The 72,089-nt window shown below is 44.0% G+C and overlaps 2 protein-coding genes and 1 non-coding gene across 3 annotated transcripts; 2 read left to right on the top strand and 1 right to left on the bottom strand.

The window, feature by feature from the left end:
* Positions 1-26,467: 26,467 nt before the first annotated feature.
* On the bottom strand, positions 26,468-26,540 carry TRNAK-UUU. The gene has a single exon. It is a non-coding gene; the product is annotated as a tRNA-Lys (tRNA).
* Positions 26,541-31,851: 5,311 nt separating this feature from the next.
* On the top strand, positions 31,852-33,394 carry LIPT2 (lipoyl(octanoyl) transferase 2). The gene is made up of 2 exons (XM_021704718.1): positions 31,852-32,320; positions 32,867-33,394. The coding sequence occupies exons 1-2, from the start codon at positions 31,855-31,857 to the stop codon at positions 33,094-33,096; spliced, it is 696 nt and encodes a 231-aa protein (XP_021560393.1). The 5' UTR covers positions 31,852-31,854; the 3' UTR covers positions 33,097-33,394.
* Positions 33,395-57,295: 23,901 nt separating this feature from the next.
* On the top strand, positions 57,296-57,676 carry KCNE3 (potassium voltage-gated channel subfamily E regulatory subunit 3). Its single transcript, XM_021704717.1, has one exon. The coding sequence runs from the start codon at positions 57,296-57,298 to the stop codon at positions 57,593-57,595; it is 300 nt and encodes a 99-aa protein (XP_021560392.1). The 3' UTR covers positions 57,596-57,676.
* Positions 57,677-72,089: the final 14,413 nt, after the last annotated feature.

Below are 72,089 nucleotides of genomic sequence, written 5' to 3'. Positions count from 1 at the left end.
GGGGTGAATGGGAAGTGGGTGGGGAGAAAAATTAGAGAATGTGAGGGCTGGAAGGGCCCTCAGAGGCCATCTAGTTTGTTCTTTGCTGACTCCCAGTGCCCAGAACAGTTCCAGGCCCATAATCTCCCAGGCTCAATAATCATTTACTGAATAAATGTGTGAATCTACTCCAGCATCTTCATTTAACTGACCCAGGGAAGCAAGGTCCAGAATGGAAACGAAAGTTTCCCAAGGACACAGTAAGTCAGACTAGAGCTCAGAGTTCCTAAATCCCACACCAGTGGTCTTTCTCCTGAATAGCCATCAGTGCATGGGGCAAGGGGTATATTCTCCTCATTCCCTAAGCCAAGGGAGATAGGAGACTTCCAGAAAACCACTCAGAGAGCTTGACATGTGACTCTGGAGTTTGGGGATCATAAGACATAATTTGACACATGCTTGAGGAACTTAGTGATGAGAGACCAAATGAAACTTGTAGGACAGGGACACCTGGGTGGCTCAGTCAGTTAAGCGTCTGCCTTCAGCTCAGGTCATGATCCCAGGGTCCTGGGATGGAGCCCCACACTGGGCTCCCTGCTTAGTGGGGAGCCTGCTTCTCCCTGTGCCTCTGCTCCTCCCTACCCTGCTCATACTCTCTCTTCCAAATAAATAAATATCTCTAAAAAAAAAAGAAAGAAAGAAACTTGTAGGACAAGCAGAGAGATGGTTGTGCAGAGAGCAAACTGTTCTCCCACTGGCCATGGGACAAAGACAGGTGTGTCCTAAGGACTGATGTTGACTTAGAAGAAGGAAGTTGACTGGGATCTTCTTAAGAGTGACCTGCCCTCAAAGAAGGAGGAGGGCACTGTGATCCCAACAAAGAGGATGGACTGCTAGAAACTCAGGAGCTAACCTAGAGGAGAGGCCTTGCTTTGTCAAGGGAAGTCCAGGTAGAGGCTCTAGGGGAGGATCTCCAAAAGACCTGCTAAAGCCTTCCAAAGAGAAAGAATTGGTTCAGGACATCTGACCCACCCTACACAGCGGCATCATACTGCAGTTGATGCCCTGTGTTCCTCATCTTCTCCCTTCCTTGGAGCCAGAGATGGATATACCTTGAAACTAACAAAGCTTGTGTCTCAGAGCCCCTCCCTTGCATGGGCCCCTTTAGGCCCCTTTATAATTTTTTTTTTTTTAAGATTTTTTTTTTATTTATTTGACAGAGAGAGACAGCGAGAGCAGGAACACAAGCAGGGGGAGTGGGAGAGGGAGAAGCAGGCTTCCCGCCGAGCAGGGAGCCCAATGCGGGGCTCTATCCCAGGACCCCGGGATCATGACCTGAGCCGAAGGCAGACACTTAACGACTGAGCCACCCAGGCGCCCGCCCCTTTATAATTTTAAATTCTTTTTTTTAAAGAGTATATTCGTTTTCTATTGATGTGTAACAAATCACCCCAAATGTAGCAACTTAAAGCAACACAGATTTATTATCTCAGTTTCTTTTTTTTTTTTTTAAAGATTTTATTTATTTATTTGAGAGAGAGAGAATGAGAGACAGAGAGCATGAGAGGGAGGAGGGTCAGAGGGAGAAGCAGACTCCCTGCTGAGCAGGGAGCCCGATGCGGGACTCGATCCCGGGACTCCAGGATCATGACCTGAGCCGAAGGCAGTCGCCCAACCAACTGAGCCACCCAGGCGCCCCTTATCTCAGTTTCTGTATGCTGGAAGTCTGCACAAGGCATGATTCAATTCTCTGCTCAGGATCTCACCAGGCTAAATTCAAGGTGTTGGTCAGGTCTGGGGCTCAGGGTCCTCTTTCAAGCTCTGATTATTGGTAGAATTCAATTGCTTATGATTGTAGGACTGAGGTTCCCGTTTTCCTGCCAACTATCACCTGGAGACCACTCTGAGCTCCTAGAGGCCACTCGCAATACTTTGCCTTGTGGCCCCCTGTTATGTACTAAATGTTTGTGTCTCCCTCCCCTCCCCAAAATTCATATGTTGAAGTCCTAACCTCCAACGTGAGTAATACTTGGAAATGGAGTCTCTGGGAGGTAAAATTAAGCTTAAGTAAGGTCATAAGTGTGGGACCCTAATCCAATAGGATTAGTGTCCTTACAAGAAGAGACATCAGAGCACACTCTCTCTTTCTCTCCATGCACATGCCATGTGAGCACACAGAGAGGAAATGGCCATCTGTAAGCTAAGAAGCTAACCATGCTGAAACCCTGATCTCAGATTTCTAGCCTCCAAATCAGTGAGGAAATAAATTTCTGTTGCTTAAGCCACCCAGTCTGTGATATTTTGTCATGGCAGCCTAAGCTGCCTAATATACCCCCTATGCAGTTTCCAACACAAATGCTTGCTTTCTCCAAACCAAACAGAGCACATCTTTCTAATCTTGTCTTCTTTTAGATATTTGAAAGCACCTGGAGAACTCTCATTACCCGAGGACCAAAACAAACAAACAAACAAACAAAAAAACCCCAATGGGATCTGTCCAAGGTTTCATTTAGTAGTAAGGAAAGACCTATTCAGTAAACTGGACTTTAGAGAAACTTGGTGAGAAAAAATAAGGTTTTTGTCTGCAGAAGCAGTATGAGCTCACTTTCAACAAACTAGTTCAACAAACTAGTTACACTCACATTATGACAGAGGAGACATAATATAATATAATAAAACAAATACACAGCACAGTAATGACAATAATAGTTCAGGAAGTGGCCAGAGTAGAGAAAATCCTGGACTGGAAGTTGGGAGATTGGGTTGTAGTCCTGATCCTTTATTGACTACTTTAGTTGCAGTGTGGAATGTATATAAGGTGAACAACCCACAGAGAAAAATGGGTAAATGATATGAATAGGCAATTCACAGAAGAGGTGATGCAAATGGACAGGAAACCTGGAAAGATGCTCGAACCCACTAGTTGTTAGGGAAATGTAAACTTTTAAAAATAGGATGCAGTTTTACAAAACATGACCGACAAAAATTCTTTTAATTTTTGAGAACATCCGGCTGTTGTTAGAGAATGAAGAAATACGACACCATTATGCATTGCTGGTGAAGGTGTAACGTTATGCCATAATCTCTTTGGAAAATATTCTGGAAGAATCTATTAAAATTTAAAATGTATGTACTCTTTGGTCTATTATCTCTCTTTTAACACTCTGTATTATGGGAGTAAATGTATTAGTACCTAAAGAAAAAAAATACATATATATAAGGATATTTGTAGGAACATTGTTTACAGTGGCAAAAACAAAAAATTGGACATAACCTGAATGTCCAACAGTAGATAAATGATTGAGTACATTTTTGTGCATTTATATTATATTATGGAATATGATCTAGGTATTTAAAATATGAGTTAAATTTAAGAGCACCTGGGTGGCTCAGTTGGTTGAGCATCTGACTCTTGGTTTTGTCTCAGGTCATGATCTCATGGGTCATGGAATTAAACCCTGTGTGGGGCTCCATGCTCAGCAGGGAGTCTGCTTGAAGATTCTCTCTACCCCTTTCCCCGCCTGTGTGCCACTCTGTCTAAAATAAATAAGTCTTTAAAAATAAATAAATAAAATATGAGTTAAATTTATATATACCAACCAGGAAGAATGAATATGAAATATTAAGTGAAGAAGCAAGTTGCACAGTAGTGTGTATTACATGTAACCATTTTTGTTAAGAAAAAACCCTCCTTTTTTAGGTTTATATATTTGTATTAGCAAAAAGAAAGGTGTAGGAAGTTATACAGCACAGTGTTAATACTGATAATTAAGAGTGGGGTGGATGACGGTAGGGAGGGAATGGTGAAGGTATTAGAGGGAAGTAGGGGGAGATTATTAACATATGATTTATATGTTAATTCTCCTGTTGTTTGACATATTATAAAGAGTATATATTACACCTTTTAGTTTTAAAAAATTATGTTTAGGGGCACCTGGCTGGCTCAGTCAGTAGAGCATAGGGCACAGAGATTACTTAAAAAAAAAAAAAAAAGTGAAAAGAAAGCATACCAAATGGATGCATCAGATAATTCCTTCCATGCTTTTGATTCTCTAATTTAAGTACTCTAATTAAGTACTCTTGTTGATTTTTGCTTCTATTTGTTTTTATACATTTATGAATGGGTCCTGACTCCCCTCAAGGGCAGGAAGTATGTCTTAGTCATTTTAGCATAGCTCAGGGGTTACTTTGATAAATAATTTTTCGTAGCGAAGCTAGTCTGAGCACACCATTGTGGGGAAAGGAGATTTGAGCAGGGGAATGGTTACACAGGGACTTGGGAGAGTTTGCCAAGCCCTATTGTAATCTCCTGTGGGAACCAGACGGGAGGTACCCTGGAGCCAGCTATGGCTCCATCAGTGCTAATGGATTTTTTTCGAAAAGAAAAAAAACAATCTCACAGGCTAAGGAATCTTTCTTTCCTGATAGCAATCTGTCCACTTAAGTTCCTGGTAAAATGCTCTGCAAAGTCCCGACAGGAACAAGGGCACTGGCCCTGGGCTCCTGGGAGTATCTGACAGCAGGTATGTCTTGGCTTCTTAGTGCTGTCATATCTGCAAGACCCCCCCAACAGGCATGGCACCACTTAGGCAGGTTGTGAAATGAATGAATGAAACTTCAAGGAAAAACAAAATAATTCAAGGCCAGAAATAGAATCTGTCAAAGAAGCTTTTCTAATAGGAATACATCAGCCTACACGAGAAAACAGTAGGAGAAAATATCATAGTCACCTTCAGCTTTTTATAGATGGGGGCCAGTGATATTGGCAAAATGTTTATCCAATCTCTGGGGGGGGGGGAAGCAGATTTGCTGATTTCCATGGTGTAAATACTCCTAAATGGCCAATTTCAAACTACAACATGCACACAAGCAGCTCTGAGAGCTAGTTCCCTACCGCCTGCACTATAAAGTGTTTCTTTTTTTTTTTTTTTGGTAAAGATTTTATCCATTTATTTGACAGAGCATGAGCAGGGGGAGGGTCAGAGGCAGAGGGAGAAGCAGGCTCCCGCTGAGCAGGGAGCTGGACACAGGGCTCGATCCCAGGACCCTGGGATCACAACCTGAGCCAAAGGCAGACGCTCAACCGACTGAGCCACCCAGGCGCCCCCATAAAGTGTTTCAACACTGGAGCACACGTATGTGGTCACATTGTTTTTCTTTTCTTACTTTGTACTTCCCCAGACGCACTCACTACTTTGCACCTTGATCTGTTTAGCCTCCAGCCTTTTTTCCAATGCTCAACTCCCCATATCTTTTAAGACAGTTCAGGAATCATGTCCTTTGAAGGAAGCCAAATTTGGACCATCCAAATGGAGGAGGTGTCTCCTCTTGCACTCCCACAATCCCCTGCTGTTCCGTTTGTCACAGAGCTTGTCACACTTGTACTGCTTTGTTCGCTTGCCTCCCTTCCCAGCCTCTCCCTCCATGCCCACCATGTAGTCCTGGTGGGAACTGCCTACTACAATATACCTTCTCCTTAGTCCAGGGGGCTACAACCCACGTTAGATGAATTTGATCCTGCCATAGGAGGTTTTGAACCGGAGATGCAGAATCAAGGCTGTGAAGTATGAGACAGGAATTTTGCTCATCAGGGGGAAGGTACTCTGAGAAAATAAATCCAACATGCAAAGTAAAGCAGAAATGGATGGATGGTTACATGATACATTAAATATAGCAAAATGGAACCATTGTAAAATCTAAGTGGTGGTGTACCTGTGTACAGGTCTTTCCACTTTTCTGTACATTGAATTTTTTTTTTTTAATATAAGTTCTATGCCCAGTGTGGGGCTTGAATTCAAGACCCAGACATCAAGAGTCACATGCGCCACTGACTGAGCCAGCCAGGCACCCCTGACATTTTTTATAATAAATTATTGAAGGAGGGAAGAAGAAACAGACAAGAGTCAGAGAGTGAGAGAACCCTGAGGAGATTCCAACCTCTGGGTCCAGTTGTCTTAAAAGGTCCAGCTGCTTTCTTGCCCTGCTTATGATTATATTGGAAAAAATTTCCCTTTATACTCTGCTCGGTCAAATTGGAATTTTGTCACTGACCATCAAGGAAATCCTAACTAAAAGGATAATGTAATGCAACTGTTTTCACACACCTATCTCCTCCGCTAAACTCTAACCTCTGAGAGGACGAGGGTCCTATACTACCCATCTCTGTCCTTTCACCTTCCCAAACCAGGCAATTCCGTGGAGCACGAAGTAGCTTGGCTTCAGCCGGCAGAGGGTCTGCATGTGGTCCAGGCTGCCACCTCACTGTGGGATAGTGGGCAGCTGCTTCCTTAAATCTTTCTCAGCCTCAGTTTCCTCATTTGTAAAATGGAGATAATATTTGCTGAACAGAACGTGAAGATAAAAGAGGCAGTGCACGCAGAGCTTTGAGCCAAACTTTGGGCCCACAACAAACGCTTGCTAAATGTCAGCCGTCCTCATTGTTAGCAGCTGACATATTACCTCACATTCTCTTATGCTCTGTCCTTAGTTTTTAAAATTATTCAGTCCCCTCCATTCTAAACTGCCATTGATTAGAGTGTATCATAAAAATGAGAAAATAGTAACACATTGCATATATGGAAAGACAGTACAATTTGATGGTTTAAAGTGTGGGTGCTAGAGATAAACCACCTCTGCATCTGTTTGTTTTTAATTCTTTTTTATCTTTCAAGTAATCTCTACACCCAACATGGTCTCAAACCCACAACCCTGAGATCAAGAGTCCCATGTGTTCTACCAACTGAGCCAGTCAGGTGCCCCAGACTACCTTTGTTTTAAAGACCTTTGATAAATTACTTAACTTATCTAAACTCAGTTTCTCTACTCAGAAATGGCAACTGTTCCATATGTTCAGAAAGTTAAATACAGGCATGGAAGACATTAAAAAAGACACAAATCAAACCCTTAGAGATGAAAACCTCAGATGTCTGTGATGACAAATACACTGAGTGGGAGTAACAGTAGATTACACATAGAAGAAAAGATTAGTGAATTTAAAGTCACAACAATATAAACTGTATAAATGAAATACATAGATAAAATGAATTAAGAATAACAGAAAGAGGGGCACCTGGGTGACTCAGTCGGTTATGAGTTTGCCTTCAGCTCAGGTCATGATCTCAGGGTCCTGGGATCAAGCCCCATAAAGGACTCCTTGTTCAGCGGGGAGCCTGTTTCTCCCTCTCCCTCTGCTGCTCCCCCTGCTTGTGCTCTCTCTCTCTGTCAAATAAATAAAATCTTAAAAAAAAAAAAAAAACCCACAAAAACTGAAAAGCAGAAAAAGCATGTGTGAGCAAATGTGACTACGGTAAGTTGTGTTTTCAATATCCATTTTTTTCCCCTTCTCGCTAGAATTCAGGAAGATACACTACAATAAATGTAGTCTCAGGAAATGCCCTGCTCCAAGAAACTTAATCTGGCCATAGGTCTCATGTCTATGCTCTGGCTACAACTTTTAAAACATAGAATGTTAAAGATGGGTAGGACTTCACCAGGCATTCCACACACACGCACACCCCGACCCCATTTTACAAAGTATGAGGCCCAGAAAGTTCAAATGACTTGTCCAGACTGGACACCATCATCGCAGGGCTGGGGCTGGAGCCCAAATCTCCGGGCTCCATGCAATTCCATTCAGCATAACAAACACCTAAGTGAGCCCCTGGGAACCAGGCCATGGGAAAGGAGTGGTAGGGAGGGGCGCCTGGGTGGCTCAGTAGTTAAGCGTCTGCCTTCGGCTCAGGTCATGATCCCAGGGTCCTGGGATCGAGCCCCGCATCGGGCTCCCTGCTCAGCGGGAAGCCTGCTTCTCCCTCTCCCACTCCCCCTGCTTGTGTTCCCTCTCTCGCTGTGCCTCTCTCTGTCAAATAAATAAATAAAATCTAAAAAAAAAAAAAAAAAAAAAAGGAGTGGTAGGGGTTTTCTGGGAAGGGGCTCTGGATGTAGGTAACTTCACTGGGTGGGGGTTCAGAGCCAGAGAACAATTGATTGTTCTAGACCCCAGATAATCTGTCCCCGTCCTCCACTCCCAGTGGGCGTGTCCTGGGTAAACTGACTTTGTATAATACAAAACTAGACTAAATTCCTGCAACCCATGAGGCTAAGTAGAATGTATGAGCACACAGGAGGAGAAGAGCTTAATTCTGTTAAGAATTGTTAAAAGGCAGGAAAGATTTCTGTAGGTGGAGCTGGCAGAGCGTGAGTACTCTGGGCAATGGTCACAAGCAAAGGCCATCTGCCTGAGAGTTAGGTTTGATTCCCAATTCAGCCATTTGAGCAAATTCCTTTTACCTCTCTGAGCATGTTTCTTGAGCTAAAAAATTCAGATTAAACTATCTCCATGCAAACTGGGGAAGATGAAATGAGATAAAGTAGGAAAAGTGTTCAGTGTTAATGGTGGCTATTAGAACTATTACTACTGTTTCCCCAGGAGCCTGCCCAATTAATCCTCACAACAGCCCTGAGATGTAACATTTTATTAGCATAATTGTTTTATAGATTAGGGAAGTATTGATTGGAGAGGTTAAGGACTTTCCTCAAGTTGCTTACTAAATACTGCTAAGGTACCAACCTCTGCAGCCTGGCTGAAGGTACATATTGTGGGGCAGGGGAAAATGGTAAAATAAATGTCAGATGTGCCTAACTCTGGAAGATGGAGTTACTTCCTAGAGGCCCTGTGCACCTTTTCTTGAACTACATGAAAATAACCCCTTTTTGGAGGTTATTTTGACCTTAGGTGGCAGGAGGAAAGACTCCCTTCAGACTCTAAGAAGAAATTAAAAATGAGAATTGTTCACCAAGCAGCTAACAGAATGTTTCTCAAACTCAAGTAATGGATGGGCCACTATGCAAAATTCTCACAGACTATGGGCGCTGGCTGGCTCAGTCAGTAGAGCATGCGACTCTTAATTTCGGGGTTGTAGGTTTGAGCCCCATGTTGGGTGTAGAGATTACTTAAAAATAAAATTAAAAAAAAATTTTTTTTTAATTCTCATGGACTCCTTCCAAAGTTGACTTATTTTTTTTTAAGATTTTTATTTATTTATTCATAAGAGAGAGGCAGAGGGAGAAGCAGGCTCCCCGCAGAGCAGGGAGCCCGATGCGGGACTCGATCCCAGGACCCTGGGATCATGACCTGAGCCAAAGGCAGACGCCTAACCATCTGAGCCACCCAGGCACCCAAAGTTGACTTATTTTTATTTTAATGCCACTTACAGATTTATAAGCACAAAACTCAGTATACATTCCTTGTGCTTAGAGTCCTTCTACTCTAAACCAAGACAAATGGAAAATAAAACTATGATACCTATAAAATTCAAAAAAAGACTTCAGTTGAATGTGACAGAAGACGTTGTTTTGCTGAAACGAAATTGCTGTGGGAAGCCTGACTGCCTCACCCAGCTACGGCAGAGTTCTCTCAAGTCCGGCCCGCTCCTACCGCTGTGTAACTGCAGGCAGCTCCCACCATACTGCTCTGGTCAGACTCAAGGAAAATCTTCATTTTGATAGTACTCCAAGAACCCATTTGACTTTCACTTGGCACAGCAGCATCATTTACATTCAGTCCGCCTCCCTGTGTTCCTGGCCAGGCTAGAACAATGAATGTAGCACTCTCGGGCACCAGAGCAATCACAAACATAAAGTCAATGTCAAAGTGACATGGCAGGTGGTGGTCTTCCAGACAACTCAGAACATGTTTATTTTAATGTATTTGGATTATCACCAGAATGAAATATAATATTTAAAGTTCTCATAGACACATTTTAGGCTTTTAGAAAAATATATCTAGGAGCCCTGAGGAGTCTATAGACTCAGGTTTGAGAAGCTCTGGTCAAATGATTTCCAAAACCCTGGGATGTCTTTACCTAAAGAACTATAAGGGAGAACATCAGTCCCCTGGGATTGGAATGACAAGGTCACTTGTGCATACACAGTTCTTCTGCTTCCCCCCTTTTATCTGCCTGGTGACCTTTTTCTTGTCCTTTGAGTGTATTCATCCTCTGGAAGCCTTTCCTGGCTTCTAGAAGCTGAGTAAGCCTTGCCCACTCTGCACCCTTCCCATACCCTATATGTTCAGTCTCCAGCCCCCTAGGCCCTGGTGGTATAATTATTCATTTATCCTTCTGCTTTACCCCCATTTCATCCCCTCCATCCTTTAGACTGCAAGCTTGGTGAAGGTAAGAACTGAGTCTGATCCATTTGTGGTCCTCACTTCCCTACACAAGGGCCAGGCACAGGGTATTGCTCAGATAGGAATACAGAATAGATGAACAGATGAATGAATGTGTGAATGAATGAGCTAGGTGACCTCTCTTCTAGCTCTAGGATATTCAGCTCTACCATCCAGCTCAGTATTTTCTTTCCTGTCTTCAACTCCCACTGTTGTTCTCTTCAAGGGCTTAAAAAGAGTATATTCTAGACTCACACTGTCAGAGATAGAAGCACCTAATGAAATGAATACAACAACTAAAATGCAGAGAGGGGAAATGATTTGCCCCAGGAAACCTAGCTAGGATGTGAAAGCACTAGATCAGAGCCATGTGCTCCGATTCTCATTTCTAGAACATTATTTATCATTTATTCCTTTATTTATTTCTGGTTAGGCCTCCCTTGGGGGAAAACCATGTTCCCTTGTGACCTCACCTCCCCCATGGCAATGTTTTGGGAACAAACTGGATTCTCACGGTTCTCCCAATGGTGGCAGGGTGCCCATGTCAGGAACGTATTTTTCATAATGAAAAAGAAACAAAAATAGCGTCAGACCTCATTTGTAATTTCCCCATAGCAGCCAGAATCTTAAATCTCTTTGTTTCCCTTCTCAGTTTATTATGCTGCCCTTGTCCTTGGTAAAGCGGAGGGAAAAAGTGGATTTGAGAGCTTAAAAAAAAAAATCTGTACTTATTTATTTACGTAATATTTACTCCCAGAAGCATTTATTTTTGCAGCATAGGCCAATACGGACATCCTGCAATTCCCACCCGCCTTTCCTCCTTAATTTGGATGTCTCACTTCTCTCCCATGGCTAAAAACACTAGTGTCATCCCTGACCCCCGGATATCCTTCTTCCTTCCAGGCAGAAAGGCAGCCTGGCTCCTAAAGCCAGGCCTTCCCAGTGGGCCCTCCTGGTTTTGACTACCCCCCCCCTCCAACCACCAGATCCTCGTTTACATTTAATCACTTCCTCTCTCAACACCCATCTGCTCTCCCTCATCCTGCCTCTTGGCCTTGGCCCTGGAACCCAGGTGAAGTTAAATCCAGAAGGAAGGAAGGAGGAAACTCAGACACAGAGATCACTCACTGTGTACTTGAGACCAGGCTTTTTTTAGTGTGGGGAAAAGGGGTCTGACTTCTCTCACTCTGGATTTTTTTTTTTTAAAGATTTTATTTATTATTTGACAGAGAGAGAATGAGAGAGAGAGAGCACATGAGAAGGGGGAGGGTCAGAGGGAGAAGCAGACTCCCCGCCGAGCAGGGAGCCCAATGCGGGACTCGATCCAGGGACTCCAGGATCATGACCTGAGCCGAAGGCAGTCGCCCAACCAACTGAGCCACCCAGGTGCCCCTCACTCTGGATTGATTGACTGATTGGATGATATTGTGGTAAAATAACATAACATAAAATTTACCATTTTAGCCATATTTTAAGTATACAGCTCAGTGGCATTAACGACATTTACTTTGTGGTACAACCACCACTATTATCTATCTCCAAAACTTTTTTTATCATCCCAGACTGAATCTCTGTACCCATAACTCCCCATTCTCCTCTCCCCAGCCCCTGGCAAACACTTCTATATATATTATTTCATTTAGTCCTCACATCTGCCTTATGAGGGAGGTACTACTATACATATCCTTGACACCTGAGAAATCTGAGGCTCAGAGAGGTTAAGTAACTTCCCCAAGGCCACTCAGCTCACAAGAGTCCAGGCTGAGATTAAATTCCAACTGACTAAGCTCTTCCATTCTTTTCATTTGTGTGCTCTTTCTCAGGCTGTGAGAGAGTGAGAAATGATGTGTAAGGAATGGTCTTTGCCATTAAAGAGCCTATTCTTTCAAGAAAAACAAGTCTATCTTGTCTAAATGTGGGGCTCAACATGTACAGAGGCTACAGAGTGAGGGTGGGGCTGTAGTAAGTACCATTGGGACTGTGTATTACCACCCATTCCTTCAATGTTTACTGGAAAATTTACTCCCCTCTGCTGAGCCCAGGGAGCCACCAGATCCCACCCTAACCTGGAAGAAGCTGGGATCTGAACAGAAGTGTACAAGGCAGTATGCTCTCCTCTATATGGAGGGCCAGAGTAGGCAAAATAGGAGGAGCAGACAAGTGAGGATGAGGAGGAAGGTAGGCAGTGGAGAAGACACGGTAGGGCATTTCAGGCAGAGGGCCTAGCATGTCCTAGAACAAGGCATGATCAGGAAGCAGCAAGAAGGCAGGGGTCCTGGCAGGGAGGTGGCAGGAGATGGAGCTGGTAAGATAGGTGGGGGCTGGATGATCAGCCTAAGGGAGTCTGGATTTGTGTTGGCAGTGGGGAGCCAACATCTTTATGTCCAGACCAGACCTCATCTCTTAATTTCTATCCATTATATATATTGTGTTGACATTTCCACTTGGATGTCTTATAGTCATCTCTAACTTTGTATTTCCCAGAAAGAATCCTGACTTACATGCTTCCTTGTCCAGCCCACCAGCAGAGATATTAAAAATATTTAGGGCAGAGGCACCAGCAGATTCCCAGGGTTTGGGATCAGCATCCCAAAGGCCCATAGCTGTGCCAGGCATTAACACTTTAGATGCTGGAGAGTGGGGGTCCCAGGGGAAAGTCCAAGCAGCTGGGGTGGCAAGGAGGCTCACAGCAGCAGTGGTTTTCCTAACAGGCACAGCCATACTGCAGTCCTGAAATGCACCAGCTGCACATGATCCCTGCCCCCACCAAATATAACCCTCCTGTGCTTTCCCCATCTCAGTAATGGTACCATCATCTGTCCAGGGACTCTTGCTGGAAACCAAGGCATTATCTCTGGGCCCAGGCCAAAAATATAATGCCATAATGCTGAATATTTTAAAAGTTATACATCAGATTAAGTCAATTACTTATTTGTTAAGAGAAAAACCTCCTTAACTTTTTTTGAGGCATTTTTTACATAGAATAAAATGCACACATTTAAAGGGCATAGTTGGAGGAGCTTCAACAAATACATTGTGTAACCATGACCCCAGTCAATGACCATTAGCCTAGAAAGTTTCCTTATGCCTATTTGCAGCCAATTTCCCCTCTTCTCTCTTGCAGGCAACCACCCATCCAATTTCTATCACCATAGGTTAGTTTTGCCTATTACAGGACTTCATATAAATGGAATTAGGCAGTGTACTCTTTTGTGTCTGGCTTCTTTTGCTCAAAAGCTATGGATACTTTATGATTGAAAACTGGCAAAATATCAAAGGTGACTGAATTTAATGGCATTCTTTTGATGGATAGTAATATATGTGTAAAAAAGAAATATGTGATTCATAAATCATTATATATTTCATAAAATTTGTTCTTGCCTTCATTTTAACAAAATCACTAATTACATTGTTATAATCAAGATTTTTCAAATAATTTTGTTTGATTGGCAATAAAGTCCAAAATTAGATAAGCTTGGTGAATCACTGTGTATTTTACTTTATTTTATTTTTTTTAAAGATTTTATTTATTTATTTGACAGAGAGAGACATAGCGAGAGCAGGAACACAAGCAGGGGGAGTGGGAGAGGGAGAAGCAGGCTTCCCGCAGAGCAGGGAGCCGGATGTGGGGCTCGATCCCAGGACCCTGGGATCGTGACCTGAGCCGAAGGCAGACGCTTAACGACTGAGCCATCCAGGCGCCCCTCACTGTGTATTTTAGACTTTTTTTTTTTTTTTACTTTTTTACTCTTTTTTACGAATTTCAATTTGGAAAAACTTTTCAGTGGTAACTGGAATTTTCAATAAACTTCTTAAGGCAATATTTTAGATTAAAAAATGTATCATGAATTTTATATATTATATGTAGGTCAAATATTGTTATGGGAATGCATAATAAATTATATATTTCATAATAATTATATTTATATATCAAAATATAAAAAATTATATTTATATCAAATTAATAAAACATATGTAATAAATTATAAAACTGAGAGCTTTTTCCCTAAGGTCAGGGACAAGACAAGGATGTCCGCTCTTACCACTTTTATTCAACATAGTACTGGATGTCCTAGCCACGGCAATCAGATGACAAAAAGAAATAAAAGGCATCCAAATCGGTAGGGAGGAAATAAAAGTTTCACTATTTGCAGATGACACACTATTATATATAGAAAACCCTAAAGACTCCAGAAAAAAACTACTAGAACTGATAAATGAATTCAGTAAAGTTGCAGGATATAAAATTAATGTACAGAAATCTATTGTATTTCTATACACTAATAATGAAGCAGCAGAAAGAGAAAATAAGAAAGCAATCTCATTTATAATTGCACCAAAACTAATAAAATACCTAGAATAAACTTAACCAAAGAGGTAAAAGACATGTACTCTGAAAAGTATAAAACACCGATGAAAGAAATTCAAGATGACACAAAGAAATGGAAAGACATTTCATGATCATGGGTTTGAAGACCAAATATTGTTAAAATGTCTATACTATTCAAAGCAATCTACAGATTTAATGTAATCCCTATAAAAATACCAACAGCATTTTCCACCAAACTAGAACAAACAATCCTAAAATTTGTATGGAACCACAAACAACCCTGAAGAGCCAAAGCAATCATGAAAAAGAAAAAACCTGGAGGCATCACAATTCTGGACTTCAAGTTATATTATAAAGCTATAGTAATCAAAACAGTATGGTACTGGCACAAAATAGATTAATAGAACAGAATAGAAAACCCAGAAATGAGCCCACAACTATATGATCAATTAATCTTCAACAAAGCAGGAAATAATACACAATGGGAAAAAGTCTCTTCAACAAATGGTATTAGGAAAACTGGACAGGAACATGATGAAGAATGAAACTGGACTACTTTCTTACACCATATACAAAATAAATTCAAAATGGATTACAGACCTAAATGTGAGACCTTAAACCATAAAAATCCTTGAAGAGAGCACAGGCAGTAATTTCTCTGACATCAGATGTAGTAGCATTTTTCTAGATATGTCTCCTGAGGCAACGGAAACAAAAGTAAAAATACACTATTGGGACTACATCAAAATAAAAAGCTTCTGTACAGCAAAGGAAACAACCAACAAAACTAAAGGCAACCTACTGAATGGGAGAAGATATTTGCAAATGACATATCTAATAAAGGGTTAATATCCAAAATAGACAAAGAACTTCTATAACTCAACAGCCAAAAAAACAAATAATCTGGTTAAATGGGCAGAAGACATGAACAGACATTTCTCCAAAGACATGCAGATGGCCAACAGACACATGAAAACATGTTCAACATCACTAATTATCAGAGAAACATGTTCAACATCACTAATTATCAGAGAAATTATAAATCAAAACCACAATAAGGTATCACCTTATTACACCTGTCAGAATGGCTAAAAACAAAAATGCAAGAAACAGTGTTAGAGAGGATGTGGAAAAAGGGGAACCCTCTTGCACTGTTGGTGGGAATGCAAATTGGTGCAGCCACTGTGGAAAACAGTATGGAGATTCCTGAAAAAGTTAAAAATAGAACTACCCTACAATCTAGTAATTCCACTCCTGGGTATTTACCCAAAAAATACAAAAGCACTAATTCAAAGGGATACATGCAACCCTATATTTATGGCAGCATTATTTACAATAACCAAATTATGGAAGCAGTTCATGTGTCCATCGATAGATGAATGGATAAGGAAGACGTGGTGTATATATATATATACATATATATATACAAAGGAATATTATTCAGCCATATAAAGGAATGAAATCTTGTCATTTGCAACAACACGGATGGAACTAGAGAGCATAATGCTAAGTGAAATAAGTCAGTCAGGGAAAGACAAATACCATACGATTTCACTCGTGTGGAATTTAAAAAGCAAAACAAATGAACAAAGGAAAAAAGAGAAAGACAAACCAAGAAACAGACTCTTTATTATTTTTTTTTAATTAACATATAATGTATTATTTGTTTCAGAGGTACAGGTCTGATTCATCAGTCTTACACAATTCACAGCACTCACCATAGCACATATTCTCCCCAATGTCCATCACCTAGCCACCCCATCCCTCCCACCCACCTCCACTCCAGCAACCCTCAGTTTGTTTCCTGAGATTAAGAGTCTCTTATGGTTTGTCTCCCTCTCTCGTTTTGTCTTGTTTCAGTTTTCCCTCCCTTCCCCTATGATCCTCTGTCTTGTTTCTCAAATTCCTCATATCAGTGAGATCATATGATAAATGTATTTCTCTGACTGACTTATTTTGCTTAGCATAATACCCTCTAGTTCCATCCACATCATTGCAAATGGCAAGATTTTGGGTCTTTTTGATGGCTGCATAATATTCCATTGTATATATATACACCCATCCTCTTTATCCATTCATCTGTTGATGGACATCTTGGCTCTTTCCATAGTTTGGCTGTTGTGGACACTGCTGCTATAAACACTGGGGAGCACGTGCCCTTTCGGATCCCTACATTTGTATCTTTGGGGTAAATACCCAGTAGTGCAATTGTTGGGTCGTAGGGTAGCTCTATTTTCAACTTTTTGAGGAACCTCCACACTGTTTTCCAGAGTGGCTGCACCAGCTTGCATTCCCACCAACAGGGTAGGAGGGTTCCCCTAAGAAACAGACTCTTAACTATAGAGAACAAACAGATGGTTACCAGAGGGGAAGTGAGAGAGGGGAAAATACTAAATTTATAAAAAGTAACATACGTAATAAATTATAACAAAACATAATCCAAAATCTTTTCATTATATAAATCATCACCAGTTATACTGTGATTTTCATCATTCCTTAAAGCAATATCTAAGTCCATAAAGAATCAGTATCATGTTCACACATGCTATAACCAGTCCATATGTTTACATATAAACAAATATAAGAGTAGTATGAATTTTTTTATGATCAAATATTTATTAGCTGCCATGTGCCACTGTTACAAATACCAAGCAACTCTTGAGTTCCTCCTAGACCATAAACCGGAACACAAAGAGAAGCAAGCACAAGGACGCTGTTCCTCTGGGAAATGATGTCTCATTATGCACTCCTGCTATTTGAGAGAAGAGATTCCACAGAACCTGTTCATGTGTTTCTCTCTTCCTCTCCCCAAGAGCTCCGCCACTCACATGCTCTGCGTACTCCAGAGCAGTGTCCATCTCTGATGTGGGCAGCAGGACAAGCCACAGAACCTCAAAGCCAAAGACCTCTTTACAGCCATGTAAAGAAAGTGGTCTATATCAATGATTGAGGGGGATGGTGGTTACACAGATGGACACATTCATCTCCTCACACTATGTACTTAAATGTGTGCATTTTATTGCATGTAAAACACACAATTTTTTGTATTGAGGATGTAAAGCAAGACAAATGAAGTGTTTCCCTGGGGCCTGAATGAGGTTAAGCACAAAAAGGAATGTTCGGTGTACAGAACATGCAGTGCCAGCACTGAGCACCAGCTCCTGAGTGTCAAGTCAACCATGCTTTCTTTACTAAACTGTGGAGGGTGGGGGGTGTGCATGCCAGGGAGGGAGCGGATACATAAGGCCTCTAAAGTGTGGGGCCCAGGGAAGAGACCCCTCCTGCACTGGTCCATGGGTGGCATTGCATCCTTGATTCCTCTTTTTTCCCCACTCCCCACATATCAAATCCATCAACTGGCCCTGTGGATTCTACCTCCAGAATATATCTTTCATATCTCTTCTTGCTCCATCTGTGCTGCCCCCCTCCAGCCCAGGCTGCCATCATCTCTCACTTGGACTACAACAATCTCTTGGTTAACAGGCCTCTCTGCTTCCTTTCCTGCCTTCCTCCTACCTGCCCCCCCCCCATAGCAACCAGCGTGATATTAAAACATAAATAGCATCAGAATTGCTATCTTGCTGCAAACCATTCAACTGCATTCCCTTTGCTCTTAAGATAAAGACCCATAACTTTAGTGACCTTTAAGGTTCTCCAGGACTGGCCCCTGTGCAGCTCTCTGGCCTCAAGCAATCCCCCTGATTTATTCTCAATCAGCACACCCTGTTTAGTGACTTGTATGTTGCCCACAGGTTCTTCTGTCTCACCCACCCACCCAAAGCAGGCAGGGACTATCTGTTTTGTTCGTTGCACTGTTGCCTGTCACAATGAGCACATTTAATAAATATTGTTGGCCAAATAGATGAATGGATGTTTTTAAACAGGAGGGTGGCACAGAAAACTCTGAGTTTTTGGAAGGTGTCTGGATGTAGCGTGGAAGGTGAGATAGATGGAAACAGGCCGTTTATGCATGGGCTTAGGATCTCACTGGACCAATCTCCACTGTTGAGAGCTAATGATAAAAAAAGAAGTGACTTAAGGCTGAAACAGGGAGAGAGAGGCCAAGAAGCAGAAGCATTCTGCTTTATATAATGGAGATCTATGTAAAATTTCAATAGGAAGTCTCCATACTAAAAATGGATTTCAGAACCCCTAGTGTAACAGAAAGAACACTAGGCTGGTAGTCAGGACCCCAAAGTTCCAGTCTTGTTTCTTTCCCTGAATGCTCTTTTGTAAGTCCCTTGCCTTTCCTGAACCTCAGGGAGGGCAGAGATCTGAATGATTTCTGAGGTTGGTACAGCACTGACATGCAGAGTCTACACAAGCATGGCAGAGCCCTCACAGGCCTGCTTTGGCTCGAGTCCTTGCTTCGTTTTATCTGTGACTCCTTTGAAGATGAGATGAGGGTCAACAGTACTAGAGATCAGGGAACCAAGAGGTGTCAGGTCTATGACATCACATGCTTAGGGTCGTACTGGGCCCCTGGCATTGCCGATTGAGAAAGGGAGGGAGCAGATGGAATCTGGCAAGTGGGCCATGGTTGGCTGTGACCCTGGAGCTAACAATTCAGGATCAATAGCCAGAATCAGGGTCCAAAGGGGTATGTCTCAATGTAGGGGCACAGTAGCCAACAAGAACACCAGGATTCAGACCACAGACAGCGCTATGGATTCTCAGGGCAAGATTGCAGCCAGCAGCTGGGAAGACAGGCTGTTCTGTCTCCAGTTACATGGACTGGAATCAGGCAGGACCCTGGTCCAACAGGGATCTGGAGCAGATTTTTAAAACCCCAAATTGAACTTCATCCCCCTAGACTAAGAAGTGTTCCCTGACCCCGCCCAGGTAAAGTTAGTGTGGTTCCCTCTTTTGTGTTGCTCATGTCATTGTCTGTGGATTGTCTGTGGATACCTCCGTCTCTACTTCTGTGCCAATCCACTTTGTATCACTGGCACTCACTGTGGGGTGGGGTAGGACAGTAGCTATTCATTGAATTAATGTAAAGGGAGGGATGGATGAATGGACAGATGAAATAATACACTAACTCCATATGCTGAGGAAAAGCTGGGGCTCAGTAGGCAGGTGGGTTCTCAGGGGAACTGTAGGCCCTTCAAACACCCAGCTTCTCAGTTTATTGGTTTTGTTTTATTTATTTATTCAACAAACATTTTTGCTGAGTACCTCCTATGTGCCAAACTATGAGATGCATGCTATGGGGGTATTTGAATCCTGGTTAAGGGCAAGGATTCTGTAGCCTGATTACCCAGATTTGAATCTTGTCCCTAGCACTTACTAGCAGCTTAATAGTAAGCAAAGTATTCACTTTGTGTCTCAGTGAAAATAACAGTACCTACTTTATGGGTTGTTAAGATATTAAATGCATTGATGATTTTAAAGCTTTTTGAGTCCCTTAGTGCATGGTAAGTGTTCGCTTTACTCTGTATTCTCAAGTCACAGGTCAAGTCAGGGATGGGAGGGTGGTCTAACCCAACACACAATAACCCAAGCAGATTATATATTCGCAGAGGTACAGACAAGTTGTTGAGGGAGGGGCCAGGGTGGCATTGTGGAAGAGCAGTCTTTGCACTGAAGCTTATAGGTTGAGTTTAGGCTTGATTCAGCATGCTATGAGATACACACCTTTTAGGGTGATGGTAGTCAAACATTCATCCTCATGTCCTGAAAATTTAGGGTCACTAGGGACCTTAAGGCTACCTTGATCCACTGTTTCCTTTTAGTTTCCTTTTATGGTCAAGACCCCTGGTAAAAGGTAAAAGGTCAAGGTAAAAGGTAAAAGGTCACTGTTTCCTTTTATGGTCAAGACCCCTGGTAAAAGGTCTCAGTTCAGGACACACAACTAGTTGTTTATTTAACAAATCATTCATTCATTCTGCAAATATTCACTAAGAACTTACTGAGTGCCAGGCACTAGGGTAGTTGGGGATCTAGGGATCAAAGTATGCATGTCCTTCCCCAAAGGAGTTCATATACTCAAACAAATAGTGATAGACACAGAACATGAACCCAGATCCCAGCCTCCCAGCCCAGAGCTCCTTCCAATTCCCACGAGGACCTTTCACAGACTAGAGCACTGAGCTCATCTTCTCCAAGAGCTGAGTCATGAGTTACTTTCCCCATCCCATACATGTTTATTTATGAACTGTAGATACCCTGGGACAGGGCCTATGAAATTCAACCTCTATTTTTCCCTCAGAGCCTGGAGCTATCTAAACGCTATGTTTATTTTTAAATAACAGCACTGTCACTGATGACTCACAATGACTTTTGTAATCTGCTCTGAAACCTACCATTGTATATGTCTGTCCATGTGATTTTGTCTCCCTTTCCAATTTCTTGGCCCTGAGCCTCATTCTGGTTGTTATTTCCTTCCCCCTACCTTCCCACTTCCTCCTCCCCCACCCCTATGGACTATTCCCCAACTACATAAGGATCCGTTGCTATGTTTGTCTAAGTGTCTATATTCCTTTAGCCCCACAACTTGCATACTGAATCTGGCCCCAAGTCCTTTGAAAGGCTAACTTCTTGTCTAGAATAGGGACTGGGGCTGAGAGAGCTCACACCTTTCCTCTCTCAGTGGTTTCATCATCTTCAGATATCTTGTATCCTTTAGGCACCACAAGCCCAGCACCGGGAGCTAACAAGCTTCTCAAGGGCCCCCCAAAATGTTTAGGACCACCTCTCTCCCTCCCCTTTTTTTTACAGAATTCAAGATACAAAACATCAAAAGCAATAAATATTTAAACAAATGTCTACAAATGTAAATTTTTATCACCTTATTGTTAGTTTTTCAATTTAATTGTGACAGTGACTGCCACATAGCCCATTCTTCCTTTATTAATAGATTGTCTGAATTTTAACTAGGCATAAAATCACCCAGCAAAAGACTATACTGCCAAACCCTCTTAAAGCGAAATGTGGTCATGTGACTAAGTTCTGGACATGGGAAGTGAGTACAAGTGATACCTACTACTTTTGGTTGTGCAGTAGATATGGGCCTATATTCATCTTCTTCATAGTCAGTGCACTTGAGACTCTTGTAAGGCACAAATTATGCTACTTATGGAAGATAGTTTGTCCATTTTATTTATTTTTTATTTTTTATTTTTTAAGATTTTTATTTATTTGTCAGAGAGAGAGAGAGAGAGCACAAGCAGGGGGAGCAGCAGAGGGAGAGGGAGAAGCAGGCTCCCCACTGAGCAAGGAGCCCAATGTGGGACTCCATCCCAGGACCCCGGAATCATGACCTGAGCCGAAGGCAGACACTTAACAACTGAGCCACCCAGGCATCCCGATAGTTTGTCCATTTTAATTGCTGAGCAGCATTCCATTGTATAAATATACCACAGTATATCCATTTTCTTATTGATAGACACTTGAGCTGTTTCCAGTTTGGGAGTATGATGAATAAAGTTGTAGTGAACATTGTTATACAAATATTTTTGTGGTATAAATGTTTTCATTTATCATAGGTAAATTCCTAGGGAAAAACTGGGTCATAGGATGGGTGTATATTTAGTTTCATAAGAAATGTCAGACATTTACCAAAAGTGTTTGTACCATTTTACACTACCAACAACATTGTGTGAGATTTCTGGTTGTTCCACAATCTTTTCAACATCTACATTTTCAGTTTTTTAAATTTGATCCATTCTGGTGAGTGTGTAATATCATTTCATTGTGGTTTTAATTTACATTTCCTGACAATTAATGATGTCAAGCACAGGAAGACAGTAAAAAGAAAACAGTGAAATAATTTTATTTTATTTATTTATTTTTTTAAAGATTTTATTTATTTATTTGAGAGAGAGAGAATGAGAGACAGAGAGCATGAGAGGGAGGAGGGTCAGAGGGAGAAGCAGACTCCCTGCCGAGCAGGGAGCCCGATGCGGGACTCGATCCCGGGACTCCAGGATCATGACCTGAGCCGAAGGCAGTCGCTTAACCAACTGAGCCATCCAGGCGCCAACAGTGAAATAATTAAAAAAAAAAGCCAGAACAAACAGAAAAATATCAGGATTAAGCCTTAATATATCAATATATCAATAATTATATTAAATCTAAATGGCCTAAATATACTAATTAAAACACAGAGATTGGTAGAGTTGGGGGGGGAAGCATGACCCAACAATATGCTATCTATAAGAAACTCACTTTAAATATAACAATAAAGAAAAATTGAAAGTAAAAGGATGGAAAAAGATATATCATGCAAAAGTAATCAAAGGAAAGCAGGAATGAGTGACCACAATAATATCAGACAAAATAAATTTCAGAGCAAAGAAAATTATCAGAGACAGAGAAAACATTATAAAATGATAGAAGGATCAACTCACCAAGAAGACATAGCAATCATAAATGGATATATACCAAACAACAGAGCTATAAATTATGTGAAGCAAAAAGTAATAGAACTGGGGCACCTGCATGGCTTAGTCATTAAGCATCTGCCTTCGGCTCAGGTCATGATCCCAGGGTCCTGGGATTGAGCCCCGCATCGGGCTCCCTGCTCGCCAGGAAGCTTGCTTCTCCCTCTCCCACTCCCCCTGCTTGTGTTCCCTCTCTTGCTGTGTCTCTCTCTGTCAAAAGGAATAGAACTTAAGTGAGAAATAGGTAAATCCACACTTATATTTGGAGACTTCAACACCCTTCTCTGAACAATTGGTAGAACAACTAGATAGAAAATCAGCAAGGATACAGAAGAACTCACCAACACCATCTACCAACAGATTCTAATTAACATTTAAAAAATACTGCACCCATTGGACAGCCACATGCAGAAGAATGAAACTGGACCATTTCCTTACACCACACACAAAAATTGACTCAAAACGGATGAAAGACCTAAATGTGAGACAGGAATCCATCAAAATCCTTGAGGAGACCATAGGCAGCAACCTCTTCGACCTCAGCTGCAGCAACTTCTTCCTAGACACATTGCCAAAGGCAAGCGAAGCAAGGGCAAAAATGAACTATTGGGACTTCATCAAGATAAAAAGCTTTTGCACAGCAAAGGAAATAGTCAACAAAATCAAAAGACAACTGAAAGAATGGGAGAAGATATTTGCAAATGACATATCAGATAAAGGGCTAGTATCCAAAATCTATAAAGAACTTATCAAACTCAACACCCAAAGAACAAATAAACCAATCAAGAAATGGGCAGAAGACATGAACAGACACTTCTGTAAAGAAGATATCCAAATGGCCAACAGACACATGAAAAAGTGTTCAACATCACTCGGCATCAGGGAAATACAAATTAAAACCTCAATGAAATACCACCTCACACCAGTCAGAATGGCTAAAATTAACAAGTCAGGAAACGACAGATGTTGGCGAGGATGTGGAGAAAGGGGAACCCTCCTACACTGTTGGTGGGAATGCAAGCTTGTGCATCCACTCTGGAAAACAGTATGGAGGTTCCTCAAAAAGTTGAAAATAGAGGGGAACCTGGTGGCTCAGTCATTAGGCGTCTGCCTTCAGCTCAGGTCGTGATCCCGGGGTCCTGGGATGGAGCCCCGCATCGGGCTCCCTGCTCAGCAGGAAGTCTTCTTCTCCCTCTCCCACTCCCCCTGCTTGTGTTCCCTCTCTCACTGTGTCTCTCTCTGTCAAATAAATAAAATCTTTAAAAAAAAAAAAGTTGAAAATAGAGCTACCCTATGACCCAGCAATTGCAATACTGGGTATTTACCCCAAAGATACAAATGTAGTGATCCGAGGGGGCACATGCACCCCCAATATTAATAGCAGCAATGTCCACAATAGCCAAACTATGGAAAGAGCCAAGATGTCCATCAACACAAGAATGGATAAAGAAGGTGTGGCATATATATACAATGGAATATTATGCAGCCATCAAAAAAACCAAAATCTTGCCATTTCCAACGACATGGATGGAACTAGAGGGTATCATGCTAAGCAAAATAAGTCAATCAGAGAAAGACAAGTATCATATGATCTCATTGATGTGAGGAGTTTGAGAAACAAGACAGAGGATCATAGGGGAAGGAAGGAAAAAATGAAACAAGATGAAACCAGAGAGGGTGACAAACCATAAGAGACTCTTAATCTCAGGAAACAAACTGAGGGTTGCTGGAGTGGTGGGGGGTGGGAGGGATAGGGTGGCTGGGTGATGGACATTGGGGAGAATATGTGCTATGGTGAGCACTGTGAATTGTGTAAGACTGATGAATCACAGACCTGTACCTCTGAAACAAATAATACATTATATGTTAAAAAAAAAAAGAAGAAGAAGAAGAAGAAGATGATGATAGTAGGAAGGGAAAAATGAAGGGGGGGAAATCGGAGGGGGAGATGAACCATGAGAGACTATGGACTCTGAGAAACAAACTGAGGGTTTTAGAGGGAAGGGAGTGGGGGGATGTGTTAGCTTGGTGATGAGAGAGAACACAAATTACCAACACCAGGAATGACAAAATGGACATCACTACAGACCATGTAAGTATCCACAGGATAATAAGTGACTACTACAAACAATTCTACACACATAATTTGACAACTTAGATGAAATGGACCAATTCCTTGAAAAACACAAACTACTACAACTCACCCATATGGAATAGATAATTTTTATTTATTTATTTTTGAAATAGATAATTTTAATAGATCTGTAACTATTAATAAAATTGAATTTGTGGGGCGCCTGGGTGGCTCAGTTGGTTAAGCAACTGCCTTCGGCTCAGGTCATGATCCTGGAGTCCCGGGATCGAGTCCCGCATCGGGCTCCCTGCTCAGCAGGGAGTCTGCTTCTCCCTCTGATCCTCCCCCTCTCATGCTCTCTGTCTCCCATTCTCTCTCTCAGATAAATAAATAAAAAATCTTTAAAAAAAATTTGAATTTGTAATTTTAAAACTCCCCAAAAGAAATCTCCAGACCCAGATGGTTTCAAAGATTCTACCAAATGTTTAAAGAAGAATGTAGACAATCTACACAATCTCTTCCAGAAAACAGAAAAGGAAAACACTTCACAATTTATTTTATGAATCTAGTATTACTTTATACCAAAACAAAAGAAGCACAAAAAAGAGAAAACTTTAGACCAATATCTCTCATAAACTTAGATGCAAAAATCCTCAACAAAATATTAACAAACCAAATACAACAATGTATAAAAAGAATTATACACCATAACCAAGTAGGATTTATTCCAGCTATGCAAGGCTAGTCAACATGCAAAGATAAATCAATGTAACCTACCACATTAACAAGTTAAAGAAAAAAATCACATGATCATATCAATCATTGCCCAAAAAAAATGCTTTTGACAAGATTCAACACCCTTCATGATAAAAACTCTCAGGAAAACAGGAATAGAGGGGAACTTTCTCAACTTAATAAAGATCATCTACAATAAGCCTACAACTAACAGTTTATTTGACAGTGAAAGACTCAATGCTTTTCCCCTAAGACTGGAAAAAGACAAGGAAGTCTGCTCTTACTACTCTTATTCAACATAGTACTGGAAGTTCTGTTCAGTACAATAAGGCAAAACAAAGAAATTAAATGCATACCCAATCAGAAAGGAAGAAAATAGAACTGTTCCTTTTGCAGATGACAAGATTATCTACATAGAAAATCGTAAGGAATCTACAAAAAAATTCTTAGGGCTAATAAGTGAGTTCAGCAAAGTATCTTGCAGGATGCAAAAATCAGTTGCATTTCTATATATTTGCAATAAACACATGGATCCAGAAATTAAAAATACAAAACCTGTACAGATTTGTATGCTGAAAACTACAAAATGCTGATGAAAGGAGTCAAAGAAGATGTAAGTAAATGGTGAGACATAACCATGTTCATGGACTGGAACACCCAATATGTTGATTCTTCCCAAATTGATATACAGGTTCAATGCAATTCCTATCAAAATTCCATCAAGATTTTTTTAGATATAGACAAGGTTATTCTTTTCTTAAATATTTTTAATTTTTAAAAATTTTTAAATAGGCTTACACCCAATGTGGGGCTTGAACCCACGACCCTGAGATCAAAAGTCACATGCTCTACCAGCTGAGCCAGCCAGGTGCCCCCTAGACAAGATTATTTTGAAGTTTATATGGAAAGGCAAAAACCTAAGACAATTCAGAATAACTAAAACAATTTTGGAAAAAAGAAGAATAAAGTGGGAGGAATGGGAATAATTGATTTTAAGACTTATTACAGAGTTATAGCAATCAGGAATAAATGGTATTGGTGTAGAGAAAGACACATAGATCAATGGAAGAGAACCCTAAAATCAGCCTATACAAATATGTCCAACTGGTTTTTGTGGGGTTTTTTTTTTAGCATAAAAGTCTTTATTATAATGACTGAGGTAAATAAAACATGATCATTAAAATAATTTTTAAAATTTTTATTTATTTTTTAACAGTATAATTAACATACAGTGTTATATTAGTTTCAGATGTACAATATAGTGATTCAACAATTCTATACATTACTCGGTGCTCATCATAATAACTGTACTCTTAGTCCCCTTGACTTGTTTCACACATCCCCCCTCCCACCTCCCCTCTAGTAATCATCGGTTTGTTCTCTATAGTTAAGAGTCTGCTTTTTGGTTTGTCTCTTTCTTTCTTTGTTTTGTTCTTAAATTCCACATACGAGTAAAATCATATGGTATTTGTCTTTCTCTGACTGACTTATTTCACTTAGCATTATACCCTCTAGATCCATCCATGTGGTTGCAAATGACAAGACTTCATTCTTATTTTTACAGCTGAGTAATATTCCATTGCATACATATACATCCTCTTTGTCCATTCATTTATCAGTGGACACTTGGATTGTTTCCATATCTTGACTATTGTAAATAATGCATATCTTTTTCTTTCAGATTTTATTTATTTGAGAGAGAGCGAGAGTGCACAAGTGGGTGGAGGGAGTGGGAGAAAGACTGCCTGCCGAGCAGAGAGTCTGACATGGGGCTTGATCCCAGGACTCTGGGATCATGACCTGAGCCAAAGGCAGACGCTTAACAAACTCAGCCACCCAGGCACACCTGCATATATCTTTTTGAATTACTGTTTTCATTTTCTTTGGGTAAATACCCAGTAGTGGAATTACTGGATCATAGGGTAATTCTGTTTTTTTAAGTTTTTGAGGAACCTCCATACTATTTTCCACAGTGGCTGCACCAGTTTGCAGTCCCATCAACAGCGCAAGAGGGTTTCTTTTTCTCCATATCCTCATCAACACTTGTTGTTTCTTGTGTTTTTGATATTAGCCATTCTGACAGGTGTGAGGTGATACCTCATTGTGGTTTTGATTTGCAGTTCCCTGATAATTAGTGATGTTGAGCATGTTTTCATGTGTCTGTTGGCCATCTGTATGTCTTTAGAAAAATGTCTGTTCATGTTCTCTGCCCATGTTTAATTGGATTACCTGTGTTTTTCTCGTGTTGAATTGTATAAGTTCTTTGTATATTTTGGGTATTTACTCCTTATTTTATTTTTTTATAGGATTATTGGAGCTTAGGTTTTTTGGGGGGTTTTTTTGTGTGTGTGTGTGTTTTTTAAGATTTTATTTATTTATTTGCCAGAGAGAGAGAGCACAAGCAGGGGGAGCAGCAGGCAGAGGAAGAGGGAGAAAGCAGGCTCCCCACCGAGCAAGGAGCCCAATGTGGGGCTCGATCCCAGGACCCTGGGATCATGACCTGAGCCGAAGGCAGACGCTTAACCATCTGAGCCACCCAGGCGCCCCTATTTACCCCTTATTGGACATATAATTTGCAATTATCTTCTCCCATTCAGTGGGTTTTTTGTTTTGTTTTGTTGATGGTCTCCTTCACTGTGCAAAATCTTTTTATTTTGCTGTAGTCCCAATAGTTTATTTTTGTTTTTGTTTCCCTTGCCTCAGGAGACGTATCTAGAAAAATGTTTCTACGGCTGATGTCATAAGAGATTACTGCCTATATTTTCTTCTTGGAATTTTATGGTTTCAGGTCTCACATTTAGGTCTTTAATATATTTTGAGTTTATTTTTGTGTACAGTGTAACAAAGTGGTGCAGTTTCATTCTTTTGCATGTAGTTGTCTAGTTTTCCAACACCATTTGTTGAAGAGACTTTTTCCCATTGCATGTTCTTGTCTCCTTTTCATAGATTAATTGTCCATATAACCATGGGTTTATTTCTGGGTTTTCTGTTCTGTTCTATTGATCTATGTGTCTATTTTTGTGCCATTTCCATACTGGTTTGATTACTACAGCTTTGTAGTATATCTTGAAATCTGAGACTGTGATACCTCCAGTTTTGTTCTTCTTTTTCAAGATTGCTTTGGCTATCCGGGGTCTTTTGTGGTTTCATACATTCATAAGATTATTCATAATTCATAGGATTATTTGTTCTAGTGCTGTGAAAAATGCTCTTGGTATCTGCTAGGGATTTATGCCCAACTGGTTTTTGACAAAGATGTAAAAGCAATTAAATGAAGGAAACATGGGCTTTTGAACAAAAGGTGCTGGAGCAATAGGACATCCATAGGCAAAAAAAACCAAACCAAACCAAACCAAACCAAACCAAAAACAAAAAACACCTCCCCCCCAAAAAAAAACTAAAAAAAATCATGACCAAAGTTTCAAAATATAGGGAAAAACACAGGAGAAACTCCTCAGAATGTAGGGCTAGGCAAAGACTTCTTAGACCAAAAGCATGATCCATGAAAGGAAAAGCAGATAAATTGGACTTTATCACAATTACAAACATTTGCTCTTCAAAAGACCTTGTTAAAAGGATGAAAATACAAGCCACAGAGTGGCTAGAACTATTTACAAACCATGTATCTGACAAAGGACTAGTACTGAGAATATATAAAGAATTCTAAAAACTGAACATTAAAAAATCACAATTAGAAAACAGGCAAAATACATGAACAGACATTTCACTGAAGAGGATATTCAGGTTGAAAATAAGCACATGAAAAATGTTCAACATCATTAGCCATTAGGGAAATACAAGTTAAAGTCACAACAAAATGTGACTCTACTACTACTACTAGAATGTCTAAAAAAAAAATGGTGACGATGCCAAATGTTGGTAAGGATGCAGAGAAATTAGATTACTCATAGATATATTGCTGGTGGGAATGTAAAATGGACAACTACTCTGGAGAGCAGTTTGGCAATTTTTAAAAAAACTAAACATGCAAGCACCATATGACCTAGCAATTGTACTCATCAGCATTTATTCCAGATAAATGAAAACTTATGTTCACACAGAAAAACCCTGTATACAAATATTTGTAAGCAGTTTTATTCAGGATATCTGAAAACTGGAAAGAACCTAGCTATTTTTCAGTGGGAGAATGAATAAACAAAATGTGGTACATCCCTACCATGGAACAGTACACATCAATAAAAAGAAATGAACTATTGTTACATGCAACAACCTGGATGAGTCTCCAGAAAATTATGCTGAGGAAAAAAAGTAAATTCCAAAAGTTTACATATTGTGTCATTCCATTTATATAACACAGATTTGTGTTTGCCAAGAGTTAAATAGCAGTATAGATATAAAAGAAGAACATAATGGAGGGGCGCCTGGGTGGCTCAGTCATTAAGTGTCTGCCTTCGGCTCGGGTCATGATCCCAGGGTCCTGGGATCGAGCCCCAAATCAGGATCCCTGCTCTGTGGGAAGCCTGCTTCTCCCTCTCCCACTCCCCCTGCTTGTGTTCCCTCTTTGGCTGTCTCTCTGTCAAATAAATAAATAAAATCTTAAAAAAAAAAAAAAGAAGAAGAACATGATGGATCCTTGTGCTTATGGAAATGTTCTGTATCCTGACGATATCAATGTCAATATCCTAACTGTAACCTTGGCAAGACATTACCATTAGGGAAAACTGGGTAAAGGGTACACAAGATCTCTCTGTATTATTCCTCACAACTGCATGTGAGTCTACAATTTTCTCAAAATAAAAAAAATTAATTAAGGTGTTACCTTTGTGGTTTCTCTCTTGTCTGAACCCTGATTGATACAATACCCTTCATCAGACTGGGGAATTTCTCTTCTCTTCCTAGTTTGCTCCAGTTTGCCGGGAGGTTTAGTCAGGATAGGTGTTGATTTTTGCCAACTGCTTTTTTTTTTGCACCTACTGAAAATAATCATGTGGTTTTTCAAATTATATTGTTTGATTTTTATTTTTTTTTATTTTTATATTATACATTGCTGGATTCAACTTGCTAATATTTGCTAAAGATTTTTATGTCTATATTAGGAAATGTCTTTCAGATACCTAAGGGAGTGACGTTATTAGTTTCTATAATTAAAAAAGACTTAAGCAAAAACAGTAAAATATTAAATTTTGACAAGGCTGGATGGTGGGTAAACAGCAATTTGTTGCATTATCGTCCACACTTTCCTGCTTTCTTATTTTTTTCTCTCTTTTCAATTGAACAATCCTTACCTTTAACTTGGAAGACAGATTCAAAGAACAGATTGAGGACATAATAACCGGGTTCTTTATGCTACTAGAACTACAGGGGTGGGATAGCCTTATGTATCCTCTTCACCTAGAAATAGGCCTAACAACACATAGTTGGTACTCAGTGAAAGTTTATTGAATGAGTTCAGATTTCTTTGAACGACAATCCAATACAACATAATGGATACTGTGCTCCAGATCCACCCTCAGGACCTAGCGTTATTCCCCCAGCTTCTGGGACTAGGCTGGTTTATGGCTCATAATTCTCTGGGAATTGCCTTCCATAGAAGGAAGCAGCCTTGCCGAGAGTTACAGATAGAGAGAGCCTCTATCACTGCTCAGTGATAGGACAAAAATTTCTGGCCCCTGTTCTTTAATTTGAAATAACTCCTAAAGGTCATCCCCGGCTCAGAGCATTCTTTGAGATAGGCTGAGGTCTCTGCCGCGATTGTTTCAGTTTAACTTCTCCCGCTGCGAATCCTGCTTCCATCACTCTTACAGCTCCCTGCCATATTTCTGCACGTTCACCTCCCTTTCGCTCTCTTCCTCGGGTAATTCCACCCAGGACACACATTACCCTATTTTATATTCTCTTCCTAGCAGTTAGCCGTATGTGAAATAACCTTATTTATTTAACGCTTTAACACTTGGCTTATTGTCTGCAGTAAGACTGTAAGCTTCCCAGGACAGACTCTTTTCCCCATACACGGTGCACCACTGTATCAAACGCCTACTGGTTGTTGAAATGAATAAGTGGAAGAGACACACCTGATACTGGGTCTTGGGCTCACAATCTCTCAAGAGCCTGCGACCAGCACTTTGGAGCAGCTGCTGGGGACATGCCGCCGAGTCCCCGCCCCTCCTGTCACGCCCCCAGGCCAAGGCAGGGGGCGGGCCTCGCAGACGCCCCGGCTGAAGCTATGCGGCAGCCGGCGGTACGGCTGGTGCGGCTAAGCCGGATACCCTACACCGAGCTGCTGGCCCTGCAGGAGCGCTGGCTGCGGCGGCTGCAGGCCGAGCCAAGCACTGAGGCCCTGTCGGGGACTGAGGCGGGCGCGCTCCTGCTCTGCGAGCCCGCGGGGCCCGTGTACACGTCCGGGCTGCGCGGCGGCCTGACGCCGGAGGAGACGGCGCGGCTGCGGGCCTTGGGCGCCGAGGTACGCACCACAGGCCGCGGTGGCCTGGCTACCTTCCACGGCCCAGGCCAGCTGCTCTGCCACCCGGTCCTAGACCTGCGACGCCTGGGCCTGCGCCTGCGCACGCACGTAGCGGCGCTGGAGGCGTGCGCCGTGCGCCTGTGCGAGTGCCAGGGCTTGTCCGGTGCTCGCGCGCGGCCCCCGCCCTACACTGGCGTCTGGCTCGGGGAGCGCAAGGTCTGCGCGATAGGTTAGTGCGGAGGGCCGAGGCGGGGCCGGGGGGGGCGGGACTTGGCGGGGCTGGACCAATGGAGGTGAGAGCAAGCTCGGGCTGGGCTAAAGTGTACCTGGCGCGGGCTTTGAATCAGAACTACCCGCTGCGTTTGAGGTGTTAAGCCTTCTCACTGATCTCATATTCACAGCTCTCAGGAGGGCCCTCAGTGGTCATCTCATCCAATATTCATATTTTTGATAAGTGAATTGCCAGGTTACTAGCAATGAATCACAATGTCTGGACAATAATGGAGCTTAGTAATTTTCAAACATTTTTTTTTTAAAGCAACAGAATCTCTGTTAAAGACATTTTCTGGAATCTCCGTAATAAGTGCAGGAGCTGTGGAGCCACACACCCCTCCCCAGCCATGTCCCCCTTCCCCGATCTATGCACAACCCCTTGGGTGCTCAGAAACAGCTGGAAAACCAGTGATGGAGTCCAGTTCCTTCATCACACTGAGGGAGATCATGAAGCCTGGGGAGGGAGGATATTTACTCTAAGACCCTTTTTTTTGTCTTGCAGGAATCCGCTGTGGAAGGCACATCACGTCCCACGGCCTGGCTCTGAACTGTTCTACAGACCTTTTGTGGTTTGATCACATTGTCCCCTGCGGGCTGGTTGGGACAGGTGTCACCTCTCTGAGTGAGGAGCTCCAAAGGCACGTCACTGTGGATGAAGTTATACCACCTTTCCTTGAGGCCTTTAAAGAGACCTACAAGTGCACGTTGATATCAGAGGACAGCTCCAACTGAAGAGTGTTCATGTTATCACAGCTGGGAGGTCCTGCTTGAAAAGCACCAAGACTGACTTGGGAGTCACTGAAACCCAGATTCTAGACTTGGCTCTGTCATTCACTCACCATGAGACTATGAGCAAAGTATGAGCTCTTAGCCATTGTTTCCATATGTTTGCTGGTTTATTTATATCTTCTCACCTACCTCAGGTACGGTAGATGTGAAAACATTATGAAAAGCAACGCCTGCTATATAAATGTAACTTTAGCACTACTATCGACACATTTTCTCAGCTTAGAGAAACTCAGATATAGAGAATCAGTTCTCAAATATTTATTACCTCCTAAATACTGTATTTAATTGGGCAATTCTGGGCTCCAATTCCTTTGATTTTGTGGGAATCATATCTCTAGATAGCCCAGGTGAGGATGATATGTGGGGAGCTTTCTGCAATAAAAGGAAAAGGAATCTTTAAAGAATAAAATGAGATCTTGACTTCCTGCATTGGATTGCCGAGCCTGAAAACTATTTTTAGTTAGGTAACCTGAGTTAGACCAGAGCCCAGGAAAAGACAAGAATAATTTCTCACACTGTACAAATGCCAAAGGTAAAAGTATGTTTTCCTTAAATGAGATCTCTAAATTTATGAGGCTGTGTATTAACTATCCATTGCTGTGTAACAGATCACCCCAAAACTTAATGACTTAAAACAATAAACATTATCTCATATATATTCTGTGGGTCAAGAATTTGGGAAAAGCTTCGCTGGGTGATTTTGGGTTGAGATCTCTCATGAGGTATAGTCAAAATGTCTGCTGGCTCAGCTGTCATCTGAAGGTTTGGGCATGAAGGATCCATTTCCAAGATGGTTCACTCTGCTTCGTTGGTACTGGTTGTTGACGGGGCCTGCGTTCCTCACCGTGTAGGCCACTCCACAGAGCTACTTGTTCCCCTGGGGCAAGTGATGCCAGAAAGAGACAAGGTGGAAGCCACAAGGTATTATGACCCAGCCTTGGAAATTACACAGTCATTTCTACCATTTCCTAATAGATGAATCTGACTCAGTTTGGAAGGGACTGCACTGGGTGAGGGGAAGTGAAGATCATTAGGGACCATCTTGGAGACTGGCTACCATAAGCAGTTAGGGTGGAAAGATCCTTGAATGAGAAGTCAGATGACTCAGGTTGCAGTCCCAGCTCTTTGGGCAAGTCATTTACCTCTCTGGGCTTCAGTTTCCCCTATATAAGCACTGTCCAATAGGAATACAATGTGAGCCACACTGTAATTTTACTTTTCCAGTAGCCACATTAAAAAAGGAAAAACAAACAGGTGGCATTAATAATACTTTAATTAACCTAATATAAAAATGTTTTACATTCCTTTTCTCCATGCTATATCCAGAAATTCAGTGTGTATTTTCCACTTGTAGCACATCTCATTTTGGAGTTGTCACACTTCAGACATTCAGTAGCCACATGTGGCTACCATGTTGCAAAGTACAGCCTTAGGTAATATGGTATCCAAAGTCCTTTTTGAGCTTCCAGAAGAAAGGTGGCTGGCTTCTAGAAGAAAGGTGAGTCTTCCCAGCTCTAAGGTTTGATGTTTAACTCTGCACACAGTTTTTATCGGTTATTCAAGCTGGAATGGACTTTGGAGGTATGTTCCTGCCTCCTCATTGTACAGAGATGGAACCAAGACTTCGGAAGAAACTTGCTCAAGGCACACAGTAAGTTAATCACAAAGCCACGCCCGGGTGCCAGATATAAGCCCCGTTCTCACGCTCTTTTCCTACTGTGTGCACTGACTTAGAGCTCAGGACAGTATGCTTGACAAGTCATGGACATTTGGTCAATATTAGTTGATTGGTGGTTTGTGCACCCATTATTTACCCATATCTCTTCTAGGCCTTTTGTTTTCCCTCATGGAGCCAACAGTGCTGTTGTAGGAATATGGGGGGTGGATAGTAGTTGATAATTACTTTGCAGTATTATTGCCAAGAAGGGAAATAATTATTCCAGGAAAAGTAGAGTTAGATTCTCATGGTTGGAAGGCTATGCACAGTGTTGCTCCCCATCTAGTACTTGATTACCCTCTCTAGCAACCGTAATAAAGTGACCATTCAGCCTGGTCTTGAATACCTCCAGAGACTGGGAAAGAAACATTTACTCAAAACTTATTTTTAGTACCACTGTGTTAGCCCTCTTAAGTACATTCTCTCAATCAGCAGCCTGTCCCATGTTTCTGGATCACTGGGAATCATTCTGCATGGTGTAATGACTGAGTTACCTGACCTTCCTGAGCCTCCATTTCATTAGGTTCAAGGCTTGGCACAGAATAAACAGCAGAAAATATATAGTAGTTATTAGTGTTGTTCACCAACTATTTCAGGCAGGACTGTACTGTGTGGCTCCCTTGTTGTTGGTCGGGGCCAAGCAACTTGTTCTGGCCAATGAGTTATGAATGGAGGTGACATGCCACTTCTGAGCTGGAGCATTGAATTGCTGGTGTCAGAGCCCTTGTGGTTTCTCTTTCCCTCTGGAAGAGTGACCAACATTCAAGACGGGTGGCTGCTTTCTGAGGGACTGCATAAGCAGAGACCCCTGCTGCTGCTGGACATGCGGTGGAGTTAAGCCACTGAAATGTGGGCGTTGTTCATTACCACCGCATAACCTAACCTCTTCTGACTGAGGCAATATGTTTATATTAATTAGGACTCTTATATTTGCAAATGTAGAAACCTCACTCTAACTTATGCAAAAAAACAAATTAAAGAGTGACAGTGAGGGCATTATTGGAAAAGGTCCTGGGGGTCTCATAAAATCCAAGGTTAGGGCTGCAGCCGGGCTCAAGAGCAAAACCAGAGCATGTAGCCCTTTAAGCACCCAGATAGTCTTTTCTCTCCTCCCGGGCAGGCTTCTTGGTGTGTCTGTTTCACGCTCGCTTGCTTTAGTCCAGCTTTCTCTGTTTCCCGGGCTGCATGCCAGCTGCTGTTATCCATGATTATTGGAGTCGAGTCGAGGCAAATCCCTAGGTGTCTGGCTTGAGCAACCAGGTGGATGCTAGAGGTATTGCTGGGATGGGAAACACTGGGTGAAGACCAAGTTTGGAGAGAAAGAGAATGAGTTCAGTGTTAGGTAAATCAAGTTTGAAACACTTGTGGGAGATGCAAGTAGAGAGGGCCAAGGGGCAGTGGGTGTGTGGATCTAGAACATGGGTGTGATGAGCTATGGTTTAGGTCTGGAGACAGAAGAGGAGGGCAGAGGACTGATAAACGTGAGGTATGGGACGAGGAGGGGCAGGCCAAGGAAGGGGGAGGCAATAGGCAGAGAAATATTTGGGGGCACAGAATGAGACAACAGGACAATGTCATCCACTCTTCCAGCAGCCTGGGATTGCCAGGCATCCTAGAAGACCCAAGCCTCCAAGAACAGGTGGACTGTGGGTTGTTAGAGCCAGGAGGCCAGGGTTTGGCGGAGGCCAGGCCCATGGGATCAGGTCAGGCCACTGCTATGGGTTTCCTGGCTCTTCTTCCTGCCTGGACAGAGCCCACCCCCAGTTTCCCACAGGGGCCCTTCCTCAAGGAAGGAAGCTGAGCATATGAAGAAAGATATTTAACACCCTGGCTTTCCTACCTCCAGAAGGCCTCTTCTTATTTGTGCAGAATCTTCTCCCCATAAATAAACAGACTGTCCAGGGTCTGGTGAATAAGTGCTAAACGTAAGGATGTGACTGGTTTGGCATCTTGTTCCTCCTTGCCAGCTCTGGCAGCGTGACTAGATACACCTTACCTCTTGGGAAAAATCCTCTCTCCGAAAGCCCTATGGAAATCGGATTTTTGCAATCTAAATTGCATTTTTCTTTTTACCAAATTATAATTTACCATACATATAATCATACCATATTATAGTACCTATAAAATTTAAAAATAAAACAACGCTTGTACTCCCACCTGACAACACATCCCCTACATTTGTGTGTCTTTAGTACTTGATCACGAACAGACATATTTTATGTACTTGTCATTATGTGGATAAAATTATGTATACTCTTTTAAGCTAAACCTGGTATTACATGAATTTTACCACATTGCTATATAATCTTTACAATTATATTTTTGAATGCCTTAATTTTGTTTTTATTTCTTTTAAAACTGAGAATTCAATATTTTTTTAAATATAGGTAATGCAAATTAAAAAGGTACAAAATGGTGGCTTTGAAATGTAAGTCTTGCTCCTATTCTTTTCCTCTGTAAACTCAGTTTTTTTCCTGGAGGCCTAATGATGATAAATTCTTTTTTATATACTTCAGAGATATTTTATGCATATATAAGTGTGCATGATTATATACTTTTTTTTCATATAGTAACATACTATACCCACAGCATTACACTTTGGAGATTGTTTCAGATTAGTATATAAAGAGCATCCTCATTTTATTTTATTTTTTATATTTTATTTATTTATTAGAGAGAGAGAGCACACAAGCAGGGGGAGAGGCAGAGGAAGAGGGAGAAGAGCACACAAGCAGGACACCCTGCTCAGCAGGGATGTGGGGCTCGATCCCAGGACCCTGGGATCATGACCCGAGCCAAAGGCAGATGCCCAACCAACTGAACAACCCAGGCGCCCCAGGGTCCTCATTTTAAAAAATGACTACAGAGTATTCTATTCAGTGGATTTCTTATGATTTATTTAGCTAGTACCTTATTGAGGACATTTAGGTTATTACTAACCTTTTGCTTTTACAAGCAAGGCTGCAATGAAAATTCTTGTGTGTGTGTGTCTGTCTGTGTGTTACATTGCACATGAGTACAAAGGTTGCATCTTTAGAAGTGATTTTCTGAGTCAAAGGATATGTGCATTTTTAATAGATATTGTCATATTGCCTTCCATTAAAGTTATACCAATTTATATTCCCATCAATAATGTACAAGGGAGATGCCTGAATTTTAAATGTTCTAGCATCTGTTTTTTTTTTCATTTTTCTTTTTTTTTTTTAAGATTTTATTTTATTTATTTGAGAGAGAGAGAATGAGAGACAGAGAGCATGAGAGGGAGGAGGGTCAGAGGGAGAAGCAGACTCCCCGCCGAGCAGGTAGCCCGATGCGGGACCCGATCCTGGGACTCCAGGATCATGACCTGAGCCGAAGGCAGTCGCTTAACCAAGTGAGCCACCCAGGTGCCCCTTTTTTTTTTCATTTTTAAAGTTTTTTGGTATAAAATCTTTTTAACAAACAACAATGAACCCCATGTATCCATCATGCAGCTAAAACAATCATCAACTCAAGGCCAGCCCTAGTTTGTTTAAAGTGGGACCTACTTCTGGCTTCCTCCCTGGATTATTGTGAAGCAAATCATAGATACCATATTATTTCATCCATAAATATTTCAGTATGTATTTCCCAAAGATAAGGACTCAAAAAAAAACCACTTCAATATCAACAAATATTCAGTTAGTATTCCCCAGATTTTTCCAATTGTTTGCTTGTTCCTTTTTTTCACAGTTGGTTTGTTCAAATCAGGATTCAAATACTGGACTTGGTTTACATGTCTCACAAATGTCTCCTTAGTCTCTTATCACCTAGATTCCTCCCACAACTTTTTTTTTAAGCTTTTTCTCCTGTGTTTCCTGAAGCTTGAAAGATAAAGCCTGATGCTTGATATGATTTGGCAAGTCAGCTTCATAAGTGGTGGTGTGTAATTGAGGCATGCAATATCTTTCTTTTTTTCTCTTTTTCATGATGATTATTCCCTAGATCCATTATTTTGTTAGGGGTTTATAAAATGTGATATTCTCTTTTTTTTAAAGATTTTATTTATTTATTTGACAGAGAGACACAGCAAGAAAGGGAACACAAGCAGGGGGAGTGGGAGGGGGAGAAGCAGGCTTTCGGCTGAGCAGGGAGCCCAACATGGGGCTCGATCCCAGGACCCTGGGATTATGACCTGAGCCAAAGGCAGATGCTTAATGACTGAGCCACCCAGGCGCCCCACAAAATGTGATATTCTGATTCTGTCATGCCTTTTTCACTTACTAGCTGGAGAATGTTTACAGAATTCAACAAGACCAGTGGCATTAGTGTTATTGGTACTTTATTCGTTTTTTAGTTTTGCTCATATTCAATAAAAGTTTGTACTGAATAAAAAATTACCTGTATAAAAGATGCTTTTATAGTTGCATAAGAATTTATACTGAGTTTAAATTTGAACATATTTGCATTGCCAGCACTGAGTAACTCAATAATTTTTGAGGAATCCATACATTATTCAAATCCAAGAGACAGTGGTCTAAGGCTAAAATGTTACATTTTTGCAATATCTAAATTGCGAGGTTTTCTAAGCCAGAGACTGTTTGTGTTTGTATCCTAGTACCTAGCATGTAAAAGGAAGCAAGTTTCATATCTATGTTGTTACGAAGAATTTCCTATCGCCTCCACATCGGTTCTTTTGTGGACGGACATCAATATCCAGTCTGTGAAGTGTTCATTATGGCCGTGCTCAGGCAGCCTTCCATCCCTACAGAATTCTGATTGTTAGACAGGTATTCTTCCTCCTAAACTGAAACCCGCCTCCAACACAGTCATAACTCTACCCTCCTGCAAGGCCTCCTCTAAGAGTCCTTTCCTGGCCATGTCTACCTACATCCCCCTCTAATGGCAGGGGCCACACTGTGTTATAGTTACTTCATTCCACATCTGACCCTGTCCAGACTGTGGTCTCTCCAGGCAGGGACTGTAGCTGCATCCTCTGTGGCCTCCTCAGGCCCAGCCCAGGGCCTCACACAGACGAAGTACCCAGAAATGGCCTGTTGGGTCAGCAAATGTGGTCTCTTCTTCAAGTTTAACTTTCCTGATTCTTCTATTCTTCACAGAAGATGGTTTCCAGACTCCACACCTCTGCCCTCATATCAATAGGCTCTAATTGGCTAAGGTGCCTTTAATCTGTGTTACTTGGAACTGAAGATAACATGACTGGTATGGGATGGCCAGTGTGAGGTGTGTCAGCTTGTGCTGGGCCCTGAGGACACAGGGAAGGATCCGACTTCGTCCCTGTCTTCAAGGAACTCACAGCTTTGTGGAGGAGACATACCTGTAAATAAAATTCATAATAAACTGTTAAAAGTATCATGAGAGAAGTTTGCACAGAGTACTATGGAAACATAAAAGAAGAGGTGAGAAATCATAAAAGAGAGGGGCAGAAAAGTCTCAAGGTGACATTGAATTAGAATTCTAGGTTGTAAATAAGAAAGAAAAAAAAAACCCACCTCAAACTAGCTCAAATGGAAAGAGAGTATCTCAGAACTCAAACTAAAAAGTCTGGGGCTTGACTTCGGGCACAGATTGATCCAGGAGGAGGTAGCAGGTAAGGGTGAGTTAGCCAGCTCCAGCAAGAAGGTGCTCCAGGCAGAGAAAATAGCACAGCAAAGGCCTGGAGGGGATAGAGAGCATGTGGGTGTTTGAGGAACTGTGGATTGTCCTCCTGCCTCTTTCTAGGGTGAACAGCCTGGGTTCACGGCCTCCTCCCATATTCCTTCATTCTCCTGCTCCTCTCTCCTTCTCCTTGCCCAGAGCAGGATAAAGAGGAATGGGGCAGGCCCCCACCCATCAGACCGTTGCCCCTCCTGCTTGCTCCTCCAGATGCTCACCACCCTTCTCCACCCACCACAGGCCTCCTTGCTCCCATCTGGGTTGGGGCAAAGGGAGATAGTGGTAGAAGACCATAAAGAAGGGAAGGAGTAGAGGGAGAGAAGGGTACTTATTTCCTCAGCTCTTTCCCTGTGGGGTCAGCACGGGTTGGGTTGGGTTGGGCTGGGTTGGGTGCAGTCTCTACCAAAAGCCACAGCTCCAGCCTGCTGGCCTCTGCAGTTTCTAGTAACCCCTTCCTCCCCTGCCCTTGGAGCCTCGCTATGGTGTCCCTCCTCACTGTTGCTAGCCGGGGTGATGGCACCATTCCTTGCTGGCTTCCTGAACCCTCCTCATACTCTCTTCAAATTACCCAGTTTCAAGGAGCCATCTGTTTCCTGCCAGAAACCTGCCTGACACACGGCCCTCACCTGCACCAGAGGTGAGTGGGGGGCATGCTGGGCCCTGTGAAGTGCTGGGTGCCTGTGAGGGGATAGTGTTATTCAGCTCAACTCGATTCCACCATACTCACCTCTCTCCAGCCTGACCCACAAGGGCCCAGGGCTGTTCTAAGCACTTTACACACTTTATGTAATCTTCACAGCAATAACAAACCCACAAAGTTGAATTACTGGCTGTGTTTTAAGAAGAGGAAAGCGGCTCAGCTGAAGATTTGCCCAAATTCATATAGTTAGAGGCAGGTCCGCGGTTTGAACTCAAGTCTGGACTCCCAGAAGCTGTGCATTAAACCGCACCCCTATGACTCCCACTCTGCTCTCCTCACAGGTCAAGTGAAAGGACCAAATGGGACAGCTGGTGCTTTTCAGACTCTAAAGAGCCAACACACCTCGTTGGCCTGAGAACTGTGGTATGTCCCATCCCTCCCAGAAGACAGGACCACTGGAAGGTCAGAGCTGACAGAGGCTCCAGAGATCACACAACCTCACTCCCTCCTGTGCCCAGGAAGAAACAGCCCCAAGGGGTTCCCCTTAGGTCCCACATTCCTGCAGGAACCAGAATTAGAATCTAGAATGTTTGCAGACACCCCGTAAACATATCAGCAAGAAGGATGTAGCATTCCCCTCAGAGAAGAGTTTAGAAGAGAGAGAAGGGGTGGGGATCAGGATGGGGGCTGGGACTATAGGATTTCAGATTTGGGGAATGAAAGGCATGTCGGAGCCCATCTAGAAGACTTCTCCCATAGCAACTCTGACAAGGCAGCTCTGCTTGCACAGCTCTCCCATGATGAGAAGCCCACTCTGGCCCAACGCAGCCTGTTCCATGCTCCCCATGAGTGGAGATCTAGGTCCCGTGACTCCCCTGTCCCCAAGCACACTTGTTCTGCATCTTCTCTCTGGGATCCATAGTACATGTCTGCTCCCTATGCCCCAGAGGTGGGAGACATGCTCACAGCATACTTAAGACCCTCTTCTCACTTTCCCTTGGCTATGAATCTCTGGGTGCCCTCCTCCCTCCTCTCTGTCACCCAAATCAGGGCTGTTCTCCAAGGCCCACGTGTTTCAGCCTGTAAAACCATTTACCCTACTTCCACTAATAATATCCATATTTTCCTTAGGGAATCATACCCCCATCAACTTTAAGTTTATGCATTATTATTTTTTTTTAATTTTTTTTTAAAGATTTTATTTATTTATATGACAGAGAGACACAGCGAGAGAGGGAACACAAGCAGGGGGAGCGGGAGAGGGAGAAGCAGGCTTCCCGCAGAGCAGGGAGCCCGATGTGGGGCTTGATCCCAGGACCCTGGGACCATGACCCGAGCCGAAGGCAGACGCGTAACGACTGAGCCACCCAGGCGCCCCCATTATTTTTTATTAAGGTATAATTGGCATATAACATTATATTAATTACAGGCATACAACATAATGATTCAATATTTACATACATTGCAACGTGATCACCACAATAAGTCTAGTTAACACCTTACATAGTTACAAAAATTTTTTTCTTGTGATGAGAACTTTTTTGTTTTTCAAGATTTTATTTATTTATTTGACAGAGAGAGACAGAGCAAGAGAGGGAACCCAAGCAGGAAGAGAGGGAGAAGGAGAAGCAGGCTTCCCGCCGAGCAGGGAGCCTGATGTGGAGCTCGATCCCAGGACCCTGGGATCATGACCTGAGCTGAAGGCAAACGCTTAACAACTGAGCCACCCAGGCGCCCGTGATGAGAACTTTTAAGACCTACTTGCATTGACTTTCAAATATGCAGCACAGTGTTAGTAACTATAGTCACCATGCTGATCATTATGTCCCCATGACTTGTTTATTTTATACCTCTTGATCACCTTCACCCATCTCTCCCACCCAAGTTTATGTGGTTTGAGTAAAGATGACACCCCTGTCAGCTTCTTTCCCTGGCTTCTATGATTGGTGCAGGAATGGGCACTGGGCCTGTTTCAGGACAATAAGAGTCAGACCCAGACTTCTGCCAGGAGGGTTGGAGGGGAAAGAAGCTCTTCCTACCAGTTTTATAGACAGATAGAGTGTATACATGAAACTGCAGGCAGCCATCTTGTTACCACAAAGTGGGACCCTGCCTCAGAATGGAGCAACAGTGAGAAAAGTAGAGCCCAAAGATGTGAAGAGACAGGTTGAAGACATCATCTAAGCTCCTGGATCCAACCATGCCTGAAGCCAATCCTTTGAACTCTGTAATTCCATGAGCCAATAAATTCCCTTTTCTACTTAAGTCAGTTTGAGTTGGGTTTTCTGCCTGTTGCGTCTAAGATTCCTAACTGCAACTCACTTCCTCTGCAAATCTTAGTCCTCACTTACCCTACTTTCTTCTGCCTTCCCATAACCCTTACTGTTTAAATCATAAAATTCAAAAGTCCATATTTATAACACTATGAATGCACATGCCCTGATTAATAGTCATCTTTACGAAACACTTGCTATGTGCCAGGTACCAGGTAAAGCATTTTATAAATAATATCTTACTGTAATCCACAGATGTAGCTATTTCTATCCCCATTCTACAGAGAAGGAAACTAAGATTCAGAGAAGTTAGGCTCTCACAGCCAATAACCCAGCTCTGCTGGACCCCAGAGGCAGTGTTCTGGACCACTTGCTTCTCAGGACGTAGCATGTGTGAGGGTGAGGTGGGGAGAAGATGCCATGGAGATCTTTAGTCTCCTGACACCACACCATCCCACCCTTGCTATACCCTCTTCCAGAGGTCTTTTCACTGCTCTCTGCTGCTTGCTGAGGCAGGAGAAAGGTGATGTTCAGAACAAGAAGACAAAGCGTTCTGAGGGTCAAACTGACAGGCCAAGAGGAGACAAATCACAGAAGTACAGGCTGCTGATGAGTAATGGAATAAAATAACTGGATGTAGGGCGCCTGGGTGGCTCAGTCGTTAAGCATCTGCTTTCTGCTCAGGTCATGATCCCAGGGTCCTGGGATCGAGCCCCACATCGGGCTCCCTGCTCAGCGGGAAGCCTACTTCTCCCTCTCCCACTCCCCCTGCTTGTGTTCTCTCTTTGCTGTGTCTCTGTCAAATAAATAAATAAAATCTTTAAAATAAAGTAAAATAAAAATAAAATAAAATAACTGGATGTGACCATTAAGCTTTCTCTGTGTTTCATGCTGTATTTTCCTTGGTGACCCAGGCTTTTAACACTATTGACAGACACAATCCGTGCTCATCCAACCCTTCTCCCCCAACTTACTAGACAGACATGGAGTTACATCCCGTGTATTCTATGGTGAAAAAGACACATGGTCTGTGCTCTTGGAGTGCTCACAGTCTGATGGGAAAGGCAGACCCCAAGTCAATACACAGGTAAACAGAAGACCAGGTGGAGTTCTCTGAAGAAAACAAACAGGAAACTTGAGAGGTGATGGTTCCATTTAACTGAGAGAATGAAGACTGAGGGAAGCCGGGGAAAGAAGTCAAGGGTCCCAGTCCCAATGTATCATTCAGAGATGTTAAGTAGGTAGTCAGATATAGAAGTCTAATGCTCAGAGGAGAGGTGTCTGGCCTAGAGGTTGAAAAAGCATCCTGTTAGCCTTCCAGGCCCTCAGGTTCTTTTTTTTTTTAAGATTTATTTATTTATTTGAGAGAGAGAGCATGTGGGGTGGGGTGAGGGGGAAGGGTAGTGGAAAAGAGAGAGAGAGAATCTTTTTTTTTTTTTTTAAGATTTTATTTATTTATTCATGAGAGACAGAGAGAGAGAAGCAGAGGGAGAAGCAGGCTCCCAAGGAGCAGGGAGCCCGATGTGGGACTCGAACCCAGGACCCTGGGATCATGACCTGAGCCAAAGGCAGACGCTTAACCATCTGAGCCACCCAGGTGCCCGAGAGAGAGAGAATCTTAAGCAGACTCCCTGCTAAGCACAGAGCATGGAGCTGAGAGTTGATGCAGGGCTCGATCTCACCACCCTGAGATCAGACCTGAGCTGAAACCAAGACTCAAGACGCTTTAACTCACTGTGCCACCCAGGCGGCCCCTAGGCTCTCTCAGGTTCCGTCTCTTCTTGGAAGTTTTCCCTGATAACATAATTCCTGGTGATCTCCATTTCATGCCACTCATTCATTCATTCATTCCTTCAACACATTCTCAGTAAGGTCTACTCTGCAGACTTCGTGTTGCCCTAGTGCCCTCCAAGAGCTGATCTTCTAGGTGTGGAGTCAAAAAATAAAGTAGACAGTTATAACACAGACTGGTAAGTGCTGTGTTCAAGAGAAGTGCAAGGGGCACTAGGAGGATGTATCAGTCCGGGCCTGCAGGAAGCAGACGACCATCTCAGGACAGTAATTTGAGGAGGCTCGATTCACAGAGGTGGGCAGAGAGTAGGGAAACCACAAGGGATCGATCACGAAGTACCCTGGAGCTGGAAACATTTGGGCATCATTAAGTCCCCAGGCCTGTAGGGGAGAGGGAAGGGGGTGATCACAGGGACGTGGAAACAGGGAGCGCTCTGAGATGGGGCTGATAGTCGGAAGCCGGGAGCTTTGGTTGAGGGATGCAGCAAGAGAAACAACAGCAAAAGTTTTTTTTGTTTTGTTTTGTTTTTAAGTTAAATATATCAGATGATGTCAGGTGTTACTGAAAAACAAGGCAGAAAAGGGAGTTAGGGAGGGCAGCGGAAGGGAGGGATTAGAATTTGTAAATGGAATGGTCAGGGAAGACCTCAGCAAGAAGGGGGCACTTAAGTGAAGACTTGAAGGAGGTGTATCTCCAGTTGAGTCTTCCTCTGACCCCTTCAGTCAGCCCACCCCACTCCCCCGCCCAACCTGTCCTAAGGTCAGGACCTTGTCTCCAACTTCTTTGTATTAGACTTCCTTGAAGATCGTTCTCAAACTATGGTCTTCCTAGGACAGGAATCCTGTTCCATCCTTTCTTTTCTCATCTAGTAACAATAGCAGCTGCCATTTATGAAGCACATGCGTCATGCTGGGCTCAGCTCTGGGCCCCTTTCACACATTGGGTCATCTAAGCCTCGTAGCAAAACCTGCAAGGCATAGATAAAGAAAATGAGGCAGCTCAAGTCCACTTTCCAAGAACCCCTTAGCCAGCTGGTTTCCCTAACAGGGTTCCTGCTCCATCCTCACCCTAGAGAAAGGGAAGTAGAGGACAGCCCTTAAGTTTCTGAAGGACCAAAAAAGGGAACAGAAATTAGGCATATACTTTGTGTCTCCAGTGGGCACAAGGACCAAAGGGTAGAAGTAACTAGGAGGCAGTTTTTGTTAAAACATGAAAACGTCCTAACAATCAGAGCCTTGGCTGCCTTGGAAGCAATGAGCTCCTTGTCACTAAAGGTGTACAAGAGAAGCTGGACAATCTCACGTCAAAAATGGAATATAGGGGAGGTTTAGGTAAGGGGTTTGACCAGATAACTCCAAGAGTCCTTCCAACTCAGGTTCTATCACTAAATGATTCTAGAACTCTAAGATGGTGTGATTCTAAGACTATGATTCTAAAACCCTATCTTCAGAGAACTCACAATCTAGTAGATGAGGTGGGCAAATAGTTACTTTTGATAACTGTAATAAATAGTCCTATAGAGTAAATGCAAGGCCCTAGGCAGAATGGGGAAGGAGCCCTACCTGAGCTGGGGCTGGTGCCTCACGGCTGATCTTAAGAACCATTGGCATCACAATCATTTGGGAACCTCTTTTTTTTTTTTTAATGCTAATTTCTGGATCCTCTGGAGCAGGACCCAAAAGTCTACTTTACCACAGTGAGCTCTGAGGTGATTCCTAGGCAGACTGAAATTTAACACTTCATGCCCAGGGTCAGGATGACTTCCTTGAGAGGTGATTAATCAGACTGAGAAAAAGGAGTAGATGGGTCAAAATATGCAACCACAGAAACAACAGGGAAGTAATGTGTTTTGATAAAGAATTGCAATCTTGTACAGCATTCTCTCCACGCGGTGGGTCTTTTTAAAAGGACAGCACTTCTTAAATACAATCTGAGATTCCCTGATAAGGGTATGCGCCTCAAATATCCTGGAACAGATCTTGGTTTGCAAGGGAGAAAGAGCTGGTCATGGTTTATTACTAATTATGCCCAGGCAGGAAGCTGTTAAAGACGGCTCTGATAAGGACGCCCACAGAGTCCCCGAGAGGCTGTTCCCAGTCACTGTCTACTCCTCTGCCCGTAGCCAACCCCCCCACCCCGACCCCCACCCCCGCCCTCATTTCCCAGCTGTCCCTGCTGCTTCTCTTTTCTGGAGCCTGCAGTGTCACCAGCAAGCAAGCAATAGTGTGAGGGGCCAGAAAGGGCACGGTGTTCTGGGGCAGGGACCAGCGAGGTATGACCGGACAACAATGGTCCGGGCCTGTGAGGAGCTGTTGAGACTTGGAAGGAGGGGCCATCCGCTGGGGTGAAGAAGAGAAAGTGGCACAGGGAATTCTGAGTCCGAGGTCCGTCGCTGACTTCTGTGGGGAGCCTGGGCAAGTTCCTTCCCCAGACTGGGCCTCTGCATTCCTGTCTGGAAAAGATGGTTTGTGTGAGAAGCCCATGATTTCTCCAGGGACCATCGGCTTTACTATCTTGGATTCTACACTCTCATCTGACCCAACCCACCACCGTGCGAAGCATGCATGCAGGAACTTGACCCATTTTACAGCGAGGACGCTACGGCCCGGTGAGGAGCAGTGACTTGCCCACCACCACACAGCCACTTAGGAGCAAAGCCTGATTCCAGCAGCACCCAAAGCTCAGCCTGGCATTTGGGAGATCAGCCTCAGGCTGGGCAAGCTTAAGCAAAGTGAGAGGCGCTCGGTCTCCGGTCCAGGAAGCAGGCGCTGCAGGGGACGGAAGGGTCGGAGCCCAAGCCGCGTGAGGCCAAGTAGCTGGGCGGAGGCGCCCGAAGCCAGCCTGGGGAGAAGTGGGTGTGCTGGAGGCCGGGCGGGGCCGGGGGAGGAGGCGTCCTGGGGAAGGTTAAAGGGAGCAGAGCGCGCGGGTCGGGGCGCAGAGCCGAGGGGGCGCGCCGGCTGTGTGCGGACCGGCAGCCGGAGCGCGGAGGGCAGCTGTGCGGGGGCACCGAGGAGCACAGGGTGCGGGGTCCTACCGAGAGCCCGGCGCCCCTCGGAGTCTTCCCGAGAGGCAGGTAAGGCGCACTCGCAGGGTCGGGAAGGCTGCGCTGCAGCCGGCGGTAGAAGTGAGGGGTCTTCCCGCCTCCCTTGAGAACGCCGACCGGAGGTGGGGGGCGGCTCACAAACGGAGCTGGACCTCCCCAGAACCGAGCTGCAGGGATCCCGGGGCCCCACGTGGGAGTGCGGAGCTGGGCCCCTGGCACTCCCAGCCTGAAAACCACGGGGGCTTGCAGCAGCACCCACGGGCGCCGGGACGGCGGCTCGAAAGCTCTTTCCAGGTCCACAGACAAGGCGAACACCGGCGGGGCCGTAGCGAACGCATACGCAGAAATGGCCCTCGGGGGCCCCGCGCGGTCTTCTTATTTGGCCGGAGCTGCTTGCTCCGCGGAGCCCACTTGCCCATTCGCTACTGCATTGTGCCCCGCGCCTGGGGACTCCCAAAGACACCTTCTGTTGCTTATAACGGAGGTCTAGGCTGGGAGTCAGGAGACTGGGTTCTAGTTTAGAGGCTGTGTAAACCTGTGCAAGTCCCCTACCCGCTGTATGCCTTGTACTTTCTTTTCCTGGGTCACCACCTGTAAAATAGGCCTCTCGGTCCTGTTGTCAGCACACTCCATGTGACATGAGGGGAAAGGGGTCTGGACCTGGGATTCTCTTATCCGGAAAATAGATGAGTTCAGACAGACCCTTGTGTGAGGGCCCATGAAGAATATCTCCTCGTATCCCTCCTCCCCACTCTTGTGGGGAAACTGAGGCCCAGAGAGGAGATAGGTTGCCCAGGGACATACCAGAAACCAGAGAGAACCAGAACGAACCCAAGTCTCCTCACTTCTAGTCCAGGGTTCTCTCCACTTCACCTACAAAGGTGCATCATAAATGTGTAAGCCCCTCATTATCTCCTGGTATCCATCCACTTTGCTGGTTTCCAAATGGAGGAGCCCCTTGCTCGAGGCATGGAAACTGCTTTCAGATTTTGTTGACTCCTTAAGATGATAACCCACAACCTTCATCCCTCACTCACTCCACACATCTCAAAACGCATTTCTATCCATAAACTGAATAGGTGGATGCTCCAAATACCTACCAAGAGGGAGGTAAGACAAAACCCCCAACTTACTGATGGGGAACATGAGGCCCAGAGTGGAGACGTGACTTAACCAAGACACATGGCTAGACATGGCCTAATAGGGGCCTGTCTCTTGATTCCAATTCTGGTGTGTTCTCCATCAACGACAGGACTACTGAATGGTACCCCTAAATGGAAAGGGACTATAGGGCTGATCAGAGTATGAGAAACAAGGAAGGCTTTTTTTTTTTTTTTAAGATTTATTTATTTTAGAGAGAGAGAGAGCATGAGCAGGAGGGGCAGAGGGAGAGGGAGAAAGAATCTCAAGCAGACTCTGTTCTGTGTGCAGAGCGCGAGGTGGGGGCTCATCTCACGACGCTGAGGTCAGGACTTGAGCTGAAACCAAGAGTCAGATGCTTAACCTACTGCGCCACTGTGCCCCAAAGAAAGCTTTTGAAGGAGGAAAATGTGTCTGAGAATCAAGAAGAGTCATAAGAACCTGCTGACTTCTCCCAAGGAAAGAGAACCAAAGGGAGGAGGGAGGGGCAACATAGGGATGGCTGTTCTTGGTAATCTGGAGGTGGGGCAGGGAAATAGAAAAGGAAATCGGATTGCCCAATAATTCTCTCTTATGCTTCTATGATACTTGGCAATTTCTAAAACACCTTCCCCTCTGTTGTCTCCCCCAGTCCTCATGTAAGGTAAACAGGGCAGGGATAATTATCCCCATCTCATATATGAGTTTCAGAGGAAATAAATGCAGTGCTCAAGGTCACATAGCCAAGATTGGAACCATCAAAGGCACACATGAAAGGCAAGATCATAGGCTGGGTAACTGGGAATTGGACTGTGTGTGTGCATTGGGTGGGTGTGTGTCGCCACACCCTGGGTAGGTACACAGGGAAGAGGGTGGCAAAACCACTGCTAGTGTTTTGGGGCCAAGAATGTCTGCCCTTTGGACTGAATGGGGTTCAAGTACAGGGAATGTCTGGGCTTCCAAAAAAGGCTTAGAATTCCTCCTCCCCTGAGTCACTTCTCCACCTGACCAAGATGGCTTCTTTTCTTTGAGCACCCCCCCCTTTCCCAAACCAATGGTGTATGTTTCTGCACTTGAAGTTGCTTTTTAAGTACTCACTGTAAACTGTTTTCATGAATGTGTATGTGTGTGCTGGATGGGGGATGGTCTAATAAGAAGAGGCACTGATTCATATATTCTTGAGTGCCTACTATGTGCTCAGGCCCAGGGAATAAAGAAATGTATGAGGTACAGGTCCTTGCCCTCACACCTCACAGCACATAGTTTAGCATACATATTTATAGGTATCGATACCTACACACATATATACACTTTCAGTACAGCACAGTCCTCAAATAGGGTTTTATGCAAAGCACTTTAGGAACAGACAAGAGGGAGAGACTGTCTAGGGAGTGGGGAAGGGGGGGTGTCTCAGGAGAGGGTGTACAGAGGTGACATTGGAGCTGGGTCTTGAAGGATGAATAGGAGTTCACCAGGAAGATAAAAAGAGGAAGGGAACTTCTCTGCCTAAGAAAACAGCATAAACAAAGGCAAGAAGTGTGCAAGTGCGAGGAATGTTTGGAAAATGGCCTGCAGTTCAGTATCATGTGGCACAGCGTACTGGGGAGAGCTGTGGTGAGATGGGGCTAGAGGCAGGGTCACATCCAAAGAGGCTTAAATGATGATCTGAGGAGGTTAGATTGTCCTACAGGCAACAGGGAACTAAAAGTAGAAAGGTCTGTGGACAGGATACCTATTTGTGGTCCCAGCTCTACCCCTGGACTGAGACTTGCGCAGGTGATTTCTCAGGGAGGGAGTGCTCTACTTTCCTCTGGTTGAATGGGGTTTGTACCAACAACATGATTATTAAGATCCCTTCCAGCTCAGTTTTTATTCCTGTGTCTCCTTCCAACTCTTTGTTAGGGTCCAGTCCTTTAACTCCTCTCCCACTCCACTGGAGCCCCAGTCAATGGTAGTGATAAGACCACCTGAAGGACCAGTGGCAAAACTGTGTGGTCCCAGGGGTTGTCTTTGGATCCCCTCCCTATCTTCTTTTTGTGACTTTTCCCCGCCTTGCCTCTCTTTACTACATTCCCAGGCACTTAAAACATTCATTCTGAAAGAGTAGCTGAAACAGAGCAGTGGGGAACCCAAAAGAACCAGTGGTGGAGTTTCTCTTTTCCCCAGAGAAACCTGAAAGAAAACCTAAGATGCCCAGTTCATCCTTCAGATCACAGCTTTACACCTCCACCCCCAACTTAGACACCTGTGAGTTCAAGTCAAGAACATTTAGGGATGGGGCACCTGGCTGGCTCAGTTGGTAAAGCATTCGACTCTTGATCTCAGGGTGATGAGTTCAAGCCCCACGTCAGGCATAGAACTTACTTTAAAAAAAAAAAGAACATTCAGGAAGAACCTATTAACATGCAGGAAATAGCAACAGAGTGTAGAGGAAGAGGGTGCTCCTGGCTTGTTTGGGGGAACAGGAGTACATCTGGAGCAGAAAGGACCACAGGAGATGAGATTATAAAGGAAGGTTAACTCCTCCTCCAAAACATGCCAACTTCCCCCCCTTACCAGATCCTTGATTGGTGAGAATCTGCAGTGCAGGAAAAAGCACTAATATGGAGTTAGAGGACCTGATACCTCAGAACACGAGGAGACTGTGTTTGGTGTGATGCACAACTCAGATGCCAGGGAATGTTGCCATTGGTAGTGGAAAGAGCACCCGAACAGCACATTCCCCTAAAGACCCCGGTTCTCATCGGAGTTCTGCCCTCCACTTGTCCTGCCATTTTGGGCAAGTCACCTTCCCTCCTGGAGCTTCAGTTTCCCCGTCTACAAAATGCAGGAGTTGGCCTAGAATCTAGATTCTAAATAATCTTTAAAATCTCTTTCCACGTGGTCAGTCACTATTCACCTTCCTTCTTAACTGGTCTATCTTCTGTTTCAAGTTAAGAACCCTCCAGAGCAGAGCTCCATCTCCCCCCTCCCCACTATGAACTTTATAATCAGTGACTTATCTTGATGAGTGCAGCCAAGGAGCTCAGAAGGAGGAACAAAATTCTCAGTGATGCCAACAGCCAATCCTTGGATCTAGAAGCAGTGCGAAGAGAAATCAACCTGTCCCTTTATCAGCTCTCTGTCTCTCCTGACCCAGCAGGATGCCCTTGCACCCAGGCCCTCCTTCCTACCCCAACCCAGCACCTAAAGATATGTAACAGTTGCTTCTTTGCCTCTCCTGTCAGAACCACAAACATCAGGGTCTATCCTGAGAGGTTCCTGAAGGAGGATGTGAGGGATGAACAGTTTCATGAATCTTTACTCCACTCACTGAACCCCACCTCAGAGCCCACCCTGTCCCCCACACTATCCCTCCGCCCCCACTTTCTGCACAGTCTGCCTCCTTCCCTGGCTAGATCACCTGGGCAGATTGGCTGTTAAGAGGAAAAACGAACAAGTCAACCGATTTGGCTCTCCGTTTATCTAGGCAGGAATGTTCAGTGTAACTCAGTCCTGGGGCTCAGTTACATCTTAATCTGTGAGAACGAGGTCCGCAGCCTTCTCTGTCTTGTGATTTAGGGGCTCTAGAAAGACCCCAAAATGCCTCTTCCACCAACCTATCCAACTTCCTGTAATCTCACAATGTGGTTTTGTGATCTGTACCCTCGTGGGATGTTAGAGCTGACCTTACCAGATTATGTAGATAGAACCCCTTCATTTTACAGATGCGGACAGAAGCCGAGGCCCAGAAAAGGGAAGTCACATGCCCTAAGTCACACAGGTAGCAGCTGAACCAAGACAGCTCCTCGGGTTTCCATTTCCTTCACTGTAAGCTGAAGGCGGTTAACTAGAGGTTAGACCAGATGGACTCTGAAGGTCCAGCCAGCCCCTGCGCGTCAAAAATAAAACTGCCAGCGCATCTGTGCCGTTTTCTTCTCTGTCACAAGGAGCTGTGCTACAGATAGTGTGGACGCTGTGACCGTGTTCTACCCAGTCTATCCAGATAGGTTCATTGGGAAGAACATCGTTTGTTCCTATGTAAAATATCGACCCCACTGCCAGTTGCCATTCTGCCCACACGCATCATTCCCTTGGGTCTCAGGCTCTTTCAGCCTTTTAGAGACTTCTGCTAAGATACCTGTACCCTTGGGAAAGGGAATATTTGAGTCTGCACTATTAGCTGGTACCTGAGCGGGAGTCCACACGTTAAACTGAGGCTTCTCATAAAGTCACCCAATAGAGACATCGCGGGCCTGGAGTTGAGGGACAGCAATCAGATATCCCTTGGCCACGGCACAGTTCCTGTAACTGCAACCCTAGACTGGCCTGACCCAGCTGCTGCAGGAAGGGGAAGGGAAGAGGAAGGGGGTTAGCACCCACAGCAAGGCTATTGCACAACCCTTGGGGCCCCAGCCTTGGGGGATCCACCCTGGTTCTGAAGAGTTTTCTGGGTGTCTGATTCTTTGCTTTCCTGCCTCGTCCCCTGCTTTCCAGCTCTGGGCCTTAACAGCTCCCCAATGTCAATACTGAGACCCCAGATGTGTCCAGAGACACCCTGAAGAGGCTGAGGGGCTGAGGAGCCCGAGGGCACCCACAGGGAGATTCCTGAAGCTGACTCAGAGCCATAGAGGATTTGCCTGTTCTTTGGTGAGTCTTCCAGATTCAGGTTGCCCTTTCTCTGCCCTGTCAGTTAAAACTACCTTGTAAGGATATCTAAGAAAACTGTGTAACTAAGTAACAGTGACTGCTCTGGGAGAGAGTCCTGGACCCCTGAGAACAGGAAGACTTCATCTTCATTGTATGTACTGTGTCTATGTATTTACTTCTCAAAAATGGAGAATAGATTTTAAACATTTTTTTCACCATAATAAAACTGTATGCTCAAGCAAGCCTGGAGGGAGGCAGGGCAGGGATGATGTTGTTTTTAATTGTGGTAAAAAAAATACATAAAATTTACCCTATTGACATTTTTAAGTGTACAGCTCAGCAGTATTAACTGTATTCACACTGTTGTGCAACAGATCTCTAGAACTTTTTCATCTTGCAAAACTAAAACTCTGTACCCATTGAATAACTCCCGATGATAATTGTTTTGACAGATGAGGAAACTGTCTGGACTCTGTGTCTTCTACCTGAACTATTTCAAGACCCTTGTCACTAGGCTCCCTGTCTTAATTCTTGCCCCCTCCAGTCCACACAACAGCCAAAGTGTCCTTTCAAAGCACAAATCTCTTATCATTGTATCCCCTTTTAAAATACTGTTCCATGGCTCTACCCCAACTGCAGGATAAAGTTCCAACTCTGCAGCCTGGCAGTCAAGGCTGTCCATGAGACTTGTTCAGGGCAGCCTCTCTATCCCATGTCCTATCTTATCCTTCCACACATCTGACACTCCAACCCCTTTATGCTACTTTCTTTTTTTTTTTTTTTAAAGATTTTATTTATTTATTTGAGAGAGAGAATGAGATAGAGAGAGAGCATGAGAGGGGGGAGGGTCAGAAGGAGAAGCAGAGTCCCTGCTGAGCAGGGAGCCTGATGCAGGACTCGATCCCGGGACTCCAGGATCATGACCTGAGCCGAAGGCAGTCGCTTAACCAACTGAGCCACCCAGGCGCCCTATGCTACCTTCTATTCTAAACATTCTTTTTGTCATGCTTGTTCACCTCTTTGTTTTACCTTCTCTACTTCCAAAAAACCCTTCAAGGTCTAACTCAGATGTCTCTATTACTGTGAAACTCTCTGAGCCCTGATCAGAATTTGTCCCTTCTTTCTCTAAGCCCCAGTAGTCCCTGGCTTGTCCCCTGCATTATAGATCAGCTGACAATGTGTCTCTAAGTGCAGGGACTGACTGGGTCTGAGCCTACCCAAGCTCCCGGCATGAGGCCTGCCCAAGAGTGGGCCTTCACAAATGATGACTGGCTGAATGATTAGTTGGGCCATTAATTCATTGTGCTGCTGCTACTTTCCATTGGCCAATATGAGGGAAGCAGAAGGCAGAAATTTCTTACCTGACAAGTGGGATAGCAGATGAAAACCTCTGCCTCCTGGATCTTAAGTCCATGAGCCCTTGTTCTCTTCCCTTCCTCCATCCAGACAGGGTAGTCCAAGCACCACGTAGCAGGGAGCCCCAAAGGCCTTGCATGAAATGTAGGCCAGTCCTGGGTGACTGCTCTATTTTTTAGATTCCCCTCCCCCAACTTCTGCATTCATAGAGTTGTTCATAAATATTGATCATGGTCATAACTGTCATCTTTTCTGGGGAAGAGGCCATTTGGGTAATAGTCAAGTTTGTTAACTTCGATTGGTTGACAACTCTACCTAGATAAAGGAGGGCTTTGGAACCAGTCTGTGAACTCTGAGTGTTTGGCCTATGGAGAAGTCCCTAAAGTAGCCATCTTTACTGGAGACCACTGAGGGAAGAACACCCAGCCAGTCACAAGGTAGACCCTGAGGATCAGCACAACACCCAGCCAGTCTCAGGGCAGTCCCCTAGACTTAAGGAAGAGACACAGCCCTGCTGACCAGGAGCATGTGGACTGCTGATACCCTTATCAATCACAAGAGAATAGCCACACATTGCCTTATATGTAAGTGCTGGCCAAAAGGGCAGGCTGTGCTAATAAAGCTTGTGGAGTATGGTTAAGGGGTAGGGAGCACTCGGGGCACCTGGGTGGCTCAGTTGGTTAAGCATTCATGATCTCACAGTCCTGGAATCAAGCCCCGTGTTGGGCTCCCTGCTTCTCCCTCTGTTTCTTGCCCCCTCTCATGCTTTCTCTCTCTCTCTCAAATAAATAAATAAAATCTTTTAAAAAAGGGGGGGGGAGGTAGGGAGCACTCAGTGAAGTCTTCCCGAAAGAAGTGAGTGTGGAGCCTTGTTTAAAAGGAATGACATGGTTTTTCAGAGACTAGGATACAAGGCTGTCTTTGGATATTTTTCTATATTATAGAAGTCTATATTATAGACTAAGAATCTCTGAGAGGAAGGAGAAGGAACATTTATTAAATACCAGGTACCCAGTCACTTTTTGTCACAAGGCAGGATAGTTGAGATGCCTGTGTCTTCTCTCTCTGGGGTAGGTAAAACCCCAAACCAGACTGAGTGATCCTTTCCCTCCCCCCTTCCAGCCCAACCCTGTTCTTCTTTTCCCTGGTGTCTGCAGTGATTATCAGCCTCTCCCTGCTTCCCCCACCACTTCATTTCCAACAGAATTTCCCCCCAATAGCTAGGAATACCTAGAGTGTTTGGCACATAGGATGCTTGAAAGATCAAATGACCCAGCCTCTGGCCTCCAGGTAGAGTGAAATCTATGCCATCCCCAAACATCTTGTAAATGCTGCCTGGGGAATATAAAAAAGAACTGTGTTGAAGGAGGGTTCTGGGGAATGTCTTCTGATGATGCCACACAGTCCTGCCGGGAGCTGGCCTGGGAGCCAAAGGAGCTCTAAGCTGGCCATCACAGAGAGGGACTCTTGGCTCTCCTTCCAGTATTCTCTGATCATGGACAGGCGACTTAATTCTCTCTGGGTCTCAGTTTCCCTGTGCATAAAATGGAAGGAGTTAGAGTAAATAAGCCCGAATGTCCTGGTAGCCTAAATCTCAGTGATTTATAGAATCCAAAAAAAAGATTAATATGGGTTACAGTGGTCAAGGAAGGCTTTATTCCACAAGTATATACTGAGCGGCTATTGAGTATTGTCTTAGGTGCTCGTATATAGCAGTCAGTAAAACAGACATGGTCCCTGCCTGCATTGACCTTACAGTCTAATGGAGAAGACAGACAAGTAAACAGGTAGCTAGAATAAACTGTGATGTTGGGATTTTAGCTAGGGTCTGAAGGGGTCAGGAGGGAATTCAAGCCGCAGGTGACAGAAGCTATCCCCTCTCTTTTCTGTCACCAACAGAGCATCCTCCAGTTCCTTGCCCCCTTGGATCCCTGTTGCTATGGAGACCACCAACGGGACTGAGACCTGGTATGAGAGCCTGCATGCAGTGCTGAAGGCTCTAAATGCCACTCTTCACAGCAACTTGCTCTGCCGGGCAGGGCCTGACAACCTACCTAAGGAGCGGCAGGCCAGCCTACCTGGCCGTGATGACAACTCCTACATGTACATTCTCTTCGTCATGTTTCTATTTGCTGTCACCGTGGGCAGCCTCATCCTGGGATATACCCGCTCCCGCAAAGTGGACAAGCGCAGTGACCCCTATCACGTGTACATCAAGAACCGTGTGTCTATGATCTGACCCTAGGGGGCTGGGAATGGCAGCATATCAAGACACCAGAACTCAGTTATGGACCACACCAGGCCTCAGTGTCCCCATCTGTAGGAGCAACAAGAAACAGTCCTAAGGGAGGTCATCATTAGGGTGGGAGGAGAAGGGCTGGCAGACCAGGGCCTTGTAGATGAAGATTTTTTTTTTCCAGTAAAGGTAGACTTTCTAGACAGTGGGAGCCCCATGAACAAATATATAGAAGTAGCAAAAGATAATAACCAATGACTGGCCCAGTGGCTGGAGTACTGGGGGCTAGAGGCTGGAGGAAAGAGAAAAGGAAGTTGTAGCAGAGGGAGATGAAACAGGAAGATGCCCTGAGGACACATGTCTTTTAAAGATTTTATTTATTTATTTGAAAGAAAGGGAGAGTACGCATGAGCACAAGCAGGAGGAGAGGCAGAGAGAAAGGAAGAATCAGACTCTCCACTGAGCAGGGAGCCTGACATAGGCTGGATCCCAGGACTCTGGGATCATGACCTGAGCCAAACGCAGACGTTTACCCAACTGAGCCACCCAGGCGCTCCTGAGGACACATTTTTTGATGTGTTATCTTCAATGACCATGAAAAGCAGCAGTGATTGCCGTATCACAGATAAGAATCTGAGTAAGGTGACTTATTTATATTTGTTCACATTTTATGTGTTCCAAGACATTTTAACGTTTGTGATTTTACTCCCTGTGAGGGAAGCAAAGGAGGTACCATTCTGGCCATTTGGGCCAGAGCAGGGCCATAACTAGAACCTAGGAACTCTGGTTTCCATGCCTAGTGCTTTTCAAATCTGCACCACACAGGACAGGATCCAGGCCTGAAACGTCTACAATTCTGTGGGCCCTCCTTAAGAAAAAGAATTCAAAAACTGCCTGCTTTTGCAAATATGACAAACACATATTACCATGTGAATACATTACTAGGACCCCTCCTATGATGCTAAGGAGCCATACAAGTGCAGGGCCCTGAATGGTGACCTGTTTTAGCTCCATGGGTCACGTGCCTCTCCAGCTGTGTCACCGTGCCCCTCCCAGCCACATCTCCCGCCACTCCCTCTAACACAGCCTCTTCTGATTTGATGAAATTCTGGGAGAAGTTTTCTGATACCAAATTGAAACCTGCTTCTAGAAGATTACTATCACACCTAGAAGGTTATCAAATTAAAAGGAGGAGAATATGAAAGGCAGGTACCTGGTTCAGTGGAAGGATTCTGGTACGTGAACCGGCTGGTTACTTCTCTCTCTGATCCTTTTCCCTTGTCAGCACAATGAAATAGTTAGACTTGAAACTCTCTAAGGGCTCTACCAGTTCTGACATTCTGGGCTTCACAGACATTGGGTTAAATCATAAAATTGTGTTTGTAGGTCAAAAAGCAGCTGACTATCAGTAGTTTTCATATGGTTCAGTCTAATACGTGCAATGCGGCGAGTGAATACCTTACAAGCTACAAATCCCAGGCTGGAACCTCCCATTGTTCTGTCCAGAAGGCCCTATTGAAACATACACATTTGTATATAGCAAAAACTCTGAAAGAATATTTTAATTGCTGTTATCTCGGAAGGGAAGGATTGTGGGTGATCTTCCCTTCCTACTTAAAAAATCTACGTAATATTTGATTTATTTGACCATAAATATGTTGCTTGTATAATAAGGGGAGGGGGAAGCTACTTCCACTTTGAAAAAATAAAAATAAATGCCTGTGTGTTTCTTGAATGATCACAGAACACATTCACTCCCATGAGCAGTTAGTTGTGTTCACTCCCTACAAATCTGTGCTGAGCCCCCTGTGTGCTCAAGCCTTTCCTTAGCTCTTCTTTTTTTTTTTTTTTAAGATTTTATTTATTTATTTGAGAGAGAGAGAATGAGAGACAGAGAGCATGAGAGGGAGGAGGGCCAGAGGGAGAAGCAGACTCCCTGCCGAGCAGGGAGCCCGATGCGGGACTCGATTCCGGGACTCCAGGATCATGACCTGAGCCGAAGGCAGTCACTTAACCAACTGAGCCACCCAGGCACCCTTTCCTTAGCTCTTCTTGAAGGATAAGGCGAAGACCTACTTTAGAAGATTTGACATATGGGAAGACAACAGATTCAGAAATCTGCAGTTGAATGGGACTTTAGAGACCACCCAGCCCAAACTCCCAAATAAAATAGGAAATGCAATCAAGTATAGGAATGGTCAGGCTAGGAGGATTTTAAGAAATGAGATTGAGTAGATTTAGAGGACTCAGAGAAAGGTAGAATTTGAACTGGGTTTTGAAAGATAGGACTGATCTAAATGAGCAAAGTGAAAGAAGAGAACAAGACAAAGGAAGCTTGCGGGTAGAAATGTGGTGAAACCACACTCTTAAAGACAGTGGTTTGCTGAGAAATTGAGCAGGAAGCAGGCCCAGTGTGGCATCTCTGGGACTTCAGTGTCCCTACCCATGGAAGTGGCTCCCCTCCACACAGTCCTTACACTTATAGGGATTAATAAGAGAATATAAATTCTTTTGCTTGCAAGTTGCAGAAACCCAATGTATATTAGCATTAACACAAAAGGGGATTTATTGAGGGGAGCATGGAGTGGTCAGCCACAAGTTCGAAAGAAGAGCTACAGACACCAGGGCAACTTCCAGGCCCAGAGCTACTTATTGGTCTGAATTCACAAAGTAGGGGCTCAATCTACCTCAGTACTCCCCTCCCCCCCGCCAACTGTCTGGAGTTCAATGGCACTTCCTCCTCAGTGCACAGGATATTTTATCTGCACTGGTTCTGCCCTCTGCTGGCCAGATCCCAGCACATCAGTTGAGCCAATAAGCACTCATTCAACAGGGCCTACTATGTGCCAAGCACACATCTCGGCACTCTTGGGATTCATAAGTAAAAAAGATCAAAGAAACCCCTGCCCTAACACTTAAGAGCATTTACTATATGTGAGCTGGCGGTCTAAGCATTTTATACACATTAACTCATTTAGCTCTTAATACCTTCATAACAACCCTAATTAGTAGGTATTCCTTATAATTACTTAAGTAGAGCCCACCAGTTCTTCCTCTAACTGCTGCACCACCTTCAACCCAATTTTGGCACCATGGCACACCCAACCCAGGGTGTGGATCTGAATAGTCCCCAGAAGTGAATGGGAAAGTGATCTGGGGAAATGATAGCAGAGCACTGGTGCCTTAGCTTGAGGTGGGGTTCCCTAGAAACAGTCTGAGACAGGCATTTATTGATGGGGCACTTTTCAGGAAAAACCTGCAAGGGATAAAGAACAAAGTGTGTCTCCAGTCATGTCTAGCCCTGGCCTGATCCACAGGGAACTAGTCTACATGACTGGGGCACAAACCGCACAGCAGGATTACACGCCCTTGAGGCCAGGGTGCTGGTCTTTTTTTTTTTTTTTTTAAAGATTTTATTTATTTGACAGAGAGAGAGACAGCTAGAGAGGGAACACAAGCAGGGGGAGTGGGAGAGGGAGAAGCAGGCTTCCCGCCGAGCAGGGAGCCCGACGCGGGGCTCGATCCCAGGACCCCGGGATCATGACCCGAGCCGAAGGCAGATGCTTAACGACTGAGCCACCCAGGCACCCCCAGGGGGCTGGTCTTTTATGCCCCCATATCAGTGAAGCATTGGTTGTGGGCCACTCTGGTGGGGAAGGCGGACAAGAGGAGGATTGTAAGTAGGATCTCATCAGCTGAGGGCATTTCTCTGGAGACAGGTGGCACGTGTGAGCTACTGCAGGCTAGCACAGTGGAAGAAAGCTAAACAAGGAAGTTGTCTTGGTTGGAGGTTTGCAACAGCCTGGCTCCTCAGGAAGGTTCTGAAGCTCAGTAGTCATCACAGAATTGCCCCACCTTTTGTGGCTATCATTTTCTGCCCCGTGTCACACATCATTGGCTGCTGGCCGCTACGGAGGGTACTTAACCTCCCAGAGGTGCTCACATTTGGCTGAGGCCAAATCTCTGGAGAAGGGAGCAGCTCCAAACTGATGGCAGCCAATACCCGCAGCAGCTGGGGAAGGGGGGCTCTTTGGCTCCGTCAGTGTCCACTATAGATGTGCTATTAGGGAAACGGGAGCAGAGGCAAAGGATCACATCTTAGGATCTCCTTCTGTTTAACAGACAAGAGGCACACATCAATAAAGAACCAAACAGAACCACATAGGAAACAATGTAGTTAAGTACCAGAAAATAGGGGGAACAGATATTACAAGTGATGGTCAAGAAGAGGAGAGAGAAGTATTAGTGGACGTTTCCTGGAGATTTGAAGAAGGATTTGAAGAACTTTAAGGATTTGACTAGGAGGTCCAATTCAGTATGGTCCAAAGCAGCATTTCAAGTAGGTGGATGGCTCTGCTCTACTCAGTCATTCAGGGACTAAGGATAATGACTGCCATCTTCAACATGTAGCTTCCAAGTTCACGCTGCTTGGGGCATTTCTAGATAGTGAGGAGAGAGAAAGAATAGAATTCCAGGGCCACAGATTTACTCTTAAACAAGCAAGGAAAAAGATGCACATCCCTTCTGCTCACATCCACTGACAAGGGCTTAGTAACGTGACCACAACTGGCTGCAAGGCAAGCCAGCAAATGAGGTTCCTATCTGGGCAGTCACATCCCAGCCAAATCCCTATTACTATGGAAGGGACGAATGGATTTTGGAGGACAGCTAATAGTCTTCACCCTCCCCTCCTCATTCTTACCCCCAGGACTGGCCTTGAGCAACAACAAAAAAACATACCGCCTTGTCAAGGAGAAAGAAGTGCTGTTACTCTGATTTGATCATGTTTTGGGGATGTGGGGTGGGGGTTGGAGACTTGTGGGTATAACTAAGCCTGTCCTGGCAGTGTGACTTTTGCTCATTTTTTTTCTGGCATTGGTGAGTCTTGTCTCATCTCTCCCTGGCATGGTAATGTCCAAGATACTGGTTTAGGCATATGGGAAATAGGCTTTCAGCCAACCTCGTGTAGGAAAAAGAATCCTCTTTCAGGTGCCAATAAGAAACCAAGAATATGATCTGCCTGGATGAAATCAGAGAACCCATCTGCGGCAGTGGTTAAACACTGACAGAAAATGAGCTCGTGGGGAGCAGGAAAGTCAGAAGTTAGTGATCAGGAAAGAAAAAGGGAAGAAAATCTAGTTTTTGATGAGCAACCAACCTCTGCTAGGCACTGTGCTGGGAATTTGCATGTTACCTTATTTCACCTTTTCAAAAGCTCTTAACTTTTTTTAATCGCCATTTTATTTTATTTATTTATTTGACAGAGACACAGCAAAAGAGGGAACACAAGCAGGGGGAGTGGGGGAGGGAGAAGCAGGCTTCCCACAGAGTAGGGATGCGGGGCTCAGGGCTCAATCCCAGGACCCTGGGATCATGACCTGAGCTGAAGGCAGACGCTTAACGACTGAGCCACCCAGGCGCCCCTAATCGCCATTTTATAGATGAAGGAACAGAAGCTCAGGGGCGAAATAACTTATTTAACATTCACTTAATATATGCGGCTGTCTAGATGTTAACACAGATTTGCCTGCATTCAAAGCCCATGTTTTCCCCACTGTAGCTGGTTCCTTTGAGAGTCACGTTAGATGCTTTCTTAAATCTAAACCCTCCTAATCTCCCAAAAGACTGTGGCTGGCCTCTCTGTTCCCCTTCAGGGGACATCTCATGCCTGCCCAGCTCCTTCTATCCCCAAGATGCCACAAAGAGAGGACATTGTCACAATTCTATGGGAATAGTAAGCCAATTGCGATAGCTCTTGGGTGAGGGTCCCTGATTCCCTACAGCACTGACTCAAAACACTGGAGACAAGGGGAACAGAGAGACCAGCCACAGAATCTGCTGGGAGATTAGAAGCGTTTAATCTCAAGAAAGCATCTAATGTGAATCATTGCTGTACCTCCCTTAGATGGAAAAAGGGTGGGATTATTAATTTATTTTTTTAAAAGATTTTATTTATTTATTTGACAGAAACATAGCAAGAGAGGGAACACAAGCAGGGGGAGTGGGAGAAGGAGAAGCAGGCTTCCTGCCGAGCAGGGAGCCTGATGTGGGGCTCCATCCCAGGACCCTGGGATCATGACCTGAGCAGAAGGCAGATGCTTAACGACTGAGCCACCCAGGCGCCCCAGGATGGGATTATTTAAATAACATCTGAAAAGAGCTCTGTGGGACAGCTACAGGCTTATAGGTCTGCTCTTGGTTCATTCGTTCAACAAATATTTATTAAGTACCTAGATGTAGGCAACGTGTTTGGTACTAAGAACACAGCAGCAAATATGGTAGGCACAGTCCCTGCCTTCGTGGGGGCAAGGATTAGCTCACCCGCTTCAGTTTTTCTACCAATAAAAACGTTCTATTTCTATGAAGCTTTACATTGACCCCATCTGTGCCCCTCCTCCACATAAACTGAGGCTTCTTTCACTCATCATACTGCCCTGTTTATGATTCTATAATTTTTACCACATTGTACTCTCTTGGCATGTCTTTTCCCCTCCTAGAAACAATGCAAGGGCACAGGCAGGGACCATGCCTAATGTATCTCTATGCCTCCATCAACCAAGAGAAAGCTTGGCACAAAGTAGATGCTCAATAAATTGGAGAACAAATCAACATTATGATGAGTATTGTGCTACATAATCTCTCACATGTGTATGGTGCTTCCAATCTTTCAAACTCTTTCTGTCTCCATTATCTCATTTGGTTTAGAGAGTTTGGTCCAGTGGATTCAATTAAAAGTGAATGTGAGAGGGGTGCCTGGGTGGCTCAGCTGGTTAAGCGGCTGCCTTCGGCTCAGGTCATGATCCCGGGGTCCTGGGATTGAGCCCCGCATCAGGCTCCCTGCTCCGCAGGAAGCCTGCTTCTCCCTCTCCCTCTGCCTGCCTCTCTGCCTACTTGTGCTCGCTCTCTCTCTCTCTGTCAAATAAATAAAATCTTTTAAAAAAAAGGGGAATGTGAGAGCACTTTGTAAAATTTAAATGGTGAAGCATTGTTATTGAACTCTCTTCCAGGTGCTGAGGCCACAATAATTTAGGGGACATCCTCAATGTCATGCAGCAGGAGTCTGTGCTACAATCTATGACTCCTGACTTTTATTTCTGGGCTTTTCGGCCCCGTGTCAAAGGAAAACCGACAAAAGAGAGGAACAAAGTGCTCAGAGAGCCCATGAATGTGAATGCAAACTCCCAGGAGTGGATATGGCGGTGCTCTGCCCAGATCTTTCACATAACTCAGCTACTGGGAGAGCAGCTGACAGCAACCAGCTGTGTCCCTCATTGTATGCTGCCCCGAGTCACAGATAACTGTTTCACCCAAGACTAGGACCCCTCCTGGAGGGGGCTCACAACCAATGACAGACTGTTGCAGGGATACAAAGGTCTGGTTCCATGGCATCAATTTGGGACAACTCAGGTGCCATGTCAACTCCAGAACTCCCCGTTAGGATCAGCTGAGGCTTCAGCTGCAACCACGCTGTGAGTTAGCTTCTCCCTCTGTCCACTCCTGCTTCCTCACTTCCTTACTGGGGTACTCCCCTCAAAACCCGCATGCCACTCTCCATCTCGGTCTGTTTCCAAAGGAACCAATCTTTCCCTCAAGATCTGTGCCCTAGCTCTGAGCCAGTAATGATAGAGGAATGGGAGGACAGAATATAGATGGAGGCAGTTAGTGGTTCTAACAAAACCAAAGAGAAGACAAGACAGTGATGGAGACTGGCAGTTCACTGAGTAAGAACTAGAGAGCTAGAGAAAACAGCGTTATGTTCATTGAATATGAACTAGCCACTAGAGGGCCCAGCACGACAGGTCTATAGCTCTGTTGCTACATTAGAGCAAAATTCTAATTTTGCTCTTCACTTGGCAGACACCTAGCATAACTATGTGCACTAGGGGATAACGTTGTTTTCCCAATGACCCAGCACTTCCTGTCCCTTTACCTGTTTCATGGACATCAGGTCCATCCTAACCTGTTGCAGTACCCTATTACCAAGCCCTCTGTGCCATTACATACAGATGTACTCCCATAAATCAAGGTTTCCAAAGCCGGTGTTTTTTCCACCCACTGCTCATTGTTCCCAAGGGGGGTTCAGAAGATCTGAAATGTGGAATTCCAAACAGTTGGTTGTGAAAATTCACCCAGGAATAGGTAGAATCAGCAACATAATCTGTCTAGTGCTATCCTTTCCCCAAACCCCTCTACTTCCCCAGTTTGCAGTAAAGGTAAGACATGCAGGCTTCGATGTGAAATATAGTGGCCAAGGGAGAAACAGGTTACAGGAGTCTTCACAGAAGATGAAAAAGTTTGAGAACATGGTATAATTGAATGAATTAATCAATTAATTTTTTTTCTGCTGTGGGCTTAGTAAAAAGACATAGGAAATTTTCCTCTGTACCCTTTTTGGAAGGACGGTTAGTCCTTTGTAGGTTGGAAGGCTTTCTTTACCTCAGGCGAACACATTTAGAGGTCTCTGTTTCCAACCTATACATTCTTGAAGGGAATGTTTGGGAGGGGGAAGCAAAGCCAGGAGGATGGAGGGGTGGTGGAGACCCACACTTGGCTCTCTCCCAGTATCTCTGGCAGTGATGACTACAAGGACACCTGGGGAATGAACACAAGCCATGGCTTTGGGAGCCATGCAGGAGCTCTTAGTGGCCAAGTATAGAATAGGCATAGATGCCTTGAGCAACCGGGCCAGATATATCTGACTGCAACACACCTGTTTGCACCATGAGCTACGACTACAACGGGCTGAAGACATTGCCCAGGTTTCCCAGGTTGGGTAAGCCCTGAGGTTTCTGCATCCCCACAAAAGCTCTGAAATTTTACGTCCCACCAACCTGGTAGGTGAGAGTGAACCTAAATTTAATTTGGTTTGAATTAGAGAAATTAAAACTTAATTTGATTTAGAAAAAAGTAAAGAAATCTAATGTTCTTGCATTTGTTATTGAACAAATCAAATGAGTTCTAATAGTTGGTGTTCTGATATCACAATAGCCAGTCTAGTGTGGTTAATAAACAGACAGTAATAATCTTTTGAGAGATTACCATGTATTAAGCAATGCATTATTTCATTGAATCCTCACAATAACTTATGAGGTGGACTGAGACAGAGAAGTACAGCCCTAGGTCACATGGCTAGTAAATGGCAGAACCAGGTTTGTTGGACTCCATGTCTATCCAACTTCTATAGCCACTCATTCCCTGCCACCTAGCCACGTGTTCACTGACATCTGGTCCATCACTCCCTAATTCAGTTAGCCAGATAGTCACTCAGACAACAAATGGTATTAATGCAGTTCTTCTGTTACTGGAAGAGTGAGATAGATCTACTAGTAGTTGGAAGAACAAAAGAATCTTAGAATTACAGAATGTTTGCACTGGCAGCTGGTCTAGTGGGAAAAGCAAGAGCTTTAGAGTCCAGTGGACTAGCTTGGAATCCTGGCTCTGCTATTCACTCCCCATGTGAACCTGAGTAAATAATTTGACCTCTTTCAACCTCAGCTTCCATATCTGTGTATCACAAATAATAATACACACACATTCTCACTAGACTGATGTGAAGATGAGAGATAGTATTAGAGATAATCTCTCTCTCTCTCTAAACACACATACACACACTCACGGGATCAGCTACAGAATTTATGGGGCCTAGTGCAGAATGAAAATGCAGAGCTCCTTGTTTAAATATTATGATGAATTTCAAGATGGTGATAGCAGATGGTGACGGCTGATTAAACCAAGCATGGGGCGCTTCTAAGGTCAGGACCCTGAGGGCATGCCAGGGCATGGCACAGAGTCAATGTGCAATAAATGGTAGTCCTTTGTTTCTCTCTAGATCATTGATTTCAAATCTCTCCTTTTGCAGAGGAGGAAACTGAAGTCCAAAGATGATGAAAAATGCAAATTAGTGGCAGAGCCGGGACCACAACCCAGACTTCCTCTATTACCAGTCAGTAGTCTTTCCCTCAGCATTTCCCAAGTGTGTTCTGTACAGTAATAGATATTCCATGGATAAAAGTCTCTATCAGGAAACAAGTTTGCAAAACATTGGATTAAGGTTAAATAGACATCTTTTTCAGAGCTCTTCAGAGACTTTTCTATGAGCAACATCCGTCTCAAAGACAAGGATATAATAGGGAACATTCCCCCAAAGTACTGATATGGAATCCCTTCTCAAGAGCATGTTAGAACTCTTTTGGAAATGCTGTTCAACACAGTGCTGCAGAGCAGTGGAAGTTTCCATGGATTTTGATCTGTGGGGTATGGTCATTCTTATTCTAAATTAGAAACAAATATATTCCTTCCATTAGGTCTTTCTGTCAGCATCTCTGCCCTGGCTGATTTGTGAGCCTGAGGATATAAAAATAATGAAAACCACACACTCCAGGAAGAGCAGACTTGTTTAGAGTCACCCAGTTACATTCAAAAGGCACATCCACTCTGCCCCTCTCCCAGGAGCAGGAACATACAGACAAAACATACACCATGACCCCAAAATTCTTTCCATTCTGAGTAATCTGCTCACAGCCACCACATTATAAAAGTAACAGCTAATGTCCCATATGACCATACACAAGAAGCCAGGAGGTCATGATTCTCATCTTAGCTCCTCCAGCTATTAGCCATTTGACCTAGATGGCTAATTCATCTGCTCATCCCCTTACTTTTATTGAAAACCTTCTTGAGTCAAATCAATTTCTCCCTTCTTTGACCTACCACACATTTATATTTTGTCTGTAGCATTCTCTCCCCCTCCCCAGGCCTTTGAGAATTTCTCTGAAACACAGTTTGAGAATTAGCAGACTAGATGATCTCTATAGTTCCTCTGAGCTCTGTTACTCTGTGATTCAAATTTGTATATAGTTTTGCAAGCTCTTGCCTCTACCTCTTGACAAAGTTATCCTAGCTCCTTGAGAAATGTTCCTCTTAATTTCTGGAAGACCCAGAGAATGATTCTCACATGCTGTGTTGTTGAGATGTCAGGTGACATTGATCCTTCAGGAGTCCACAGTACAGAGAACCCATTATACAGATCGTGCAGAGGAAAGACTACCTTTCTCCCCTGATCATGCTATACTTTGTCACATGGGCTTTCAATAAGTATTATTTATGCCCTTTGACTCGGAGTTTTTAGTGATGCAGCTTTTCTATATTTTGCTGATTCCTCCTCACCCCCATTCCCTTCCACAAATTACTAAGCATGTGCCAACAGTGGGGGGTAGAGGTAGGGCTGCATCGAGGCCAGAAAACCAGTCTATGATATATTGAACTTAAGACTCACTCCTCTTTGATTTTGAAGAGTCTATTCTGGACCCACATTGCCTATCTCCTCACTTTCCTTAGGATAAATTCCCTCTCAGGAGAGACCTAAAGCCCTCATGAAAAATAGACTTATGGTAAATTGGACCAACTAGCAGACCCCCCGCTGAGCAGGGAGCCCAACGGGGCTCAGGTCAGGACCCTGGGACCATGACCTGGGCCAAAGGCAGATGCTCAATTGACTGAGCTACCCAGGTGCCCCTCCAACAGGCATGTTTTAATAGCCTCTATTGTATATTAATACTGTGTCAAGCTTAGTACAAAAGAGAAAAATCCTTAGGGAGCTCAAGGCAGGTTAGCAATAAAATATCCCTCACCCTTGGGTAGCTCAGAGGAGACTTGAAGACTTTTCTCATGCTAATCACTGGATTCTCCAAGGACAAAGGAGGTTTTAGTAGAATTGGCCTTGGAAGTTACCAGAGAGACCTTGAAACTGATCTGGTAGCCTATCGGGTGGCACAAGGGCATGCTGCACCCCCAGGAGCCTGCCAGCCAAGATTCAGGATTCACCAAGAGGCAGGCCCACCACCTGTTGCGGCTCCTGGATCAGACTCAAAATTTGAGAGACAAGGGAGGGAAGAGGAAGGACCTGGGAAAAAGGGATTTATAGCTAGAAAGGTAAGACAGTGGGCTTTTCAGAACCATGCCAAAATTCATCCCAACCTAATCATCTAGCAAGAGAGATAGTGTCAGTGGTGGAAAGAACACCAGGCCTGACATCTAAGCTCTGTCTCTAACTCCCCGGCTGACCTTTGTCATTCAATGCCCCCCTGGGCCTGTGCTCCTTAGCTATGATCTGCAGAACTAGGCCAGACATTCTTTAATGTTCTTCCATTTGAACAGTCTAAGATTTTAACAGCTTCCCTAAATTAATCTTGGAAGAGTCTGCAGAGAGGCATGAAAGGGAGAGGGTGTAGAATGAAAAGAATTTCCAGTAAACCCAGGAATAACATAATATATTATACATAAAATAACAACATAACATAACACAATATAACAAGCATTATGATAAGCAGTAGAGTGTAGGAATGGGGACTAGTAACATCTCAAAAGTGGAGCTAAATTCATGATCAAGACATCCAGGGCATCGAAATGTGACTCTGTTCTATCTTTATATATAGGTGCAGATGATCTGGGAAGGAAAATAGCTCCCCTGTCAGCTGGTTCTAAAATATCTAATATTCATATATATTCCAGCAACACATGAACCCCCCATGTTACCAAAGCCAGTAAGATGGAGCTGTCCGTGTCCTTTACTGAACCCTTCCGTTTTCTCTTAAAAAACCAAGCCCTTTCTACTCCCTTTTAAGTCTGCCTTTGCTGTTTATGTTCACTTAGATAAAAATGCTGGGTGGGGGAGCATACCATGGGATTTCTTTCAGGTCTGATATTTTAGGATTCTCAGAGCAGCAGGGTTCCATGCTCCCTTCTCATTTATTTCTCCTATTGAGCTAAGCACCACAGTTAAAAATCAAAAACAAAAAACTGCAGTCAAGGGGATGCCATAATTAGCAGCCAATGAGGAGAAGGCTCCATAATCCGCAGGCCTTCAGATACTGTACCCTCCAGGCTAACTCCTCCCAGAGAGGATCAGGTTTTCTCTTGGGGTTTCTTCCTTTTCGAATTAAGCGCCACTGAGGGCTACGTTCCAGAAACACAAACTCTTCACCTAGTCTCTGGAAGACAAACAGGTCTGGGGAGATTGTATGACCTGCAGGGAGACCTGCAGGGAGAGAGTGCTCTGGGTTCCCCGGGAGAGCAGGCTAAAGCTAAGGGAAAGGGTGCGGTGTCTACGAGGACACAAGAGCAGCCACAGGAGGGCCGTACAGCCTAAAGAAATAACGGCCTGTTTGGCAGCAGACCCAATTCCAGGACATGCCACGGGCCTACAGGTAGGGAGTCTGCTAACTCACTTTTGCCCTTTAGATTTCAGCTTAAACATTCTTTCCTCTGGGAAGCAGGGTGCCACACACAGCTGTGCAGGTTGCATACTGCACATAACTAGGGTGTGCCAATTGCAGCATAGATATTACAGATTTATATATTTTTATTACAATTTTCTGGCAGTTGGCAATTAAGTATTTTGAGGAAAGGGCACCTTTTTTCCTGATTCACAGACAGGTACCATATAGGCCGGCAGTGACCCTGCTGTGGAGCTTTTCCTAACTCAGATCGGGTTTACTCTCACCTGCTTCAGAAGGACCCTATACTCCCCCTGTGTTTGCATTTACCACACTTTATTCTAATTGCCTGTTTACTGGTCTGTTTTCACACTGTTTTATCAGTTTCATGACAGAGAGACTGTGTCTTGTTCCACACTGTACCCTGGGCCCGAGAATGGTGCTTGGCTCTAGCACCATCTTATTTATTGATTGGTATTTATTGAACATCCTGGATTCAAGACCTTGCTCTACCTGTTACATACTATGTGTCTTTAGTTGGTTTTGTAAGAGAAAACGGAAGGGTTCAGTAAAGAACACGGACAGCTCCATCTTACTGGCTTTGGTAACTTAATAACAGGTCACTTCACCCTGTTATCCTTGATACAAAACATCATGTCTACCATAAAGGATCATTGTAAGAAACAATTTTTTTTTTTTTAAGAGAGACAGCACGTGCATGCAAGTGTGCGTGGGGGCGGGCAGAAGGAGAGGGAGAGGGAGAATCTTAAGCAGGCTCCACGCCCAGCATGGAGCCTGATGTGGGGCTCAATCTGATGACTCTGAGATCATGACCTGAGCTGAAATCAAGAGTTGGATGCTTAACTGACTGAGCCACCCAGGTGCCCCATGAAAAGCAATTTAAAAGTACCACTTAGTAAACTGTAAAAATACTAAGCAGCAGAAGTAAGGGGCTGGTGCAGGAGAGCCGGACCTATGAGGGGCCCAGGACCAGGAGTAGCCTTATCTCTGAACACAGTAAGGAGTCACTGCCAACAGAAAATGAAGATTTCTGGGTCGAGCAATACTTTTTCATTATGCAGCAAAGCCCATGGCTACCACTAGCTTCTGACTCCATCTCAGTTTTGCTATCTGAGAAGGACTGAACCCCTTCTTCTTAATCCCAATTTGCAAAATCTCCCTTTGCCCTGGCTTGAGTGACACATTACTTCTGTGCCAAGGGTGAGGAATACTATGATTTCTAGCCCCTATGGGAACCACATGATTAGAGTGGGGGAATCAGG

The sequence above is a fragment of the Neomonachus schauinslandi genome, chromosome 11, assembly GCF_002201575.2.
Source record: "Neomonachus schauinslandi chromosome 11, ASM220157v2, whole genome shotgun sequence".
Taxonomy (NCBI): Eukaryota; Metazoa; Chordata; class Mammalia; order Carnivora; family Phocidae; genus Neomonachus; species Neomonachus schauinslandi.
This window is presented reverse-complemented; position numbering and strand designations above follow the sequence as displayed.

Excerpts from the sequence above, each read along its gene's own strand:
- LIPT2 (XM_021704718.1), top strand. The coding sequence starts at position 31,855 with ATGCGGCAGCCGGCGGTACGGCTGGTGCGGCTAAGCCGGATACCCTAC. Across the intron at positions 32,321-32,866 it reads GCGCAAGGTCTGCGCGATAG|GAATCCGCTGTGGAAGGCAC; the intron begins GTTAGTGCGGAG and ends TTTGTCTTGCAG.
- KCNE3 (XM_021704717.1), top strand. The coding sequence starts at position 57,296 with ATGGAGACCACCAACGGGACTGAGACCTGGTATGAGAGCCTGCATGCA.